We start from the raw sequence: 72,089 nt of genomic DNA on the forward strand, positions 1-72,089 counted from the left end.
CCTCAGGGTCCACACCAAGGCCCCCTCCTCTTCCATTTCCCCAGTACCCCACTTTGTGTGGGATATGGGGATCTCAGCTGAAGGCAGCTTTATCTTGAGCACTCAAATTTACCCAAAGAGCAGTTAGCCTTAGAACCCAAGGCAAATAGAAACTTGAAAGAAATCTAGTAGCTTATTTGTGTTCTTTATGAAAAAATAATTCAGTAATGTTGGGGATAGGTTTTGAGTTTTTACTGTCTCTAGTCATTTTGCTTAAAAATAAAGGGTTTGATTCTATCCCAGACTTCTCCATTTGTTAGCTGTACCATGGACATGACATAGAACCTAATTAAGACTTTGAAGTGAAGAAATGGGCAGAAAGCATGAATAGACACTTCTCTAAAGAAGACATCTGGATGGCCAACAGGCACATGAAAAGATGCTCAAAGTCGCTCCTCATCAGGGAAATACAAATCAAAACCACACTCAGATATCACCTCACACCAGTCAGAGTGGCCAAAATGAACAAATCAGGAGACTGTAGATGCTGGAGAGGATGTGGAGAAACGGGAACCCTCTTGCACTGTTGGTGGGAATGCAAACTGGTGCAGCCACTCTGGAAAACAGTGTGGAGGTTCCTCAAAAAATTAAAAATAGACCTACCCTATGACCCAACAATAGCACTGCTAGGAATTTACCCAAGGGATACAGGAGTACTGATGCATAGGGGCACTTGTACCCCAATGTTTATAGCAGCACTCTCAACAATAGCCAAATTGTGGAAAAAGCCTAAATGTCCATCAACTGATGAATGGAAAAAGAAATTGTGGTTTATATACACAATGGAGTACTACGTGGCAATGAGAAAGAATGAAATATGGCCCTTTGTAGCAATGTGGATGGAACTGGAGAATGTTATGCTAAGTGAAATAAGCCATACAGAGAAAGACAGATACCATATGTTTTCACTCCTATGTGGATCCTGAGAAACTTAACAGAAACCCATGGGGGAGGGGAAGGAAAAAAAAGACAAAAAAGAGATTAGAGTGGGAGAGAGAGCCAAAGCATAAGAGACTCTTAAAAACTGAGAACAAACTGAGGGTTGATGGGGGGGTGGGAGGGAGGGGAGGGTTTGTGATGGGCATTGAAGAGGGCACCTTTTGGGATGAGCACTGGGTGTTGTATGGAAACTAATTTGACAATAAATTTCATATGATAAAAAAAAAGACTTTGGTTATGCTTCCTTAGAATGCCCTTACTATGCCCATTTAGAATGGGCATAGTAACTACCTGGTAGAATCACTGTGAGGATGAGCATTCCTGGCACATAGGTGTGATCTAATAAATGGTAGATATTATCATACAAACTGCAAGAATTAGTCATAATATCCCAGCTGGGATGGGACCTGTAAGGTTGAGATTTTCATAAAAGAAAGAAGATGTACAAGATGTTGTATTACTTTTCCCATGACTTCCAATTAGGGAAAGGTATTTAGCATCATATAAAATCAACATACAGTCAGAGGAATAAAGACCACAGATATAATGTCCAATCAGGCTTTATTCATGTTTACTAGCTTATAACAGATATAGCTATATTGTTCACCCTTACTTCTTATAAATCCAGAATTTATTTCTAAATATCCTTTTGAAACAGAGGGTGAGAAAATGAAGAGATGTTAGGGTTGAAGGCAGGGAATAAAGCTTGTTTAGCTCTAGGTATATTTAATTCATGTTTGTGAATTATTAGTACAATAAACGCTGATTTCATTCATAACCAAGTAGGGCTATTTATGTATGAATGAAAAGCACATACATTTGTTCACACAAAGCTCTATTGTGAACTAAAAAAAAAATCAGTTTTTATTGTTCAAATAATTGTGCATTAACCAAAGGCTCAAAATGAGGATTCTGAGAATTGTGAGCCTAAACTGAGAATGTTAATGCACTGGATTGTTTATGTGGCATTACAGGATGGATTAGGGCTTAATAGAGGTGAACACACACAAGAATATTTTCCAATGGCTTGGGTGCTGCTCACTTAAGCTTTATTATTTTCCCTTGGTGATTCTATAGCCTACAGAGGGATAAATCTTTGATTTCATCACAGCTTAACAGAGAATGAGAGGGCAACAATGCCCAAAGCAGCAGCAGCTGTGTTTATGGGCACTGTTTCTCTTACAGGCTTGGGAAACAAACATGAAGTGTCACATATACAAAGCCAACAGGTGCTTTTGAAACTTATCACATATTGAGGCTCTAGAGGAGTTAATTAGAGGTCAGACACAAATTCTGAGTTCCCACTGGCTTAGTACCTTCTTTACAAGGCCAATTTTCAGAGAGTGGCCATGACTGTATGTATTTTATATTTGTATATATTATAAGACCTCCATAGGCAAGGAGCACCTTTATGTACCTATTTTCCCTGACTTTTATGAAGAATAAATTTGGAAATATCACACCCACTGCAAAGCCCAACATGGGACTTGAACTTACAGCCCTCAAATCAAGATCTGAGCTGAGATCAAGAGTTAGAAGGTCAACTGACTGAGCCACCCAGGCACACTGAAGGCAATAAGTTTTTAATACATAACAGCTGAAAATATTTTATATATATATACTGTTTCTCTCTATAATTTTCTTTTTCCCCCCTATTTATGCACATGGATTTGTTGAATAAGTAAATACTCAACACATACTCACTGAGCACAAGGAACTTTGAGTGAGCTGAGAAGAGGGGACTTTACATTAGGATGGACAAGACAGTCTTTGCCCTTAAGTTGGTCACAGTTCTAGAGGAAAAAATAGATAGGTGATGGGCTTTCATGTGATGAGATGGTGACCTGGTAAGTGCTGTGTGGAGTCTAGCAGGAGCTTCTTACCTTCACCAAGGGCTTTCTGGAGAAACTGATGTCCATCCTCAGACCTGAAGGATGAGCAGAGCTATTCAGTTAATAGAATAGAAATGAGAAACTGTTTCCCCAGAGAAAACAGAACATGTTAAGTTCCTGAGGCAAGAGCGAGCATGGCATGTTCACGAAAACAAGTGGAATTCTGTGTGGCTATAGAGTATGCAGTGGCATTAGTTTATATGGTGGGAAGGTTGAAGGGTCGATTTGAATGTGAGGGTGAGACTGGGGAAGAGTCAGCTGCACAGTGAGCCAGGGCACTGAGGGAGTCCACAGGGATGCTACTGTGAAGGGCTTCACAGGAAGCCCAGTGAGAGTTGTAGATTTTATCCTGAGGGTAATGAGGAGCCATTGAAGCAAGAGACAGGATCAGATTTGTGCTTTAGGAAGAATATGTAAAAAGGGTGCCTGGGTGGCTCATTCGGTTAAGCCAACTCTTGATTTTGGCTGAGGTCATGATCTCCCAGTTTGTGAGTTTGAACCCTGCGATGAGCTCTGTGGCTCTGTGCTGATGGTGCAGAGCCTGCTTGGGATTCTCTCTCTCCCTCTCTCTCTCTCTGCCCCTTCCCAAGTCATGCACGTGTGCTCTCTCTTTCTGTCTCTCAAAATAAATAAATAAACATTAAAAAAAGGAATATGTAAAATCGATTAAAAATAGGTTGCCAAATAAAATAATTTAATAACTTGATATTAAAGTAAACAAAAATAATGAAATAAAACAAATAAAAATTAGAAAAGGGAGAGCAAAAGGAATCTATTTTGAAATTTTTTAACATTTATATTTTGGATAAAGAGGAATTATAAAATCGTAAAAATTTTAAAATGAATGACGCTGAGATCACTGCACCTTAAAAACTGTGGCTTAAAGGTAGTTTAAAGTGGCATTCCATGCAAAATTTATGGTCATAGAAGTATTTACTAGAAACAAATAAAAATAGAAAGTAAGTGCATTTTTGTAGGGTAGAAGGTCAACCTGGGTCTTTCTGGCTACAGTCAAGGTATTGACAAGAGTGCATATCTTTCTGGAGTCTTTAAGGGAGATTACACTTCCTTGCCCCTTCCAGCTTCTAGAGGTTGCACACTGTGATAGTTAATTATATGTGTTAATTTGGGCCACAGCTTGTTCAGATTAAACATTATTTCTGGGCATGTCTGTGAGGGTGTTTCCAGATGAGATTAACACTTTTATTGGTAGATTCCATAAAGGTTGGCCCTCCCCCATGAGGGTGAGCATCATCCAACCCACTGAGGGCCTGGATAGAAACAAAGGCAGAGGAAAGGAGAATTTCTTTCCTTCCTGCCTGCCTGCTGAGCTGGGACCTGGGCTTCTCCTGTCCTTGTACTGGTGTTCACAACCTTGGCTCTGCTAAATCTCAGGCCTTTGGATTTAAAGTGGAATTAACCAGTAGTTTTCCTGGGTTGCCAACTTGCAGATAGCAGATTATGGGGTTTCTCAACCTCTATAATCTTGTATGCCAATTCCTTATAATCAGTCTCTCTCTGTATATCTATCTCTCTATATAATATATACACATACATATCTTCTCTCTATATATTCTACACATGTATATGTATCTTTTGTTTCTCTGGGAACCCTAATGCATTCACATTCCTTGACTCGTGGCCCTTTTCCTCCATCTTCAAAGTCATCAACCTTGCATCTTTCTGTGCCTTTCTATAATCACATCATCCTCTGACTCTTCTTGTTGCTTCCCCTTTCCACTTTTAAGGACATTTATGACTACATTGGGCCCATCTAGACAACCTAGGATATGCTCTCTATCTTAAAGTTATTTGATTAGCAACCTTAAGTCAATGCGAAACTATAATTCTCCATTGTCATGTAATTGCCATCTAACCGCAGGTACTAGGGATTAGAACATAGTCATATTTGGGGGGAATTATACTGCCTAGCACAAAGAATTATTATTCCCCTTTCTGTCCCTATTTGCCCATTCTGCTACTTCCTGCCTCCTTCAGATAACTACTTGTGTTCTTGTTATTCTTTTAGTGTTTCTTTATGCAAATACAAAGTCAAATATTTTCCTCCTTTCTTACACCAATAGTATATGCACTCTTTCCCTGCATTGCTCTTTCTATTTACTTAATAATATGTCCTGGTGAGCTTTCATATCAGTGTCAGAGAGCTTCTTCGTTGATATTCCTTGTATCAGTAAACCATTGTTTGTTTTTTATTTTTTATTTTATTTTATATTTTTATTATTTTTGTAATATAATTTATTGACAAATTGGTTTCCATACAACACTGAGTGCTTATCCCAACAAGTACCCTCCTCAATGCCCATCACCCACTTTCCATTGTTTGTTTTTTAAATAGCATTTCAAATCAGAGGGGAGAGGTAAACTATTTAATAAGCGGTCTTGGGATTACAGAGAATGTAACACACATGTTGTAACTGTTTAGCAAAATATCTAGAAAGGTAAACACAAATTTTAGCAGAAATTATTTTTGGAGAGGGAAGAGGGAAGATGACAGTAAAAGTAAGCTTTCATTTTTTACTTTATTTTTGTATTACATAATTTATTTTTATGAGGACATATATTTATGTATTACGTGGGTAATTATATAAACATTATAAAGAGTAATGAAGGTACAATGTGGAAAGTAAATCTTCGTGGAGATCTATGATTACTCTGTACATTTTCAGAAGTGAAAATTTCGTGTCCAAGGTAATGCACACTGCCCTGGAGAAGTGCTCTCTGGAACTAATTTACATACCCATCAGGAGCATACGGAGAGCTCTCACTTTCTCTGCTTCCTAGTCACTGGATTTTTCTTTCTGTCCACACTTTTCTCATCAAATGTACACAAAAAGTCCTTTTCCTGTTGAAATTAAACTAAGAGTTGTTTAAACAGATATGCATAGTTGAATACAAATTTATTGTTTGTAAATAGTAGTTAGAATTTAGAATTTAGCTGTAATCACTTTCTGGAGGTGACATGTGTCCTTCGTGGGCCTTCACATTCACCTCGGTTGATTGGGGTTTAAGTAAAGAGAGAGAGAAAAGGGGGGCACCTGGGTAGCTCAGTCAGTTGTGCCTCTCACTCTTGATTTTGGCCCAGGTCATGATCTCACAGTTTGTGAGTTTGGGCCCTACGTGAGGCTCTGCATTAACAGTGCAGAACCTGCTTGAGATTCTCTCTTTCTCTCTGTATCCTCCTCCCCCCTTTCAAAAATAAATAAACATTTAAAAAAAGAGAGAGGTAAAGGAAGGGTGTGAGGTTTGGCTCATTTTGGGGCTATAAATGAGGGAAAACAGCATTTATCTCATACCTACCGTGTCCCAGGTGATATCATTTACAGTGTCTTACCTGGGAGGATATTATGATACTATTTCACAGAAGTTAAGGGTCAGAGACTTTTAGTCACCATTAAGGTCACATAGCTAAGACATGGTGGATTGGCATTTGAAGGAAGTGCCATCTTCCTGTCTATCACTCCTTCTCTTGGCCTTTTAGCAAATCCCAAAGTGATGTTTGTTCCAAGATGCCCCATTCAGAACTAAGAAAATCTGAGAGGAAACAGCTTTTCCCAAATCATTAATTTGCATAGCTGCGCTCTGCTCTGGTTGACAGTCTTGGGGCTCCTGGACCCTGAAGCCAGCTTAGACCTAGAGTCCAGCATCTTACTCTTTAACCCAGAATATTTTTCTCCTGGACAGCGTAGGGTAAGCCTCTTTCAAGGAAAAATTGAGCCCGTTGTCAAGAAAATCATAGAGATTTTAGACCAAGCCTTTTCCCTAGAGCTGCTTTTATTTCCTGACAGCTAATTTATCCAGATGCTTGGCCTTGGGCCGGTAACCCTCAGGTCTGTGGATCCTGCCACTGAAAGCTGTGGGAACCAATTACTCTGGGTGGGGCTAGGGGTGCAGTGGCAGCATCTGTGTGGACCACATGGGCCTTCTCAGCTTGTAGTATGTGTGGTAACTTACAGCCACTTGCTGAAAAGGTTCTATTTGCATTATCAGCAAAGAATATGGAAAACAGCTCAATTTCAGCTGATTACTTAAAGTGCCTGGGAGCTGTTCTGTAATTTTCATTGCTGCTTGCTGGGCTCTTTAGCAAAGTTTGCAGGCGAATTTAATGGAACTCATTCAGCTCAGCTGAATGTAGACAGAGAAGGCACCAGCTTCCTGTTCTTTTTGTTTGGAAGCATCTGTTACCATAACATAGTAAACAGTTTTTTTTAAAAAAAACTATTCTGAGAACAGTCATCTGTGAGACACGTCTCCAGTGAAGAGTTAGGCCCCGACTTGGTTTTCTGGCAACCTCACCCGGCAAGAATTGTCTCTGCTATCCAAGGCCAAAGAGATTGGCTCTAACAAGGATTTCTAGGAAATGGCTCCTGGCCAGCTAGATGGATAAGCTCTCCTAACACTGGTTAGAATCAAATAATTAAACTCTGGTGTGACAGCACAATCATACCATGGTATTCAGCCATCAAAAAGGGTGTTGTAGATCTCACTTCTCACATTTGAATGTGCTGATGAATCATTTGGGGATCTTGTGAAGACGAAGATCTGATTCAAAAGGTCTGAGGTGGGCCTCAGGTTCTGTGTTTCCAACAAGTTCCCAGGTGATGCTGATGTTCTTTGTCCTTGGACCATACTTAGAGCAGGAAGACTGTAGAAGTTTTTTAATTGCATGGGAAAGTGTTCATGAACCCAGTAAGTAATAAATGACTATAATATGTAGAGTATGAGCCCATTTATATGAATTATATATGTATATATATATTCATGTTTTTGTATGTTCATAAATATATAAATAGAAAGATAATAGTAAGTATATCTGAGTGGTAGGGTTTAGGACAATGATTATCTTCTCTTTTTGATTATCTTAGTCTTTTTAAAGCATATTCTACAATAAAAATATTTTATCCTAAAGACATTATTAACATGATCTTAAAACACCTGCTAACAGAACAATACAGCAATATTTTCTAAAGCACCCATTTTCACAGAGGAAAAATACCACAGATGCTATCAGGAGAGGACGGTTTGGTGGGTTCTTAGATGGACCATCATGATAGAAAAACAAAGATCTTCAGATGCCATCTGGTTATTTGGCTTTCTTCACTCCATCAGTCCCCTGGAACATCAATAATCTGCAACATGGCCTAAGGAATATGTTCATCTACCATTTGGCAAAGAGTTAAAAGTTTGGTTATACTCACTATCAGTGCAAATGTGAGAAAACAGACATATGCAAATACTTTAGGAGTAACTGATGCAACTTTTAAAACTCCTTGGCAAAATCTGTTAAAATTTCCAAAGCATCCGTCTTTCAAACCAGCAATGCCATGGTTGTCTTAGAGATATATCTCATAGTGTGCAAAGACGTGCATACATGCAAACATACACCCATACTAGGATCTTTACTGCACAATAGTTTGTAATATAAAAAAATTAGAAATGACCTAAAACCCATCAATAGAGGACTAGTTAAATAAATTATGATGTATTCATATGATGAAGTCTATACAGTCATTAAAAAAGCATGGCTGCTGTGTCCTACATACAGCATATCTATATTTCATATGACATTGGAGCGGACAGTCATGGTTGCTTACCCAGTAGCCAATCCCTTGCCTTTTTGCTTCAGAGAATCTTCCCACTATCGACTCAGAAAATGTCAGCTTCTTGCTTTACCATTTTCCCCTGCTGCCTGGGCACAGGCTTATTATTAGATTCTCTGGGGAAATTCCTCCCCTGGGTAAACAAAAGAAACAATTGTGGAGAAACTATTCTTTCCTGCCTGCCTGGCAGTGCTTGTATGAGGATATCTTACCTGGAAGTGACTGTTACGTTGCAGGCAGACAGAAGATGCTGAAGGTTGAGCCCCAAGAAGCTGCAGCCAGGGGAGCAGAAAGATGTAGGAGCCTGGGTTCTGGGTCATGGGTGACAGTATGTGCTCTGCTGAATTAGCCAACTTGGCAACTACTTACCTCTAGATTCCTGTTCTGTGGGATGTTCTCATTGTTTAAGATAACTTTTAGTTGAATGTTCTGTTACTTGTCACTGAGCACTCATTAGCACAGACTTGTGTAGGACTTTGTACATACCTTCTCACATGTGGATCTATCTTACTTTAAGTGACAGGATAAAATTAAATTATATGAATCCACAATAATCTGTTAAATACATAGGATATTGAGATTTAAATATAGATGTGCTACAAGAAAAGCAAGCATCAGAACAGTACTATTTAAAATATACTGTTTCAAAATACTGTGTCAGTATTATATCATCACTGTTATATTTTATGCCTGTGGATATAGATATATATAACTAAACACAGCATAATTTTTTGTCTCTACCATCATTGCCTTTGGATAAAAATGTCAGTCCCTGGTTTTGCTGCTCACTTTAGGTTAAAGGTAGACGGTACAAGTACTTTAAGTTGAAAATCTAGTTTCAATATGGTGAAAAAACAAAGCCTAAATGCTTTGTGATCATCAAAATTTCTCATCCAACTTAGCTTTAAATATCCTTGCCTCATTGAACTGGGATCTGGTGCTGGGAAAGGCAGGTGTGGTCTCCCTGCTCTCCATCTGGAAGCACAGGACTCAGGACTTTGAATTCTAAAACGTGAAGAATTTCAGACAGACTAGAGCTAGTGAGTCATCCCAGCCTGCTGTGTTCCTGAGCCTCTCCTCCCCAGGGTAGCTGCTGATTCCCATGCCTGCTGGGAAGAAATGGAAGAAGCACTGAGTGTGAGGGTGCAGGAGAGTTGTTACCAGCACTGGCAGCATCGTGTGCTGCATGCCTGCTCTGTTCCCAACCAGTGGCTAGAGCTGGCTTCCAGGTGAGCCTTCCAGCTCATAGCCCCTCATTCCTCCACCAGGGTCCTTCCTGTCCTGGTCCTCTCCTGCCAGTGCTGCTGCATTCCTGCAGCAAGCATTATACCTCCAACCTCTATCTCCTCACTCACCAGGGTGGCCTCCTTGGGCAGAACCCAAACGACTCTCTGGGTCTCGTTGGTGAGGCCTCGTGCAGTCCTGAGAAAGCAGCTGATACCATCCAACAGAACTCTCCTGGCTCTACTGCCAAGACAGTGAGGCCTCCTCGCCTCTGGACTTCCTCTGGGGAGACAGATCCCTGGTTTACAGTCACACTCTAGGGCACAGTTTGCTTGACTTGTCTTGGTTCTGTGTCTGAGTCCCAACCTCATGGGGCAAATGTAAGAACTCTCCACGGGCATCCTTTGAATGCCCTTCTCCCTAGGCTTTGAATTGAAAAGAGGAACCTCCTCCCATCCCCTGAGGGAGAGGCAATGGGTCTCACAGCACACTCTCCCCAAAGAACTCTCCACGCAGCAGCCTCCCTGTATATGCTGCTCTCCCTGCAGTTTCCAAGAGTTGTGGACATAGGCTCTTCTGTTGTCTTGGAACATTCTGTTTGTGTGTGTGTGTGTGTGTACACCCCACTCACTTTGGGTCTGGTATCTATTAGATTGATGCCTCAGAGGAAATGGAGGCAGGGAAAACACCATCCTAACATCCTGCCCAGATGAACAAACATAACCTTTTCAGTGGTTGCTTGTGGAGAGCGGAGCTGATGATGAGGGAAGGGACAGACATTTACTTTTCATTTTATAATCTTATTTAAAGTATATGTGTATATGTACATATATACTCAGGCACATATATATGTATATAGGTACATATGTGTATATGTGTACTTATACATGTGCATATCCACACATATATATCTACATATAGACATATATAACTTGCCACAAATGTGTCACTTTTGTAAGTAAAAAAAAAAGACACAGATGTGTTTGTGTAAGAAAAATAGGGGAGGAATAGTCTAAATGCAATGATGGCTTTCTAATTGTATGTAAGCTATATGATAACTAGCCATAATTAAAATGGAAGTTTTTTTCCACTGTTGAAAAAATGATTAATTAAAAATTTCATTCATTATTCCTACAAAAAAGCACATTCAAGCTTAAACAAATGGCAAGAAACAAAATTCACTCTGAAAACATTTCCTCCAGGTTCTGTCCTTGAGCTATTTAGTGGAGACAAAAAGATGCTTTGGATCCTGTGGCTATGGGGAGTGAACTCTCAGGTTTCCAATTTGCACTGGTGCTAGATTAAATGGAATTCTGCAGCCATCACTCTGATGTGTGGGATTGTGCAGAGGCCTGTTCTGTTCTATTTCTGCAGGTGTGTTTGATGAGCAGGCCCTCTGTTAACTGTCTTTGGGACTGAACTGTCATGTCTTGAGATTTGCTTCTTTTGAGCTGTCTTATTATTGCCTCATAAACTGTAAGTGAATAGTTCATTGCTAAGACCCACACTTGAAACACTCTCCTGTCAACAGTATAATTCTCCTCATACATTCTACTTCAAATTTCTCTCATTTGAGAAACTTGTAGAAACCCAGACCTCCTGTTGTCCCTGAGTAGTCTTCAGCTGAAACCAGCGAATCTGAATTATTGGCTAGAAATGCTGCTCCAGGTTTCTGGGTGTCCTCCAATATGCAGGGAAGGTGACCCCTGAGAATAACCCCAAGGAAGGCCAGTTGTTAAGGAGTCATAAAGCTGTGAATAGAACCAGGGGGCCCAATGTCGGCCGGGAGACTTCCCAGTTAAATCCTGCATCTTCCAAATGTTTGCTTTATGTCCCAGAATGGTACAAACTCCAATAACCTAACATGAAGAATTGATAATACTACAGAGGTCTAGAAAGTTCCAAATTCAAACATGTATCCTATGTCAAAGAAATTAAGGAATAAAGAATTTCATAGGAATTAAGAAATTCAACTATATAAGCATTCTGAATGTGTGTGCACGTGTGTGTGTGTGCATGCACTTTGATCTTCAAACCCATATTTCTCACCAAGATTTATAAGGTCTGACTCTGCTTCCCTCCCTGAGTCCCTGCTCTCCTAACCTGTAGCCAACTTTTACTCCACACTCCAGCCCTTCAAACTTCATTCTGTTCTTCTGGAGAATTTCTTCCAAGTGTCTGGGCTCATCTTATATGCTCTGCCCCTTGCCCTCTTCCCTTAAGTTCCTGTCCTGGCCAACTTCCATGCATCCTTTCTATCTCACCATACTTACCACTTACATAGCAAGGCTCAGAGCCCTCCTGCTACCCTTCCTGTGCTCTGTGAAGGTGCCCCTGCCTAGAACAGCCCTCAGCACCTGCATCCCTGAAGTTACACCCAGTTGAGGGCAGCAAGCCCATTGACCCTGCTCTGAGCTGTGCCTACAACATCGGGCACTGCCTAATATGTGGCAATAAGTGCTCAAAACTATTGATCAAATCATCAAGGAAAAAATAACATGGAAAATGAATATACTTTTCTAAACTAGTAAGGTGGGTGGTGGGTAATTTTTTTTTCCATTTTTTTTCATAATATAAAATAAATGTAATAAATGAAAAGTAATTTAAAAACAGTAGTCATACCATATTAACAAGATGATCTGCATTTTCCTTACTCCTTTTAAGTTTTGTCCATATATCTGTCTTACATAGTTGTTTTGTTTTTATTATTATTACTTAAAATAATAGTATATAAACAAATTGCCTTTTCTACATAGTTTTCATACTTATAATTTTGTTGGTTGTATAATGTATTGAGTCAATACATTGTACTTTCTCTAAAATTGCTTCTTGGCCTTTTGGCTGAGATCAAGTATGTACTTTCTCTAACTATGCTCTTAACTTTGTGATTGTATCAGGTATAGTGAATTCTCTAAATTCAATGAGGTACAGACATGAACAGTTTCTTGTTTTCTTCCAATCGCTGCCTCAGTTTCCTGTCCTTCAGTGACATCTTGAGATGATCCCACAATTTTAGAATAATGTCTCATTATTATTTTTTTAATTGAAGTATAACTAATGTAAAGTATTATATTAGTTTCAGGTGTACAATATGATTTAATACTTCTATACATTGAATTCTATAAATTGAATACTCAGTGCTCATCAAAGTATACTCTTAATCTGCTTTATCTATTTCACCCATCCCCACCCCTCTGGCAACCAGCAGTTTGTTCTCTGTATTTAAGAGTCTGCTTTTTGTTTGTCTCATTTTCTTTTTATTTGTTTGTTTCTTAAATTCCACATATGGGTTAAATCATATGGTATTTATAATTAGCATTATACCTTCTAGGTCCATCCATATTGTTCCAAATGGCAAGATCTCATTCTCTTCTATGGCTGAATAATATTCCATTGTATATATATATATAACCATATCTTCTTCACCTATTCATCTATTGATAGACACTTGAGTTGCTTCCATATCTTAACTATTGTAAATATTGTTGCAGTAAACATAAAGGTGCATATATCTTTTTGAATTAGTGTTTCTGTTTTATTTGGGTAAATACCCAGTAGTGGAATTACTGGATCATATGGTAGTTGTATTTTTAATTTTTTGAAGAACCTCCATACTATTTTCTACATGGCTCCACCACTTTGCATTCCTACCAACAGTGCACAAAGGTTCCTTTTCTCCACATCCTCACCAACAATTGTTATTTCTTCTCTTCTTAATTCTAGCCATTCTGACAGGTGTAAGGTGATATCTCATTGCAGTTTTGATTTGCATTTCCTTGATGATTAGTGATGTGATCTTTTCGTGTGTTTTTTGGCCATTTGTATGTCATCTTTAGAAAAATATCTATTTAAGTCCTCTGCCCATTTTTAATTAGATGATTTGTGTTTTGTGAGTCTTGAGTTGTGTAAGTTCTTTATATATTTTGGATATTAATCCCTTATCAGATATATCATTTGCAAATATCTTTTCCCATTCAGTAGGTTTTCCTTTGTTTTTGTCTTTTTGATGGTTTCCTTTGCTTTGCAAAAGCTTTTTATTTTGATGTCATCCTAATAGTTTAATTTTGCTTTTATTTCCCTTCCTCAGGGGACATATCTAGAAAAATGTTGCTATGACCAATGTAAACAATTACTGTCTATGTTTTCTTCCAGGAGTTTTATTGGTTCGAATCTCACATTTAAGTCTTTAGCCCATGTTGAGTATATGTACGGTATAATTTGAGTGTGTGTGTGGTGTAAGAAAGTGGTTCAGTTTCATTCTTTTGCATATAGCTGTTCAGTTTTCCCAGAACCATGTGTTGAAGTGACCGTCTTTCTCCCATTGTGTATTCTTGCCTCCTTTGTCATAGATTAATTGACCATATAGTGTGGGTTTACTTCTGGGATCTCTATTCTGTTCTACTGATCTATGTGTCTATTTTTGGGCAGTACCATATTGTTTTGACTACTACAACTTTATAATATATCTTGAAACCTGGGATTATGATACCTATAGCTTTGTTTTTCTTTCACATGATTGCGTTGGCTATTTAGAGTTTTCTGTGGTTCCATACAAATTTTAGTATTATTATAGTTGTGTGAAAAGTGTTGTTGATATTTTGGTAGAGATTGCATTGAATCTGTAGGCTTGGGTGGTATGGACATTTCAACAATATTAATTCTTCCAGTCCATGAGCAAGGAATATCTTTCCATTTGTTTGTATCATCTTCAGTTTCTTTCATCAGTGTTTCATGGTTTTTGGAGAATGGGTCTTTAACCTCCTTAGTTAAGTTTATTCCTAGATATTTTATTTTTTTTGCAATTGTCATTTCTCATTATTGAAAAGTTCTCTCTGGTTCACTTGTAAACCCAATCTCATCTCTCCTTTCCCTCTCTGATTAGAGAGACCTTCATGACCTTCAGGACCTGTCATGGGGCAAAGATATGTCTTTTTTTTCTACCCTTTCTTGCCTCCCAGGAGGGTTGGGTGGGGAGGAGGGGCTTGGAGAGAGGGTGGAGGGTGTACTCCATACCTGCCAGTGGTGGGCAGCAGCCCCGATTTTATTACTGGTCACTTTGCTTGGCTTCTGGGGCTCTGCTGACATCTGATCTCCTTATGTCATGTGAGTTTTTCTCAGAGTGTGTTTGGCTTCACTCTGCGGTCCTTCTGTCATTCTCTTAGGAAAAAAAGGTGCCTTTCTCAAGCCATGTCATTGGCTTACAAACCCTCATATCATTTCATTTGGCCACTGGGCTCTGCAATCCCTGCCTCTCCCTCATCCCTCAGCAACTTCACCTGGAACCATTTCCTCTTCTATATCCTCCAAGAGCCACGGGAGACTGTGGGGTACAGGGTTGACTTTAACATGTTACATCCGATCCTTTCTCACTGTTGTATGAGCTGCTCCAGCAGATCCCACCCTCAGAAGTCTCCAGCCAAGATGCTGTCCCCAAAGTAGGGACTGACATCCTCACCATAAACACTGACTTCCAGTGACCTCTTCCTTTTCCCTTCTCTGGATAGTCTGCTGATAACTGGGGTGATGGGGTGATGGCTTGGGTAGCATCACTTAGCATCTAATTGTTTTCTGCCCATTTAAAAATATTAAGGGATGGTTATTTTATTATTTGACTGTGGTGATGCTTTCATGGATGTATACTTATATCAAAACTTATCAAATTGTGCACTTTATGTGCAGTTTATTATATGTCAGTTAGACTTTGATAAAGCCATTAAAAATGTTAGGGAACTTGGTGCCAGTTTGTCTTCCCTAACATTTTGTACAGTATTGTAAATAATGCTCTGTGAACATAATCATGTATATGGGTTTTTTTTATTCTGATGTTTCCTTAAGATAAATTCCTAGGAGTTGGATAACCATTTTTATAGCTCTCCATACATATTGGTATATTGCTTTTTCAAAGATTTGTGTCAATTTCCAATATAGCAGCAAGTATGAATATACTAATTTAATGGCAGCCTTAAACTTGAGTGTTATTTTTAAAAATGTTCCCAGATGTAAAATGGTACATTAATTTTTATTTCTTAAATTAGTATCAAGGATAACACACGTGTGTATATTTGGCCAATTTTTATTTCCTCTTATGAGAACTACCTGTTCTTATTCTTTATTTACCTACTGGTGTTTTGATGTTCTGTTATTTTGATTTTTGTAGATGTTGTCATAACATATTTGTGAAGTAGAACAATTTTTTTCTTACCAAAGCAGTGTTTATTTCCATGGTTAGACTATGAGAACAAACTGACTAGGGTAATTGAGACTTGAGTGGTAGGTTGTGGAGATTTGTCAACTGTCTTTCCTCATTTCTGGAATAAGTGTCTACCCTCTGTATGGGCAAATTCAGTTGATTTTTCCACACAACCCTCTCTGACATAGTCACACATTCTCCTTGATTGTTAACATCTTTTTCTAAGTTTTCTGAAGCTAATCTTTTTAGAGCTGTATGTTTCCTTTTAGGATGGTGATTTTAAACTGGGAAAGTAGTAAATACAGGAAGTGGGAAGGTGGTAGTGGTGGCAAATGTAATTTAAAAAAGATCTATGGGAAAAATTCAACTTCCCTGTCAAGGCAGTTATAAAGTTTTATTTATAGTATTTTGAAATTTCAAATAGTGTAAAAGATTTATGTACACAAGTAGTGTTCCTAAGATTTTTATTCTTATCAAAACAGAGCAGAGCCTATAAAAGACTGAGAAACTCTGCTCTGTACTTCTTTTCAAGATGGTGGTATAAGTTCATGTTTTAAACTCCTCCACAAAAATGATACATTTTAACACACACACACACACACACACACACACACACTCCAGATACATTCCATGCTCAAAAACAAGCTATCTGTATAGACAAAAATAAAAATGAAAGCATCAGTCATAGGTAGGGGTTGAAGTGTCAGACAAATAGGTTCTGAATCTAGAAATATCCAGCATGGGTTAGAACTTGGGTTTCTGTGGGGTAGATAGGACCAAGAGGACCCCATGTGCAGATGGGTGACAGTCATTCTCACAGAGTGACAGCAGGGGCAGAGTGGGGTGCTTCAACCATGAAAGGATTATTGACTGAGCTATACCTTTTATATATTTCATTTAATACTGATATTTAAAAGAAGGTTTTTGTTTGTTCAAAAGAGTAAATACAATTAAAGCTGTGCAGCTGTGGTGGCTAGAAGAAGCAGAGAAGGCAGTGAAGGCTGACTCTATACTGGGACATCTGCTGATTTAATGGCTAAATCAGTTATATTGCCCAGAACGGAAACTCTCAGCTGCTGGCATAAGGTCTTTTCTCAAGTATGAAATCCAGGAGCTGGATGAGGACCCTGAAAAACCACTGGAAATAAGAGAGTGAATGAAGAGAGAAGATAAAATGCTATCTTCTTAATGGCAATAACAAGGCATAGGGGTGCCTGGGTGGCTCAGTTGGTTAAGCAGCCAACTCTTGATTTTGTCTCAGGTCATGATGTCACAGTTTGTGAGTTCAAGCCCCGCTGCCAGTGCAGAGCCTGCTTGGATTCTGTTCCCCTCTCACTCTGTTCCTCCCTTACTTGCTCTCTATATCTCTATCAAAAAAAAAAAAACTTTAAAAAATAAAAGAAAATAACAAAGCACATAAAACTTTCTCTAACAAAACTGGTCAGTATTCAAAAATTAGAAGAATTAATTATTGAAGAAACAAAAGTAATTAAACAATCCAAAAATGACTTTAAAATAATGTTTAACTTATTCAGAAATAAAGGAAGGAGGGGCACCTGGGTGACTTGGTTGAGCAGCTGACTCTTGTTTTGGCTTAGGTCATGATCCCAGGGTCATGGAATCAAGCCCTGCATTGGGCTCCATGCTGGGCATGGAGCCTACTTGGGATTCTTGCTCTCTCTCTCTCTCTCTCTCTCTCTCCCCTCTTTCTCTGCCTCTCTGCCTCTCCCCTGCTTTCTCTCTCTCTCTAAAAAAAAAAAAAGAAGAGGAAGAAGAAAGAAAAAATAAGGGAATAATAACTATAAAAGTTTTATGAACTAAAACTTGCAACAGTGAATCAAGGACAAATGAATATTTTTAAAAGACTAATTTAAAAAACCCTCGAAATAAAAAATACAGTAATTGGGATTAAAAGTTCCATATATGGAGTCCAGACTGGTAACAAAGAGAATTATTGACTTTGAAAATAGTATGAGGAGGGGTGCCTGGGTGGCTCAATCAGTTAAATGTCCAACTTTGGCTCTGGTCATGATCTCATGGTTCATGGTTCGACCCCGTGTTGGGCTCTGTGCTATAGCTCAGAGCCTGGAGTCTGCTTCAGATTCTGTGTATCCCTCTCTTTCTCTGCCCCTCCCCCACCTGTGCTCTGTCTGTCTCTAAAATAAATAAATATTTTTTAAAATTTGGAAAAAAAAAGAAAATAGTATGAGGAATTTACCTATAAAGAACAGAGAAATAGAGACAAATATTAAAGAAATGTTAAGTGAAATAGAAGATGGATTGCAAGTCTCCACATTGGTTTCTTCCCACCTCCAAATATATCCCACCATGAATCCTTGTTGAACTACTAAAGGATGTACTACCAAAACAAAACAAAACAAAACAAAACCAAAAACCAAAAACGCAGAATAAAGAAATGGGATGTCATAGAAAATAGTGAGCAAAATGGGAGATAAAAATATATTGCTAAATCAAATTAAATACTGACAATTTAAGAATAACATTTTCATGTGTTTAAAAGATAATTGAAATAAAATTTAAACAGTAAATACAAAGAGGATGAAAAAGATAAGATACAATGGGTAATGCACACAAAGTTCATTACCTTGTTTAGAAGGTAGAGACATTGAATTACTTTAGACATTTAAAGATAATACATAGTTTAATATTTGTTAAATAATTACTAAAATAAAAGAAATGAAATGTGTAGCTTCTAAACCATTAAAGAAGGAAAAGAAAGATAGACAATTTTATCAACCCAAGAGAAGGAACTAAAGGGAATGAAAAAAAGAGGAGGGAGATGGTACACTGAAGATATAGACAAAGAACAGAAATCAATCCAGGTATATCAGTTATCACAATAATTGTTAATAGAATAAGCTCAAGCTTTCTAAAGAAAAAGACAGTTAGATTTAATTAAAATGAACAAGTGCTGTTTATAAAACACACAACTAAAACAAAACTACATAGAAAAATTGAAAATTAAAAATAGAGAAAGACATAACAAGAAAATAAATACTAACAAATAGAATATTGGTTTAGTAATATTAATATCAAACAGAGTAACATTAAAGGCAAAAGCATAAATGTTGATAAAGAAGCACACTTTACAGTGGTGAAAGAACAATTTTCCAATAAGTTGTAAAAGTTGTGAATTTGCATGAGCCTAACAACAAAACTTCAATATTTACAAAGAAAAGTGTACATAATTTCAAGAAAATATGGACAAATTCATAATTATAGAGGGAGATTTAAATACAACTGCATCAGAAATAAACATACAAAAAAACATTCAGTAAGATTATATGACTTCAACATAATTAAAAAGCTTCGCTAATATAAATTTAAAACCTTGACTTAACATTCTTTCCAATCATATATTTACAAGTTTATTGAAACAAATGTCAGTAAATTTAAAAGGGTGTAAGATGTAGGAAGTATATTTCCTGACCATGATGGAATTAAATTAGAAATTAATAATAGAAAAATATCTGAAAAAGCTCCAAATATTTGAAAACAAAATAGCACACTTTTAAATAACTTATGAATCAAGGAAGAAATCTAAAGGGAAATTAGAAACTATTTTAAACTTAATGAAAATTAAAGTACAATATATTAAATTTGTAAGATAACAGTAAAGTCATACCAATTGAAGTCAAGTCAATTCTTGGAAAAGAATTTATAGCAAACAACATCTTTGTGAGAGAAGAAGAAAGGTCTCAAATCAATGATCTCAAATTCAATCTTAAGAAATTAGAAAAGAAAAACAAAGTAGACCTAAAGTAAATAGAAGAAAGGGAATAATAAAGAGTAGGAAAGAAGTCAATAAAATGTAGAACAGAATAGCAATGAAACTGAAAGCTAGTTCATTGAGAAGATTGATAAAATGGATAACTCTAGCTATGCTAATCAGGGAGAGAAGACACCGATTACTAATATTGGGAATAAAAGATGTGACATGACTCTATATTCTACAGATATTAAAAGGATAATATTGGAATATTATGAAAAATTTTATGTCAATTTGATAATTTAGATGAAATGGATAAATTCTATAAAAGACAAACTAGCAAAGCTTTCTCAAGAAGAAATAGATAACTGGGGGAAGATGACAGAGTAGGAGGGCCCTAAGATCACCTCATCCCATGGATACAACTAGATAATAGCCACATCAGCATAAATAATCCAGAGAATGACCTGAAAGTAGGCAGAACACACTATCTACAGCTAAATGTAGGGAAAAGGCCACATAAAAGAGGGCAGAAAGGGCAGATACATGGTTAGTAGCTAAATGGATCCATGGGACAGTTTGAGGAAGGGAGGGATGCTGCAGGCACAGAGAGGGGAGAGAAACACTCTCACAACAGAGAGCCTGCACAGGGAAGGTGGGCTGCCATAATATTTCACTTTGAAAACCAGAGGGCTGAATTTCACCAGTTCTTAGAATCAGTGGGGCTAAAACCTGGAACTTTAAAAATAAGCAGGCTTATGGGAGAACCAGGAGGGTGAGAGGAAACTGAGTCCCTGCCCTTAAGGAGACAGCACAATACTACACTATATGTTAACTAACTTGAATTTAAATAAAAACTTGAAAGAAAAAAAAAAGGAGACTGTACAACAAATAGCCCTGTGGAGATACTGCTTACAAGCAGTAGTTTGAAAAATGCCTGGGGTTCCCAGGAGGGAGATTTGTTTACTACTCTCAGAGCATGTGCCAGAGGGCAGAGATTTTTGGGAGACTTCTCCAGGAACAAAGGCAGGCACCAATTCTCTCCTCCTACCCCATAGCATAGACACATGGACACCTGTGGGAACCAGCACCGTGCCAACACTTGTTTCCTAACTCGCAAACAACATACCCTGCCCACATGTTCTCCTGTGGACATGCTCCCTCCAGCCAGGGCTCAGCTGTAGGTCCCCCCAACCATGACTAGCTTCCCCAAACCTTGCTAACACTGTGCATCTGCCTGAATGCACTTCTGTGGATCCACTCCCTCCAATCAACCCACATTGGTCTGTGGCATCTGCAGGTCCCTTCACACTGTCTTAGACCCTGCTGGCACCACACACTCTGCCACCATTTTTTGTGATGTTTGGTGCTATTGTATCACTAGCAGATGCATGGTCTAACTGAAGCCCAAGGTGGCTCCAGGTTGGCCCACTAATAGCATAGAAACTAAACACTACCACCAACAGGCAAGGAGATCCATTGCAAATGACTGGAATGAAGACAAAAGTGGCTTGGCCACAACAGATGGATGCACACAACACACAAAAGAAATACCCCTAAAGTGATAGGTTGTGGTGAGCAGGGAACACTGAACTATAGGGCACACAAAACCACTTCTTCATGAGGCCAGTACTTTTAAGAGCAGGAGATATACCTGACTTTCCTAACACACAGAAGCAAACACAGAGAGTTAGACAAAATATGGAGGTAGAGGAATATGTTCAAAGGAAAGGACACGACAAAATCACAGCAAGAAACCTAAGTGAACTAGAGGTAAGTAATATGCCTGAGAGAATATTTAAAGTAATGATCATAAACATATTCACTAGACTTGAGAAAAGAATAGAGGACAGCAGTGAGACACTTAACAAAGGGAGAGAAAGCATAAAAGGGAGTCAATGAAAGATGAAGAAGAACTCAATAAATAAACTAAAAATACACGAGAGGGAATAAATGGTAGGTTAGAGGAAACAGAAGAATGAATCAGTGACCTGGAGAACAGAGTAATGAAAAGCAATCAAGCTAAGCAGGAGAGAGAAAAATTATAATAAAAAATGAAAATAGACCTAGGAATTCAGCGTCACCATCAAGCAAAATAACATTTACATTATAGGGATCCCAGAAGGAGAAGAGAGAGAAATGGGATCAGAAAATTTATTTGAAGAAATAATAGCAGAGAACTTCCTGAATCTGGGGAAGGAAACAGGGATCCAGATCCAGGAGGCACAGAGAGCCCCCAACAAAATCAACCCAAGGATGTCCACACCAGGACACATAGTAATTTAAATGGCAAAAAGTAGTGACAAATAAAGGATTTTAAAGCAACAAGAGAAAACAGTTACATACAAGGGAAACACCATAAGACTATCAGCTGATTTTTCAGCAGAAATTTTGCAGACCAGAGGGAGTCACAGGATATGTTCAAAGTGCTGAAAGAAAAAGATCTGTAGCCAAGAATACACTATCCAGAAAGGCTATCATTCAGAATAGAAGGATATAAAAAGAGTTTCTCAGACAAACAAATGTTAAATCACTTCATGACAGTAGCCCTACAATTAATGTTAATGGGACTCTTTGAGTTGAGAGGAAAGATATAAGTAAGAGTAAGAAAAGTAGGAAGCCAAAAAGCAGTAGAATAAGTATATCTGTAAAATCAGTCAAGGAACTTACAAAATAAAAGGATGTAAAATATGACACCATATACCTAAAACATGGGAAGGGGAGGAATAAAGCATGGTTTCAAACTTAACAGACCATCAATTTAATATAGACTGCTATATGCAGAAGATGTTATATACAAACCTAATAGTAAGCAAAAATCAAAACCATTTATAAATATGCAAAACATAAAGAGAAAGGAATCCAAATATATCACTAAAGAAAGCCGACTTATGGTGAGAGGAGAGCAAGGGAAGAAAGGAACAGAGAAGATCCACAAATCAAACACAAAACAAATAACAAAAATGGCCGTAAATACCTATCAATAATTAGTTTGAATGTAAATGGACTAAATGCTCCAATCAAAAGTCACAGGGTGACATAATGCATAAAAAAGCAAGAACCATCTACATGCTGCTTATAAGAAATTCATTTCAGACCTAACGATTCATGTAGATTGAAAGTGAAGGGATGGAAAAGCATTTATCATGCTAATGGCAGTGAAAAGAAACCCAGAGTAGCAATATTTATATCAGAAAAAAATAGACTTTAAAACAAAGACTGTAACAAGAGATGAAGAATGACACTATATAATCATGAAAGGAAAAATCCAACAAGAATATAAAACAATTGCACCCAATATGAAAGCACCCAAATACAAAAAACAGCTAGTAACAAACATAAAGGAAGTAATCAATAGTAATCAATAGTAATACAATAAAAGTAGGGGACTTTAACATACCACTTACATCAATGGACAGATCATCCAAACAGAAAATCAATAAGGAAACGGGCTTTGAATAACACATTGGATCAGATGGATCTAACAGATATATCCAGAACATTCCATCCTAAAACAGTAGAATACACAATCTTCTCAAGTGCATATAGAACATTCTCCAGAATAGATCACATACTAGGCCACAAAACAATTCTCAACATATTCAAAATGATCGAAGTCATACCATGCATCTTTTCTGATCACAATGCTATGAAACTAGAAATAGACCATGAGAAAAAAATCTGGAAGAGAACAAATTCATGGAGGTTAAATAATATGCTACTAAACAATGAATGAGTCAACAAAGTAGGTTTAGAGGGAACATAGCTCAACATCATAAAGGCTATTTTTGAAAAACCCACAGCTAACATCATAGTCAATTGAGAAAAACTGAGAGCTTTTCCCCTAAGATCAGGAACAAGACAAGTATGTCTACTCTCACCACTGTTATTCAGCATGGTACTGGAAGTCCTAGCCACAACAATCAGATAAGAAAAAGTAATAAAAGTTATCCAAATTGGTAAGGAAGAAGTAAAACTTTCACTATTTGCATAGCACGTGATGGTATACATAGAAAACCTGAAATACTCAACCAAAAAACTGCTAGAACTGATAAACAAATGCAGTAAGTTTGCAGGATACAAAATCAATATAGAGAAATCTTACATTTTTATACACTAATAATGAAATATCAGAAAGAGAAATTAACAATCCCATTGACAATCAAAATATAATAAATACCTAGGAATAAAAATTAGAAGAACAAATATTGTTAAAATGTCCATACTACCTAAAGCAATCTACAAATTTAATGCAATCCCTATCAAAATACTACCAGCATTTTTCACAGAGCTAGAGCAAAGAATCTTAAAATTTTTATGGAACCACAAAGACCTCAAATAGCCAAAGCAATCTTGAAAAAGAAGAACAAAAGTGAAACCCAGGTTTCAAGATATGATTACTATAAAGCTGTAGTAATTATAACAGTATGGTACTAGCACAAAAATGGACACATAGATCAATATCCCAGAAATAGATCCATGATTATATAGTCAATTAATCTTTGACAAAAGAGGTAAAATTATGCAATGGTAAAAAGAGAGTCTCTTCAACAGTGTTGGGAAAATTGGTCAGCTACATGTAAAAGAATTAAACTGTACTACTTCCTCACACCAGACAAAAATAAACTCAAAATGGATTAAGGACCTAAATGTGAGACCTGAAACTATAAAAATCCTAGGAGATAGAACAGGCAGTAATATCTATGACATTGGCTGTAGCAACATTTTTCTAGGTGCATCTCCTGAGGCAAGAGAAATAAAAGTAAAAATAAACTTTTGGAACTACATTAAAATAAAAAGCTTCTGCACAGGAAGAGAAGCAATCAACAAAACTAAAGGACAATCTACTGAATGGGAGAAGATATTTGCAAATGACATATCTGATAAAGGGTTAGTATGCAAAATATATAAAGAACTTATACAACTCAACACCAAAAAATGAATAATCAATTCAAAAGTGGGCAGAAGACATGAACAGACATTTTTCCAAATAAGAAATATAGATGGCCAACAGACATACAAAATGATGCTCAATATCACTCATCATCAGGGAAATGCAAATTAAAACCACAATGAGATAGCACTCACACCTGTCAGAATGGCTAAAATAAAAAACATGAGAAATAGGAAGTGTTGGTGAGGGTGTGGAGAAAAAGGAACTCTTGTGTACTGCTGGTGGGAATGCAAACTGGTACAGCCACTATGGAAAACAGTATGTACGTTCCTCAAAAAATTAAAAATAGAATTACCATATGATCCAGTAATTCCACTACTGGGAATTTACCCAAAGGAAACAAAAACACTTTCGAAACGATACATGTACCCCTGTTTATTGCAGCATTATTTGCAATAGCCAAATTATGGAAGGAGCCCAGTGTCCATGTAGAGTTAAATGGATAAACAAGATGGGAGATCTCTATCTCTATCTCTATCTCTATCTCTATCTCTATCTCTATCTCTGTATCTATATCATCTATATCTATATCTATCTATATTTGTATATCTACATATATATAACTCAGCCATAAAAAAGAATGAAATCTTACCAGTGGCAACATCATGGATAGATCTATGATTTCCCTCATATGTGGAATTTAAGAAACAAAACAAGGAAAAAAAGAGACAAACCAAAAAACAGACTCTTTAACCATAGAGAACAAACTGATGGTTACCAGAGGGGATGTGGGTGGAGGGATGGGTCAAATAGGTAAACAGGATTAAGAATACATTTGTCTTGATGAGCATTGAGTAACGCATAAAACTGTTGAATCACTATGTTGTACACTTGGTACTAATATAACACTGTATGTTAAGTATACTGGAATTTAAATTAAAAATAAGAAATAGGTAAACTGAATAGCCTATATCTATTAAGAAAGTTGAATCTGTAGTTTAAAAACTTCCCACAAAGAAAACATTAACCCAGATGACTTTACTGGTGAATTCTGCCAAATATTTAAAGGAGAAAAAAATTTACAAATTTTATATAAATTCTTCAAGAAAATTTAAGTGCAAGAAATACTCCCAAAATGAAAAATCAGCTATAGGTCTAACATTACCCTAATACCATGTCCAGACAAAAACATTATAATAGTGTGATGTAAAGAACATAGGAACAAAAATTCTAAAAAAAAAAAAAAATTAGTAAGTAGAATAACAATTTGTGAAAAGTGTAATATATCATGATCAAGGGAGGTTTGTTTCATGAATGCAATGCCTGTCAACAAGGTAAGAAAAGAAGCAAAATGCATCTACATGTATAGGAACCAGTAAAACTGTCTTTATTCACAGACATGATTGCTGATGTAAAAATTCCTGGGATCTACCAAAAAGCTAGTAGAACTAATAAGTGACTTTATCAAATTGCAGGATACAAGATCAATATACAAAAATCAATTTTTATGTCTGTATACTGGCAATGAGAAATCTGAAATCCAAATTAAAAAACAATACCCTTTACAGTTGCATCAAAAACTGGAGTACTTGGATGGCTCAGTGGGTTAAATGTCTGACTCTTGATCTCAGCTCAGGTCTTGATCTTGAGGTCATGAGTTCAGACCATGTGTTGGGCACTGTGCTAGGCATGAAGCCTACTTAAAACAACAACAACAACAAAATACCAAATACCTAGAGATAAATATTTTAAGAGATATGCATACATGTACAATGAAAACTAGAAAATATTGCTGAGTGAAACTAACATAGAACCAAACAAAATGAGAGATACTCTGTTCATAGGTCAGAAGGGTCAAAAAAAAAAAAGAGTCAATATTGTTAAAGTGTCAGTTATTCCTTTTTTTTAAAAATTTTTTTAACGTTTATTTATTTTTGAGACAGAGAGAGACAGAGCATGAATAGGGGAGGGGCAGAGAGAGAGGGAGACACAGAATCTGAAACAGGCTTCAGGCTCTTAGCTATCAGCACAGAGCCCGACACGGGGCTTGAACTCATGGACTGTGAGATCATGACCTGAGCCGAAGTCGGATGCTTCACTGACTGAGACACCCAGGTGCCCCAAGTGTCAGTTATTCCTAAACAGATCCTTAGTTTCACTGTAATCCCAATAAAAATTCAGCAGTTTTCGAACAAACAACATTTTGTACAAATTAAGAAAATACAAACACACCATAAAAGTTGGCAATTGATAAAATCTATAATGGGAGATCATATGTATACACACACACATAGATATACATACATATATATTTGTGATTCCATATTTGTAAATTCACCTATTTGTTAAAATTTCTTTGTAATCCCCAAATCACCACCCTCAGCACTTTCATGGTCATTCAGGAATGTATTCAGAACAGCAAAAATTTTGAGTCACTCAAAACACACGTTTCCAGCTGGGGCAGAACAAGGTGATGCTCTCCCTTTGTTTCAGTTCTCAAACTGTCAGTAAGTGTCCTTTTCATGCTCTAGTTCCTGCCATGTTTTGCACATTTTTTGTGCTTTTTGTTCATGATTTCATGTTTAAAATGGCCCCAAGAGTAGTCTAAAGTGCTATCTAGTGTTTCTAAGTATTCCTAAGTGCAAGAAGTCTCTGGTATGCTTTATGGAGTGTTCAGGGATAAGGCATAGTATTGTTGGCTGCCAGTTCAATGTTAATGAATCCACGATATATGTTAAATAAGGTGTCTTTTAAACAGAAACATACACAATACAAAATTCTGTATTGATTGGTGATGAAAATGTTGTGACCAGAGGCACACAAGAAACTGACTCTGTATTTCTCTTGGTAGCAATGGTGTTTAGTATTTGATAACTTAGCATTTGTGGTATCTTTATAGCTGTAGCTACTATCAGTAATGAGAATTAACTATGTGTGTATGTACACACACATACACATACTGTGTATAGACAGTAAACATACAAAAATATACTTAAATTCACTGAATCTGGAAAGGCAAAATAAGCATAGAAATATTTCATGCTTATCAGAGCAGCAAACATTTTATACTCTGACAAACTGTTTTCAAGATGTGAGGAAATAGAAACTTTCATGCACTTCAGTGATAGTTTAAATTGGTAAAAACACTTCAGAGAGCAATTTCACAAAATCTAATCAAGTTGAAAACTTACATTTCCTTTGGCTCAGCAATTGTACTTTTTGGTATAGAGCTCAGAAAAACTCACATGTGTGATACTGGTTTTAATACTTTTAGTAGACTCATATCTATTTTATTTTATTTTATTTTATTTTATTTTATTTTATTTTATTTTATTTTTATTAAAAAATTTTTTTTTCAACGTTTATTTATTTTTGGGACAGAGAGAGGCAGAGCATGAACGGGGGAGGGGCAGAGAGAGAGGGAGACACAGAATCGGAAACTGGCTCCAGGCTCTGAGCCATCAGCCCAGAGCCTGACGCGGGGCTCGAACTCCCAGACCGAGAGATCGTGACCTGGCTGAAGTCGGACGCTTAACCGACTGCGCCACCCACGCGCCCCAACTCATATCTATTTTAATTGGGATATGGTAAGAACTTCACTATATATTCTAGACTGTTAAAGTCATTGGTATTTTTTTTTAATGCTTATTTGAGAGATTGAGAGAGAAAGAGAGAGAGAGAGAGAGAGAGAGAGAGAGAGAGAGAGAGAGTATCCCAAGCAGGCTCCATGCTGTCAGCACAGAGCCTGACTCAGAGCTTGATCTGATGAACCATGAGAGCATGACCTGAGCCGAAATCAAGAGTCAGACACTGGACCCACTGAGCCACTCAGGCACCCCTCATTGGTGTTTTCTAACACTACATTGAAGTCAAAGTGCAGCAATCCTTCTGGGGAATTATCCCATGGAAAGTTGCATGTACATATGTGTAAAACCATGTTATTAATGTGGTACAGCAGTTCTGATTATGTCATAATTTCAGTTTCAGTTTTGTATCGTAAATTCATCATATGATCTCTTTCTAATACTTCTAATCTGCCTTGAGGAGAGTCCTGGGAACAACATATCTATTAGATTATCTTGGTTTACAGGAAGGTCAATTTTAAGTACGACTTTTGAGTTAGCATATACATTTAAATATACAATACAAACTAAATAATATATCTGACATATATGCCAAATATAATGATTAGTAATAAAAATGAACATCCACATTTTACACCTAGCTTAGGAAATAGAGCATTAACAATTCCTGTGAAGCCTTCTGTGTACTACACGTCATCCATCACCCTTGTCCCCCAACCCAGGAGATAATCACTGTCTTGATATTTTTTTAAATGTTTATTTATTTTTGAGAGACGAGGTGGGTGGCGGGGGAGGGAGAGAGAGAGAATGAGTGGGGAAGGGGCAGAAAGAGAGGGAGACACAAAATCTGAGGCAGGCTCCAGGCTTTGAGCTGTCAGTGCAGAGTCTGACGCAGAGCTCGAACTCATGAACCATGAGATAATGACCTAGGCTGAAGTCAGACGCTTAACCAACTGAGCCACCCAGGTGCCTCCTGTCTTGATATTTGTGGGAATATTTCAAACTGCTGATGCATTTACTTTCAGAGTCATAGAATTCTTTAGGTTTTCTTTTTCTCCTTGGATCAGATTTACTGAGATACATTCTAGGGATTTGTCCATTTCATCTGTTTTTACTTTTATTGACAAAAAAATTTTTATAATTTCCACTCATAAGCTTTTAAACATCTGCAGCATCCCTTAATTTCTTCTATTGCTTCTGTCATCCCCCTGCCTTAATCTGTATTGCCTGAGGGTTGTCTGTTTTATTAGTTTTTTGTAAAAGTCCTATCTTTTGACATTATTGAGGCTCAATCCTATCTTCTGTTTCCAATTTAGTAACTTCTGTCTTTATCTTCAGTCCTCTTTCCTTTCTCCAATAGTTTCTCTTTTTAAAATGTTCCCTAAGGGGCGCCTGGGTGGCTTGGTTGGTTAAGCATCCGACTTTGGCTCATGATCTCACAGTCCATGAGTTCAAGCCCCGTGTCGGGCTCTGTGCTGATAGCTCAGAGCCTGGAGCCTGTTTCAGATTCTGTGTCTCCCTCTCTCTGCCCCTCCCCTGTTCATGCTCTGTCTCTCTCTGTCTCAAAAATAAATAAACGTTAAAAAAAATTAAAAAAAAAATGTTCCCTAAGTTGGATACTTTGCTCTTTAATTATCAGCCTTCCATTTTTTTTAACATAAACATTTAATACCATAATTACCATAATTTATCATCCAAGCAATGCTTTAGTTGTACCTATAATTTTTGACATGTACAATTTTTGTTATATTTATAATAATTTTCATTTTTATTTTTCCTTCAGTCCAAGAATTATTTAGAAGTATGCTTTCAAATTTCCAAGTACATGGATGGGCTGTTGTGGATATTTTTTGATTATTGATTTTTATCCTCACATTATCCTAATGATATCAATACTTTGAAATATCTCAACACTTGTTTTATGGGCTATGAGGTTTTTATAAATTTTTATAAATGCTTCATTGTCTGGAAAGAATGTGAATTCTCTTATTGTTGAGTATAATATGAAGTATGTTCCACAAAACAAGTGTTAATTCTATGGGTCAAATCTTGGATAATACTTTTAAAAAAAAATACGTTTATTGTCAAATTTGTTTCCATACAACACCCAGTACTCATCCCAACAGGTGCCCTCCGCAATACCCATCATCCACACTCCCCGCCCTCCCACCCCCCATCAACCCTCAGTTTGTTCTCAGTTTTTAAGAGTCTCTTATGCTTTGGCTCCCTCCCTCTCTAACCTCTTTTTTTTTTCCCTTCCCCTCCCCCATGGTCTTCTGTTAAGTTTCTCAGGATCCACATAAGAGTGAAAACATATGGTATCTGTCTTTCTCTGTATGGCTTATTTCACTTAGCAAAACACTCTCCAGTTCCATCCACGTTGCTACAAAAGGCCATATTTCATTCTTTCTCATTGCCACGTAGTATTTCATGATGTATATAAACCACAATTTCTTTATCCGTTCTTCAGTTGATGGACATTTAGGCTCTTTCCATAATTTGGTTATTGTTGAAAGTGCTGCTATAAACATTGGGGTACAAGTGCCCCTACGCATCAGCACTCCTGTATCCCTTAGGTAAATTCCTAGCAGTGCTATTGCTGGGTCATAGGGTAGATCTATTTTTAATTTTTTGAGGAACCTCCACACTGCTTTCCAGAGCGGCTGCACCAGTTTGCATTCCCACCAACAGTGCAAGAGGGTTCCCGTTTCTCCACATCCTATCCAGCATCTATAATCTCCTGATTTGTTCATTTTGGCCACTCTGACTGGTGTGAGGTGATATCTGAGTGTGGTTTTGATTTGTATTTCCCTGATGAGGAGAGACGTTGAGCATCTTCTCATGTGCCTGTTGGCCATCTGGATGTCTTCTTTAGAGAAGTGTCTATTCATGTTTTCTGCCCATTTCTTCACTGGGTTATTTGTTTTTCGGGTGTGGAGTTTGGTGAGCTCTTTATAGATTTTGGATACTAGCCCTTTGTCTGATACGTTATTTGCAAATATCTTTTCCCATTCCGTTGGTTGCCTTTTAGTTTTCTTGATTGTTTCCTTTGCAGTGCAGAAGCTTTTTTATCTTCGTGAGGTCCCAATGTTCATTTTTGCTTTAAATTCCCTTGCCTTTGGGGATGTGTCAAGTAAGAAATTGCTATGGCTGAGGTCAGAGAGATTTTTTCCTGCTTTCTCCTCTAGGGTTTTAACTGAATTTTTGTCTGCATAATTTATCAACTTTTGTGAGAGGTATGTTAAAATTCTTCACTATATTAGTTAACATATTAATTTTTCTTTGTAAATTTGGAAACTTTTATCTCTGAATATTGAAGCTGTATGTTTTTCTAAAATAGTAGGCCTTATTTTTTTTAAGAGAAATTTCAGGTTTACAGAAAACTGAGCAGATAATACAGAGAGTTCTCATATACCCTCTCTCTCTTCCTACCCTGCTCAGTTTCCCCTATTATTAATACCTTGCAAGTGATACATTTGTTACAATTAATGAAAAAATATTGATACATTATACTAACTAAATTCCATAGTTTAAAGCCCACAGTTTAGGGGTCACCCATTGTGTATGGGTTCTATGGGTTTTGACGAATGTATAATGTCATTTATGCACCATCATGGTGTCATACATAAGCTTCACTGCTCTGAAAATCCTCTGTGCTATATATATGCATCCCCCTCTTCCCAAACTCCTAGAAACCACTGATTTTTTTGGTCTGTTTATATAGTTTTACCTTTTATAAAATGTTATATATTTTTTTTAAGATTTTATTTTTAAATAACCTTCACACCCGACATGGGGATCAAACTCATAACCCTATGATCAAAAGTTGAATGATCTACCAACTGAGCCAGCCAGATGCTCCTAAAATGTCATATATTTGGAATCATGCTATGAAGGCTTTTTAGATGGGCTTCTTTTACTAAGCAATATGCATTTGAGTATTCTTCATGTCTTTTTGTGGCTTGTGCGGCTTGATAGCTCATTTATTTTTTCTTTCTTTCCTTTTTTTTTAAAAGATTTTATTTTTAACTAATTTCTACACCCAGTATGTGGTTTGAACTCACAACCCTGAGATCAAGAGTCACATGCTCCACCAGCTGAGCAACTGAGCCAGCCAGGAATCCAGCTCATTTCTTTTTATCACTGAATAATAAATATTCAGTTATCTGGATGTACTAGAGTTTGTCTATGCATTCACCTTTCGAAGGGCATCTTGGTTGCTGCCAGTTTCTAGCAATTAAGAACAAAACTGCTATAAACATTTGTGAGCATGTTTTTGTGTAGATATAAACTTTCAACTCATTCGGGTAAACACCTAGGAACACTATTGCTGGATCATAAGACAACTGTGTTTAGTTAGCATAGAGAAACTGCCAAACTGTCTTTCAAGTGGTTAAACTATTTTGCATTCCTATAGCAATGAATGGAATTTCTCGCTCCACATCCTTGTTAGTAATTTTTTTTAGTGTCAGAGTTTTGAATTTTAGCCATTCTAATAGATGTGTGGTGGTATCTCATTGTGTGAATTTTCAATTTTCTAATGACATATGATATTGAGCATCTTTTCATATGCTTATTTGCTGTATGTCTTGTATGGTAAGTTGTCTGTACAGATATTTTGCCGATTTTTAATTGAGTTGCTTTTTTTCTTCTTAAACTAAACAGTTTTAAGAGTTATTTGTATATTTTGGTTAACAGTCCTTTATCAGATATACGTTTTATAAATACTTTTTTCCATTCTGTAGCTTGTCTTTTTATTCTCTTAAAATTGTCTTTCATAGAGCAGAAGTCTTAAATTTTAATGAAGTCCAACTTAATTATTTTTCTTTCACGGATTGTGCTTTTGGTAGTATATCTAAGAAGTTACCACCAAACCCAAGGTCACCTATGTATTCTCGTATATTATCTTCTGGAAGTTTTAGAATTTTGCATTTTACATTTCCATCCATGATCCACTTTGAGTTAATTTTTGTGGAAGGTATAAGGTCAGTTCTAGCTTTTTTGTATGTGATGGGCCATGTAGATATCCAGTTGTTACAGCACTATATTTTAAAAAGAATTTTTTTCTCCATTGTATTGTCTTTGCTACTTTGTCAAAGATCAATTTACTGTATTTATGTGGCCCTATTTTGGGGCTCTCCACTCCATTCAATCGATCTGTCTACTCTTTTGCTAATACCACACTGTCTTGATTACTTAGTTTTATAGTAGGTATTGAAGTTGAGCAATGTCAGTTCTTCAGCTTTCTTTTCTCCTTCAATATTGTGTTATCTAATTCTGGGTCTTTTGCCTTTATGTACAAACTCTAAAACCAAATTGTAAATATCTACAAAATAATAAATTTTCTGGGAATTAGAATTGCATTGAATTAATAGATCAAGTTGGGATGAACTGACATCCTAACAATATTGAGTCTCCCTATTCATGAACACAGAATATCTTTCTATTTACTTAAAGCTCTAATTTTTTTCATCAGAGTTTTGTAATTTTCCTCATATAGATATTTTGTACATATTTTGTTAGGTTTGTTTCTCAGTACTTAATTTTTTAGGTACTAATGTAAGTGATATTGTGTTCTTTTTGTTCATTGTTTATTTTTTAATTTTTAAAAGAGTTTTTTTTAATTCCATTTAGTTAACATACAGTGTAATATTAGTTTCAGGTGTACAATATAGTGATTCAACGCTTCATCACAGCAAGTTCACTCTTTAATCCCATCACGTACTTATACCATCCTCCCACTTACCTCCCCTCTGGTAACCATCAGTTTGTTTTCTATACTTAAGAGGCTATTTCTTGGTTTTCTTCCCTCTCTCTTTTTTCCACTTTGTTTACACACACACACACACACACACACACACACACACACCTTCTTTATCCATTCATCAGTCGATGGACACTGGTCTGTTTCTATAATTTGGCTAATGTAGATAATGCTGCCATAAACATCAAGGTACATGTATCCCTTCAAATTAGTATTTTTGCATTCTTTGGGTAATACTCAGTAGTGCAATTGCTGGATAGTAGGGTAGTTCTATTTTTAACTTTTTGAGGAAACTCCATACTATTTCCAGAGTGGCTGCACCAGTTTGCACTCCTACCCACAATGCAAGAGGGCTCCCTTCTCTCTACATCCTTGCTAACACCTGCTGTTTCTTGTGTTGTTAATTTTAGCCATTCTGACAGGTGTGAGGTTTTGATTGCACTTCATTGTGGTTTTGATTTGCACTTCCCTGATAATCAGTCGTGTTGAGCATTTTTTCATATGTCTGTTGTCCATTTGCATACCTTCTTTGGAAAAATGTCTATTCAAATCTTCTGCCCATTTTTTAATTGGATTATTCATTTTTTGGGTGTTGAGTTTTATAAATTCTTTATATATTTTGGATACTAGTCCTTTATCAGATACAAAATTTGCAAAAGTATCTTCTCCCATTCCATAAATTGCCTTTTAGTTTTGTTGATTGTCTCCTTTGCTGTGCAGAAGTTTTTTATTTTGATCAAGTTCCAATAGTTTATTTTGATTTTGTTTCCCTTGCCTCTGGAGACATATCTAGAAAGAAGTTACTATAGGGTATTATGTTTTTTAATTTCAAATTCCAATTTTTCATTCCTGGTATATAGGAAAGCAAATTGATGTTTGTATACTAACCTTGTGTCCTAAAACTTCACTGTAATTGCTTATTAGTTCCAGGAGATTTTCTGTATTTTCTCTTTGTTTGCATGAAGTTTATAATGGTCTTATCTTCTTGGTGAATTAAAATATTTTCATTATGTAGAGACTTTATTTATCCTAGTTATGCTTTTTACTTCAAAGTATCCTTATTACTTATGAAAGTAGCAATAAAATCTTTTACCTAATATATGCCTTTCAGTTTTTTTGATTTTCAACTTTTCTGCATCTTTGTTCTAGGTCTGTCACTTCAAAACAGCACATAGCCATACCTGTGTGCCTGTGTGTCTGTCTATGCACACACACCAAATATGACAACATTTGTATTTTAACTGATCGATATTTTTGCTACTCTAATTTAATTCCATTTGATTAGAAGACATACTTTATATGACTTTAATCCTTCAAAATTTACTGGTAGTATTTATTTATTTATTTAGGAGAGAAAGAGGGAGTGTGAGCTGGGGAGAGAGGCAGAGGGGGAGAGAGAGAGAGAGAGAGAGAGAGACAGACAGACAGACAGACAGACAGAGACAGAGAGACAGAGAGAGAGGGAGAGGGAAACAGAATCTTAAGCAGGGTCCATGCTCAGTGTGGAGCCAGATGCAGGGCTCAATCCCATGACCCTGGGATCATCACCTGAGCTGAAATCAAGAGGTGGACACTCAATTGACTAAGCCACCCGGGTGCCTAGTAGTTATTTTATAGTCTATCTCTGTAATGTTCTCGTACACTGGAAGAGAATGTGTATTGTGTTGTTTTGGGATAGAACATTCTATAAATGTGAATGAAGTATTAAAATCTCTATAATTGTAGAATTTGTTTCTTAATGTAGTTCTTTCAGCTTTAAAACCCTGTTATTAGATTCATAAGTATTAAGTATTGTTATGTCCTCTTGAGCTCTTTATGATGCCGAGATGACCCATCTTATAATATTCTTTGCTCTGAAATCTACTTTATCTGATATTAATAGTTAGTCTAGATTTTAAAAAATTAGTATGGCACATTTTTCTAACCTTTTAATTTTAAGTTATTGTGTCTTTATAGAATACACTTCTTGTGGCAGCATACAGTACAGTCTTGCTTTGCTATCCAGTCTGATAACCTGTGTTTCTGCTTTTTTTAAAACCTGTGTTTTTTAATTGAGGTATTCCAACCATTTGCATATAATGTGGTTCTTGATATAGTTAGATGTAAATCCATCACCTTACTATTTGTTTCTATTTATCTCATCTGTTCTTTCTTCCCTTTCTCCTCTTTCTGGCTTTTTTTTTTTTTTTTTTTTTTTTTACTATTTCTTATCAATGATTCCCTTTTATCTCCTTTGTTGGCTTATTAGTTAAAACTCTTTGGTGGTGTTAGGGTTTATGCTATGCATCATTAAGTTGTTACAGTCAACCTTCAAATGATATAACACTTCTTGTAGATCGCAAGAATTTTACAACAGTATACTTGTTCCTCCTTCTCTAGCTTTTGTCCTGTTGTATACTTACTTGCACATAGAGTACAAACTCCACAATACTCTAATTAGTTTTGTTTAAATAATCAATTACTTTTTAAAGAGTTCTAAATGATAAGAAAAGTACATATTAACTAATGCATTAACCATTTTTAATACTCTTCATTCCTTTATGTAGATCCATATTTCCATCTCATATTTTCCTTCTGTCTAAAGGACTCCCTTTAACATTTTTGGTAGTGCAGATCTGCTGAAGATGAATTCTTTCAGACTTTGTATATCTGAACAAGTCTTTATCTGGCCCTCAATTTTAAAAGATATTTTTGATGAGTACAGACTTACATGTTGACAATTTTTATCATTTATATTGTTTCCGAAGAGAAATATACTTTCATCCTTATTTTTGTTTCTCTGTTCATAATGTGCCTTTTTTCTCAGCCGGATTCTAAAGTTTCTTTTTACCTCTGGTTTTGAACAATTTGATTATGATGTGCCTCTGTGTAATTTTCTTCATTTTTCTTATGACTGGGGTTCATTGATATTTTTGGATGTGAGGTTTTATGGTTTTTATCAAAGGTGAAAAATTTTCAGCTGTCATTTGCTTTCTTTGCTCCCCTTCTCTCATTTCTCCTTTGGGAACTCCATTTACACTTATATCAGGTTTCTTGAAATTGTCCCTCAGACCACTGCTGCCCTTCTCATTCCTTAAAATTTTTTTCCCCAAATTTTATTTTAAATAGTTTCTATTGGGGAGCCTGGGTGGCTCAGTGGGTTAAACATCTGACTTCGGCTCAGGTCACCATCTCATGGTTGGTGAGTTTGAGCCCTGTTTCAGGCTCTGTACTGACAGCTCAGAGCCTGAAGCCTGCTTGTTCAGATTCTGTGTCTCTCTGTCTCTCTCTCTCTGCCCCTCCTCTGCTCTCTCTCGCTCTCTCTCTCTCTCTCAAAAATAAATAAACATTTAAAAAAAGTTAAATAGTGGGGCGCCTGGGTGGCGCAGTCGGTTAAGCGTCCGACTTCAGCCAGGTCACTATCTCGCGGTCCGAGAGTTCGAGCCCCGTGTCAGGCTCAGGGCTGATGGCTCAGAGCCTGGAGCCTGTTTCTGATCTTGTGTCTCCCTCTCTCTCTGCCCCTCCCCCGTTCATGCTCTGTCTCTCTCTGTCCCAAAAATAAATAAACGTTGAAAAAAAAAATTAAAAAAAAAAAGTTAAATAGTTTCTGTTGCTATGTCTTCAAGTTCACTAATGTTTTCTTTTGAAATGTTTAATCTTCTGTTCATCGAATCTAGCATATTTTTACATCTCAGATATTGTAGTTTTCATCACTAGAAGTTTAATTTGGGCTTTTCTTATATTTTCAATTTCTCTGACATTTTTAACATATTGAGTACAGTAATAATTAATGGTTTGCCATCATTGTCTGCTACCTAGCATCTGTCTGAGTTATCAGTCTACTTTGATAGGTTTCTCTCCGTATTTAGGAGAGAAGGTTATATTTCCTTTCTTCCTTGCATGTCTTGTCATTTTTGTTTAGAAGTGAGATACTCCGAATTTCACCTTGTTGGGTGCTATATGTTTTTATATTCCTATAAATATTGTTAAGCTTTATGATGGTATGCAGTTTAGTTACTTAGAAATAATTTGATCCTTTAAAGTCTTGTTTTTTAAGATTTTTGGATGGGTCAGCATTTGGTCTGATTTTGCCCATGACTGAAGCATGACCCATTTGTGTATTCTATCTGGTGCCCTGTGAATTAGGAGGTTTTTCAGTTTGGCTGGTGGGAAAAGCATAACTCCTTGCCTGATGTGATTCCCGAGTACAGTTCTTATCCTTTAGGGTGGTTTTATCCCCTAGTTCCCTCATGTGCACTCACTGATCAATGTTCTTCTGTGCAGTCAAGGAGGCCCCTGCAGACCCTTTTGCAGCCATCTCCTCTCTCTTACCCTATCTGCAAACTGTAGCTGCCTTTACTTCCCCTGCCCCCTGTTCCCCAAGTCCTCCCTCTAGATTCAGGGAGTCTATCAGACTCTTCTGGCATTTCCCTCTCTGTGCCACTGCCTGGAAACTCTGAAGGCAGTATGCTGGGGAAAATCATATGGCTCACCCTATTTGTTTCTTATCATCTCTCAGGGAGTGCTCTCCTTCATTACCAGATATCCAGCATTGTAGAAAACATTGTTTCCTTTATTTTGTCCAGTGTTTTAGTTGTTTCAGATGGGAGGTTAAATCTAGTCCCTGTTATTCCATCTTAGCTGGATGTGGAACTCATTTCATTGTTGATTAATGATATATTTGGAATTTTTTCCTACTAGATTATTTTATACTGTCTACTAATCTTGAATTCCCTGTTATTTTTTTATGTATTTTTTCCTCCTTCTTATATGACAATAACCAGATATTCCATCTATTAAGTGCTGATTCCATCTCTTAAACCCAAACCTTGGGCTATGTACTTTGCATAAATTTCCTCACAATGACCCAAGAAGGAGGCTACTATTGCCATGCTTCTTTTACATATGAGGAAACTGAGTCACAGAACTTTCAATGACCTCTCCTAAAGTTACACATTGGGGTTTACAATCAAGTCTCCCTCTAAAGCCTTTACTTTTTCTACACAGTACTGTCTTGCCACCAGATGAAAGCTAATGTGACTATATCCTAAGAATGCTAATTTATGTGATTGCTAAGCCAGTTAGACAGTTCCTTTGAACTGAGTGGTCAGTGATTTGGTTGTCTCACTGGTCTTTACTTTCATTTTCTATGGAGCTAATCCAGAGTAAACTCTGGCTCATGTTGTCAAATAATTTAATATTAGCAGAGTAAGTTATGATGTTAGTAACAATATGAAAATGCTATGAGTGATTAACCACAAGATGTCTTTGAGAATGAGCTTATTGGCTTGGGGGAGGGTGGATTGTAATAATAACTTACTTAAAATTATCATTTTACCTCACTTTGCGCAGAAAGTTAATATTGGATGTCTAGTAGAAATTATCCCCCTGAATTTTAATTGTCTATTCATTATTGATTCCTTGAAGGCTTATCCAGACATGTTGACAGTCCTTGCTCTGTAGCCTGGCACATGCCCAGAAGATATTAGAGAGCAAATGAATTAACATGTTTTTGGAAGGCTCTCCTCTTTCAATGGTAAGCTGTTATAGTCTGCATGTTGCGCCCACCTCTTCCATGGGTGAAGAGGTCTGTCTGCCAGGAATTCTCTTGGCCATTCCCTGCACTGTTCTTTGTAATTGTCATCATTGTAGGGCAATGTAGGCTTTTAGGAGGCATCCTCTGTCAGTGCTGCTGCACCTGCCAGTGAAGCTGCATAATGTCATAACAGGAATGCTTGACTTCAGGCCATTAAACATTTATTTGGTGATCCTTAAATGTACCTGAGGCTGGTAATGTGACAAAACAGTAATCCATTAAAAGTAAAGGCACTGAAATCTCTTTGTAAACAGGCAGTACCATGGCATGGTGTGTTATGCACCTCATTGGCGAATTCTGACTGTGTTTAAATTTTTAAATTTTATAATATAATTAACTGAAAGCACCTTTCAGAGCAAGAGAAAAATGGCAGGCTCTGCAAGTATTCCAGTTTCTTAAAGTACTGCTGTGTGCTGTATTGGATAGACATAGCCTTGCAGACAAAGATGGAATTGTATAGCAAGCCCAAAGGCACAAGGCTAGTTCCCACTGGAGCTGTCATGAGAACAAGTGGGAGAAACAGGAAGTCTGTACCACATGGTGGAACTTATCCCGGAAAATCAAATGGATATAATCCATTTATTCCAGCTTTACAAATGTCATGTTAGACATTTGCTCTAGGGGATAGACTTGGGATCTTAAATATCTCTTTCTGAAGAAATGAAGGTTTTTTGAGAAAGATTATTATTAAGAACTTGAACACACCATGCCTTTCCCAATAAAGAAAAGTTCTGAGATTTGTAGATACTGTATTCCTCCAACAAGCCAGGGATATGAGTGAGGAAAAATGTGCTTTGACATTTAGCAAGCATTTGTGGAAGGCCTAGGGGGTATCAGGAATGGTGCTAGGTGCTAAAGCTGAGGATGGGATTGAGGAAGATACAAATATGACCTTGAGATTTTGAGAGAGATATGTAAAACTGTGTATATGGTAACTGAGTGGTGTAAAAGTGTATGGGTGTCAAAGTGTGCAAGACTGCTAGGGAGGGGAAGAGGGCTTTGGGGAGGAGATGAGCATTGAGAAGAATCTACAGGGATGTTTTCTGGGGAGAAAAGGGCCATCTGGGGAGAGGCAGCAGCACATACAAAGGCACAGAGAACTGAAAATAACCCACAGCTCTGCGGGAGATACAGAGTAATCTGGTCACGTGTGCTTAAGAATGACTGGAGATAACACAAGAGAAGAGTATTGGGGTGAGGTTGGGGTGATGTTGTCTGCTGTGTAAAGGAAATTGGACATTAGGCTGTGGATTTAAAGTAGGGTAATAACCAGCCCAGATTTGTGTTTAGGAAGAGACTGCTGGAGGGGGTGTGGAAGGTGAATGGAAAGGAAAGAGGGATTAGAAGTACACAGACACTAAGAGGACATTGCAGTGCTGAGGTGGAAGATGGCTGACATTGTCTTTAGGTCTTTGCTGTTATTTGGTAATGCAGTTTGCCAAAAGGCATGGTCTTCATCATCACTTGTCTGGCTGCATGATTGGAGGGTGTTGCAGTTGTCTCCCAGGTTTTGTGCTTTTGCCCAAACCAGATAAAACTGTGCTTAGGTTGAGTGTCAGACCTACATTCAAATGCTGCCTCTTCCTTGTTTGAGCTGTGTGACTTGAAATAATTGGCCTCTTTGGCCTAAACTGCCTCATCTGTGAATGAAGTAATGGCGCCTTTAATAAGTATTGGCTGCGTAAGTGTTGTAGGTCTGCTCACCCTCATGTCCAGCACAGATGATGCGAACAAGGAAAGTAGTGCTATTGGCTAAGCTCATGACTCCCTGAAGTCTTACACATTTTCATGGATTCTGCTCAGTGCATGGTTGTTAATCGACTTGTTTTGAATGAAACAATGTCTTCAACTGATGGATTTAATCTTTCTCCACATAAACTCTCCTGTGTGGTCTGCTATCTTTCCTCATTTCACCTTAGTGTGGCATGAGAAACTGCTTATGTTGACTTTCCAGTGCATTGCTAAATTACATGATTAATTTTGGAACCACAGGGTGTGAAGATATCATCTGTTAAATTTTCTTATTCATTTATTCATTCATTCAGCAAATAACGACTGAATGTCTAAATGTGCCAGATACTGTGCTAAGTACAGGTAACAATGAATTAGACCAGGGTCTTATCCCCCAGAAGCCCAGAACCTCTGGGAGAATTAAGCACATGGTTTATAATACAAGTTCTATGGAATTTCGGAGATAAGAAGAGAAAGTAGGGGTGTAGTGGGCAGAGTAAGAACACAGTAAGAACACAGAATTGACAAGGAGCAGACCCTTTAGCCAAATCTTGAAACATGTTTATTTATGTTCATATATATTAGGCTGGCATTGGAGTTATTTGGAATTGGAATTCTAGTTATTCTTGGAATATACCACCCCCAAAATTAGGAACTTAAAACAACATCATTTTTTTTAAATTTCTTATGATTCCATGCATTAGTTGGGTTTAGTGGGACAGTTCTTCTGCTTCAGGTGGCGTTGTTGGAATCATTAATGCTGGGAGCTCTGATGGGCCTGGAAGGTGCAGTGTGGCTTCACTCATGTATTTGGTGCATCAGATGGGGTGGATAGCATGATTAGGGTCTTGCTGAATTGAAATCAATCTCTCTCTCTCTCTCTCAATCCCTCTTTCTTTCTCTCTCCCCATGGGGTCTCTTGCCATTTATTTGTCTAGTTCGAACTACTTTACATGGTGGCTGGATCCCATGAAGGATAAATGAGAGCTGCAAGACCTCTCAAGGTCTAGACTCAGTCACACAGTGTCTTTTCTGCCATTTTCTATTGGCCAAGGCAAGTCCTGAGCCAGTTTTGATTAAAGAGGAAGGAAATAGGGCACCTGAGTGACTCAGTAGATTAAGTGTCTGACTCTTGGTTTCAGCTCATCTTATGATCTTGTGGTTTTGTGAGTTCAAACCCTGGGTCAGGCTCTGCATTGGCAGCACAGAGCCTGTTTGGGATTCTCTCTCTTTCTGTCTCTCTCTGTCTCTCTCTGCCCCTCCCCGACTCATGCAATCTCTCTCAAAAGAAAGAAATAAACCTAAAAAACTTTTAAAAAATAAATTAATTTAAAAAAAGAGGAAGGAAACAGACTGTGCCTTTAATAGGAGGAGCAGTATGCCTGTATAGGGAAGGAAGAAACTGTTGGTGGCCATCTTTGCAGACAGTCCTTCAGCTAGAGGGACGTCTATGCTCACTGTAAAAAAGACAAGGTCATGGTCAATTGCTGATGGTACAGGGGGTAGGGGAGGGTCAGTGGCCTGAGAAGAGTGTGAGAACGGTTAAGAGTGTGGGACAGGGACACTTAGAGGATTGCAGAATCATGCTGGAGGCCATACTGCATCTTGTGGTATGATCTTCAGTAGTACTCCTCAGAGGCAGGAGTGGAAAAGACACGTGAGAGACCATACCCATAGAGAAAAGAGGTTCTCTCTGGTCATTTAGTGAAATAGTAGCAGAACCAGGAGTCAAATCCAAGCCTCCCACCATCAGAAAGTCCTGGGCTGTCTGTGCAGAATAAGAAGTTTTCTCTGATATAGACAGATCTACAGACTGCTGCTTTTGTTACTCCTTAGATTATTTAGGATTGGAGAGAAGGTGAACACAAAGAAAGAGGGTAAGGATAGCAGTTGTATCTTTCTAGAACACTGGCTCCTAGTATTCAGTTTGATCCAGTAAACATGTATCAATCTTTCCCAAAGGGGCTTGCTTGCAGTCTAGGAGACAGAAGTCCAAGAATTAACTTCAATACAATATGACCAGATAGCAATTCACCAGTATACCTAGATGGAGCTGGGTCAGGAGCTAACATTTACTTTATACTTACCATTAACAGGGACTGTGCGAGAAACTTCAGAAACTTTATACTTAGAGAGAAACTTAAAGCAGGAGGACAAGTTAGGAGTCAGAGTCCCAGACTAAAGACTTTGAGAGAATCCTAACTCAAAGAACTTAGACTTCTTGACTTCTTTCTGGAGGGAAAAGCAGTAGGGAAATAGTAAAATCTAAGACTTCAGACTATCTCCATTGGTACTTATTTTACTTGTTTCTTTAGAAAAATTATTTGAGGACAGTGGGGAAGATGGATTGGATTAGGGAGGTGCTCAAGCAGGAAACCAGTTGGGGGACTAGTGTCTAAGATGAAAGAGTTTTGTATGTTTCTTATCCCAACTAGTGTGTTTTTTTTTTCATCAGCACCGCTCACAGTGAAATGCAGGAAGTGCAGGCACACCACACGCTGACAGTGGTTCACCCCACTAGTGATTCTCTTGAGTGGACTAAGTAGATAGAACGGGACTGCTTAAAGAATTACTGCTTTAGACAAACCAGGCCAAGAGAATGAGATTTGTATGGAATCTTTTCACCTCCCTTTCCAGTACCTGCTTCTCTTTTCTGCCCTTCCCACGGCAGTTATCCTCTATTCTGTTTCACCAAGCTTTAAGGAATGTCCTTGTGTGCCAGACAGTGCTAAAAAGCACTAGGAAAACAACTGAATAAGGTTTAGTTTTAGACAAAGTGAAATGTTTTTCTGGTTAGAAGGTTATAGACTTTTATTTGGGGAAAACCCTATCTAAGTATGCTCTAAATCATATTTTGGAAGCATATTCTTACCCTGTCTCATGAGTATCTTTTTTAGGATTTGATCTGGTTTAAAATAAAAAGATCCCTGAAATGTACAAAGAATAGGATATGCATGAAATGAAATAAATTCCCCCTTTTTCCCCCAGGACACAGTGATGGAAATTATTCAACATAGAGGTATATCATGTTAAGTTGTTACAGTAAAAATATAAGAATTCTTTAGGCAGTAAGCCTGAAAAAAATTCACCCATGGGGGAAAATTGTGTTGGTCTTAGATATTCCTATAATCACAATATTAGGAGACAATGAAAAATGTCTACAAAATTCTGAGGAAAAAAAATCTATGACCCAAGAATACTAAATTTAGTCAAGTGTTTGCTATATAGAGGTCTCAGGCAGAAATCCCCAAGCACATAAGAATTTAGAGAATTCAGCATTTCTGAGTCCTTCTTGAAAAATCTACTTGACAGTAAACTCTAGCCAACCAAGACATGTATCAAAACAAAAGTACTCATGACTAGAACAGCTACATGGTAAAAAGAAAAGTGGGCAATGAATCCATTTAAACTTAGAACTCCAAATCCTGGAGTTATAGAGTTATTCCAAAATCCTGAGGATTATTAGTATAGAATAGAATGTAAATGTTAAAAATCTGGATGATGTTTTTAAAAAAGGATAATAACAAATGAAAATTAGAAGGTGGGAATAAGTGCTACTTTCCTCACCTTTCCTAGCAGAGAATTAGTTAATGCTGTTTGAAACTGGAATATGAAGTTAACATAGGTAGGTAAGACTCCACTCTCTGAATGGTTTTCATAATCTTATTTTCTTAAGCCTAGGGAGCTTCCTTAGAAAATAATACCTCCTGCAGAAAACTTACCTAAAGACCAGTAGTTTCTTTGGTTTCATTATTTTTTATTATTAGAATCAAATAAAATATAATTTAATATACTTTACTTCAGCACCATTTTTTTCTCTCTTCTCTCTGTGTGTTTATCTAGCTGCTACTAGATACATATGTGTACAAGGATGTATCTGAAATAATGTTCATCTAATATTGATAATATTTTTCTAAGTGGTAAAGATTATTCTTGTGTTATTATATGTGCTTTTTCTGTTGATTGATTTTAAAATAATAAGCAAATATTTTTTTCATAAAAACAATAATATTAAATTGCATGCCTGTAATTTGGGTGTTAACTTTATCTCTCTAGGCCTCAGTGTCCTCATTGGTAAGTGGGGTAAATAATACAGTGAAGAATTACCTGCTTCTGAGGGTTGTTGGGAGGAGCAAAGAAGAGAATTCCTCTGGGGCACATAGGACAGCCTCTGGCCCATCATGAACCTAATACACATTAACTTGAAAACAATTATAAGGGGCGCTTGGGTGATTCAGTTGGTTAAGCATATGATTCTTGATTTTGGCTCAGGTAATGATCTCATGGTTTGTGAATTCAAGCCCCATGTTGGGCTCTGTACTGATAGCATGGAGACTGCTTAGGATTCTCTCTCTGCCCTTCCCTAGTCACTCACTCACTCTCTCTCTCTCTCAAAATAAATAAATAACTTAAAAAAAAGATATAAAATCATGTAATGTTAGAACTAGAAGAAACTTCAGTGCTTTACTTTTTAAATTTTACTCATGAGAAAACTGGAGCCTGGAGAGGTGTTCCCCGAGATCACATGGCTAGTTATGGCAGAAACTTAGACTTCTGAAGGCCAGCACTTTGTACATCTCATGCTCTTTATATGTTTTATGGAAATAAGAACAGAGATATAAATAATATACAACCACCAAGTACTTGGGATGATATTCAAATTACTCTTCAGTGTTCTCAGAGCCCACAACAATAAATATATCATAAGAAGGAGTGTCTGTATGCCAGCTAGGCTAGTGAGAACCAGTCTTGCAATTTGCCCCAGGAAATTTCACAGAGTATATCACATGTGTACAGTTAATTAAGAGGTAACTGCAATAAGTCCTTTTGTCTCCATCCAGCAAGAATTATTCTTGTCTTTTTATTTATCTTCTGCCTTGAGATGATAAACTGAATAGCTATCTCCCAATTGTTCAATTAATTAAACTTCTTTTCTGTTGCCACTGTGTGGCAATAATCATGGCTGTCTAGAAAGAACCTGTCTCTCAAGTCTTTCCTGAGTTGTTGGGAAAAGCCTATTCCACCATTAATAATCACAACAGGGTGGGCAACAAAATTGAAGACCTCCTTGCAGAAATTTCACATGGCATTTATACAAATTAATGAAAATTCGTGATTCTTGAAATGGATGGGGTTTTGCAAATGGTGGAAAGGAGAGATGGAAAAAATGGAAGAGCATTTCATGAGCCATTTTAATTCAAAATGCAACATCCAGAAACAACCTCCCAGGGAGAGATGTGATTGAGTGTTACTGTGAAATTTGTTGGAAAAAAAAAAAATTAGAGTTGCCGGCTTCAAAGCCAGAGTAGAGATGTTATCATTTCCTGGTACATTCTCTATACAATGGAGCAATGACATGAGTATAAACTGGGCTGGCTAACGCAGTTTTCAAAGTAATAGGTCCAGACTGTCCAGCTGCCTAAATTGATTAATAATATGCAAATGGAATTTACAGACTAAAGTCATCCGTTTCCCTCTTCCAGGCTGTCTTTTCTTAACTCCACTCCTTGCTTTTGCTAAAAGGAAGAGAAACCATTATGAACATGGGTTAGGCAGTAAATTACTTTCTCTTATTCAATCGCAGCTTTCTGAGCTATGATTCAAGCCATCAAAAGTCTATCTCCAGCCTACAGAGAACTGACATATTCATTGTGGTGTGTCAGTCCTCAAACTCTGCTGCCGTCATTTCAACTACCCTTAATTTAAAATACTGTCTGCATCAGCTAGAATCCCTAACAAATGGAGCGCCTCATCACCATGCTAATTGAACGAAAAATGTTCCATGATTTAAATACCTATTGCTTCATCATTTCCCAGTCTCTGGCTTCCATTTTGCCAGGCATGAAGTTGATGATTAAACCCAAGGCATAATTATTAGCAACAGAGGAACCGTTGTCTCATCTTGCAGTTTCCTGACCAGGTGCAAGCTCTCCGCTCCTTACTGAGCGTGTCTGTCAGTCTTATGAACAATCCCAGCAGAATAAGTGACTGATTTTCTCTTTATAATCACAGAGGCGCTTTAGAGCAAATCGTTACACTAGACCTCTACTTCTGAATGGCATAATGAACGTTTCAGTGTACTGAGAAGTTTATCTATTGAAAGATGGTGTCACAGTTAGAGCTAGGACGCTGACATCTTTTATCAACACACCTACCACGGCTGCCTCCCACCACATTGGCCTCTGTCGCTTCGACAGTTGTGTAAAATGAGGAAGGGATTGCAAAGCGGGGTGTGAGAAACCTGTTTACAGGTTCTGGCTTTGAGCGAATGTGAAAAAATGTGTGGGCCTGAAGCTCTGTGTAAAGGCAGGGAATTATAGTGAAGAGTGATTTCCGAGGGAGAAGGAGTACAGGGTGAGTTCAGGAGTTGGAGAAAGAACAGTTTTTAAAAGCACATGTCAGACACTAACAAAATAAGCCTGATTTAACTCAGTTTTACGTTATCTGAATTTGCTTCATCCTAATGGGTGAACTTGTCTGCCAAGCTATCAAAGAGAGACTAGTACCTTGTTTGAGTTTGATGAAAGATACACTCAAAGTACTTGTCTTTCTCTACTTACCAGTAGCCTTAGAAGTTGTAGCTGCCTTCTCAAACTTGGCCAGAAATAGAAGCTCTGGGTTTTGAAAGTCTCATGTTTTGGAACTAAACTCAGATTTGTGCAGACTTATTACAGGATCTGCTTATATATTCTATATTCTGGGCTTTTGCCCATAACAGGGACTATGTACCTCTTGAGGAGTACTTTCCATTATGTCTTCTTTTCTCAGAAGGTATAGATTTTCTAATATCCATTTATGCTGAAGTTAAATTTAAAATGTAGAAATCTTTTAAAACTCAAATTCTGACAAGGCAAACTTTTCTTCTGTGTTTATGCTTCCTTTCTTGGACCCATATGGATATCTGTGGATTTTGAGGCTACATTCATGATCCGTTTCCAAGACATATTACTTTCCTTCTTCTCAGCTATAAGATTTGTAAATAACTCTAGAGTCTTTGCAAAAATGGGTATATCTGATATGTATTTATAAACAACAAACCACATAAACAGAAATTTGTCTTTTTAATTTACATTTTAGAAATTTAAGTCCTTGACAACTTTGACGTGACTAAGTACCTTGATCCTCTGGTGACTAATTTTTGGTTATTTTAACTACTAGAAACAATTCATGTCCCCCAGAGAAGAGTAGAATGTCTGGGGGCACCTAGGTAGCTCATTCAGTTAAGTGTCCAACTCTTGATTTTGGCTTGGGTCATGATCTCATGGTCCATGAGATGGAACCCTGTGTCAGGCTCCACATCAACAGTGTGGAGCTTGCCTGGGATTCTCTCATTCCCTCTCTCTTTACCTCTCCTCCACACACATGCACACACTCTTTCTCTCTCTCTCAAAATAAATAAAATAAACCTTTTTTTTTAACAAAAAAAGTAGAACGTCCATAGAAGAACAGATCATTCATTGCTGGGTGTTTTGAATAAAACCTCCTCCTAAATGAGAATTCAAATATGTTAAGTCATGGATCTCTCCTCACCCACCACCCAAACCTTTAAGGTAGTATTTTTAATGTCATATTTATATCCATTTAGACTTTTAAAAAATTTTTTAATGTTTATTTTTTTTTAAGTTTTTTTCAACATTTATTTATTTTTGGGACAGAGAGAGACAGAGCATGAACGGGGGAGGGGCAGAGAGAGAGGGAGACACAGAATCGGAAACAGGCTCCAGGCTCTGAGCCATCAGCCCAGAGCCTGACGCGGGGCTCGAACTCACGGACCGCGAGATCATGACCTGGCTGAAGTCGGACGCTTAACCGACTGCGCCACCCAGGCGCCCCATAATGTTTATTTTTGAGAGAGAGGGAGAGACAGAGAGTGAGCAGGGGAGGGGCAGAGAGAGAGGGAGACACAGAATCTGAAGCAGGCTCCAGGCTCTGAGCTGTCAGTACAAAGCCTGACACGGGACTGGAACTCACAAACCGCGAGATCATGACCTGAGCCGAAGTCGGATGCTCAGCCAACTGAGCCACCCAGGCGCCCCTATATCCATTTAGAATTTTAAAAACTACTTCTTATATGTCAAATTCAAAGGCAGTGGGTATAAAATGCCAGAAAACTGGGTGGAAAGGTGAAAGAGTCCTAATTTAACCACTCATTGGTGGTGACCTTGAACAAGTCACTTAACATTTATTAATCATCTGTAGAATGAGGGGTCATAACTACTTTCAGCTTTAAAAATATTGTGAACCGACTCTTAGTGCTTTGCAGAATGAAGAATATAAGATACTTGACTTGGATATGCTTAGACTCTCTCTGCTAATCACATATTGGAAAATAATAGTACCAGGATAAAGAATTCCATTGGCACACAAACATTAATTTTGACCTGGAAATAGCAAGACAATGACTGATGAATATCCCTTGATACAGAGAAAGTATTCATTATAAGCCAGGTTTAAACCAAGGAGAATATGCTGTACTTGTGTGACAGGAGACTTGTATGATTGAGATAGAGAATCTTCATTGAAATTTTTTTTAATGTTTATTCATTTTTTGAGAGAGAGAGAGAATGCAAGCCATGGAGGGGCAGAGAGAGAGGGAGACACACAATCCAAAACAGGCTCCAGGTTCTGAGCTGTCAGCACAGAACCCAACGTGGTTCTGGAACTCATGAACTGCAAGATCGTGATCTGAGCCAAAGTTGGATGCTTAACTGACTGAGCCACCCAGGCACCCTGAGAATCTTCTTTTATTGCAATGAATGTACTCCTTGTTATGGGAGGAGTAACATTTTCAAAGCTGATGTTAAACCCAATGTGGTCTGGGATGCATTAGACTTCACTGCAAGTTCTCAGAAATTATTGATGATAGTGATCAGTAAGTATTAAAAGAAGAAGGAAGGGAAGGAGCAAGAGCGGGGAAGGAAGAAAGGAAATAAAACAGTGGCTCACTGAGTATACTTTAAATAGAGTACATTGTGAGTATTTGTGCTTTAAAATGTGCTAAAATGAACTGAGTCACAAATATATGACTTTGGGGGTTTTCAAGTCAATTCTAACATGACAACAAATCTTATGAGCCTGCTGATCTCTGCCCTATTTGTTGGTGGTTTAAAAGTCATCCCATGATACTTTATATCATGACAAATAATTTGACCTTTGTGTACACTTTGAAGAGAAGAAAATATTTTGGCCAAGTTGCTGAGCGTGAGGATTCTCTAAGGAACCACCTCCCCTGAGTCATCCATCAACCATCAATAATATGAGCCAGAGATGTGGAGAATTTTCCACTAGCCCTTTTGATTTGGGCCATTTCTAACTGGCCACTTGTGGTGACACTGGTGTTCAGAGAGGTGCCACAAGAGGAGCTAAGGGCAGTGCCCTAGCTCCCCTAAATGGACAGTTCTCTCTTCCTCTTCTGGCAGCTTGAAACTCAGTGTTGCTGTGGAGTTCAGACTTTGTCTAACTCTGTTATCCTCAGTGGGGCGGACTTGCCATACTGTCTCTTGCTCTGCTCTGTCCCCCTCAGGGCAGGTGACTGTCAGAAACAACCCCCTGAAATCACTCCCGCTCCAGTTATCACCAGAGGTCTCACGGTCTAGACTTGCTGCATTTCAGTGGTTTTCCTATTTTCCTGTTCTAAGAATCACAGCATGGTGGTGTATAGATAACTCAGAAGATTCAGGTGCAGCTAGCACATATGGTATAAAAACAGGGAGAGTGCAAAATAGCCTGAGACACAAAGCAGCAACAAAAGCTCAAATGTGAAAGAATGGGTGACTATGCCCAGTGCTTGTAGTCTATCATGGCCCTGGCTGTTTATATTGAAGGGAGAGTGAAAGGTTCTCTGAAAGAGCAAGGATTCATTACCTTGATTCCATTACATATAATAAATCTTTGTGAAAGTGACATGCCTCAAAAGAATGAGAGAGAGAGAGAGCAAAGGAAAGCCAATTTCTTAGGCATAGGAACTGTGTACAGAATAGCATGGAACCCCTCCACCCCAGCTCTGGACAAGTGAGGGTCCTTTTGCTAACATTCCTCAAGGACACAGACTTGGGGAAGACTAGACCTGTCTTAGAGAGTACCAACCCCCTCTCCCCCTGGTTTTCAGATGATGTAACTGAGACTCTGAGAAATTGATTGACATTCTCAGGGTTACCCAGAGAAAAGTGGGAACAAGATAAGGCTTCAGACCATCAGATAATACTGGGTCCTTGTGAAACAAGTAAGAACAAGTTTTTGGAATAGAAAAAACTGGTAATGATGGCTAGGCTAGGCCTTGTTACCCCTATCTAAATCAGGCATTGGATACAGGCTTCCCCCTGGGAGGGGACATACCTGGAGTGAGGCACCTACCAAATAAGATGATTTCTGGAAAAGAAATACTTCTGGTAGCTGAGGAAATGATTGCCTTTGTCCTGAAGAAGGAATGTGGGTAGCATCACAGTGTTCACTACGTCAAGATAGTGGTTACCCTCAGTGGGCAGAAGAAGTTAACTCAGTATCTCAATGGTATCATGAAGGACTTGGTTTCTTTCCTTCCTTCTGCTCTGCTACCTCAGTGTGTTAACTTTTCTTCATAGGCTAGCTGCTTTTCATAGGCTAGCTAGCTCTCTATGAAGCTGCTAGCTTCATAGGCTAATGCTCTCAAGCACTATTCATGCTTCTGAAGAAGATGATAGGCCACTGTCTTGTGAACTTTTTAAAAGTGAGAGAAATAGTCTCAGGAGCCCCCATGGTCTTCATCTTATATTTCACTGACCAGGATTGTGTCACATGCCATTCTTAAACCAACCCAAGTGAAAGGGAATGGAACTACCCATCATTGGCTTAGATTAATCAAGATTCTTCCTCTGTGTGAGAGGAGTACATGGGTAGTAGTTTAATCTAGGTTCCACTGAATTTCTTTAGCAAGTTAGAATGGCTATTGGGTAGGCAACCATGGAGTCTATCAAGTAATAAAACTGATGATCTTAGACTCATGGCAGTTGGTTGCAAGATGGAAAAAGAGTAGAAAAGTAGGGGTAGTAGTGCATAGCCATATCTATACTGAGATCAGCCAGCAAGCCAGTCATGAATGGTATATACATCTATGTGTGCTGGACTTTCCAAACTCCTTGACTGGTTAATGTTAGGGTGATCATACTGTTTCTTGACATTGTGTCTCACCAAAATAGGAGATGCTTGACATTAAAAACATGTTTACAGCAACAGATTATTTCGTCTTCAGCATAACATCTTTTTCTGTACTGCTTATTCAACACAATTTTGTATCAGATTTTGCCAGATCAATCTACATTTTAATGCAGAATAAACATCCAGTCTAGAAATCAAGTCTGTTCAGAGACCAGTGAAACATGTCCACAGTGTACTATTAAGGTGCCATGCTGTCAGATTTGAAAGGATCCTGCTGGCAAAAATAATCTATAAACCACGTTTCCCTATTTCACTTTATTATATTGGTAAAACTCCATTGGCTATTATTTTCCTCTGTCTGCGTCCAAACACTGATTTACTGATGTGGAACTGGACTAATCAGTGACCTTTCAAGTACATCCTACATCCCACCCTGAAGTAGCAAAGCAATTCAAGGACACACTTATGGTTATTATGTACAGATCTCTTTTTTCTCCCTCAGCTTCTTTCAAAACACATGCTCTTTTATATCAAACATGCTGGTAAGTACACTCTAAATAGGTTTGAAAATAGGTTAAAACATATCACCCTAATGTCACGTAATGCATGTGCAAACGTACAGCCATGCCATTTTGATCATTCTGCACAAATGCCACAGAAATTGACTGTTAAGGATTAACTGAGCTCCCACTACATCTGAGGGACCTCTTCAGACCATAGAATTAAGAAGCTTTCCTTACCAACAGAGTGAAATTCTCAGGAAGAGTCAAAGTGCTTAAAAATAGTATAAACCTTTTGATCATACAGGGTTTTCTGAGAGATACAAATAATGTTTCAAGGGAAAACAGATCAGAAATACAAAAGAAATAAGAATACCAAATTATTAAGGAGGCCATTTTAAAGCTCCATAAATTCTGATCTATCCTGTACTAGGCAGTTTTTTAAGAATTGCTTGGCAGAAGTTTTTTTTTTTTAATTTTATTCATTTATTTTGAGAGAGAGAGAGAGAGAAAGAGAGAGAGAATGACAGAGAGAGAGAGCATGAGCAGGGGGAGGAGCACAGAGAGAGCAGAAGAGAGAATCCCAAGCAGGTTCCATGCTGTCAGTGTGGAGTTTGATGTGAGGTTTGATTTTACGAACCATGAGCTCATGACCTGAGCCAAGAGTCAGACACTTAACTGCTTAACCAACTGAGCCGCTCAGGTGCCCCTGTTTTGTTTTTGCGTGTGTGTGTGTGTGTGTGTGTGTGTGTGGGCACGTGTGTGAGGCTGTCAAGATTCCATTTTCAGATTGACCAAAAAGCTTCCAATTTTGGAAGCTTTTATGTCATTAGATTAGCATAATGAGCCACTTTAAGATTATGAGATATTTTTGAAGTAGTAGCTGTCCCTGGAAACCATGAACAAATGTACAAATCATCAGTGTAAAGGTGATGTAAAGGAAATGAAACAAATCTCAACTCAGCTTTCTTTGATCTGGCAAGAAAAGAAGAATCTTGGGGACCTTTTTGGCAATTTTAGGGAATGTCCACACATGTTAACAGTGAGGATGTTTTCATGTGGGTTATTCCTAACCTCTCCTTACCCAGCTGTCTTCAGAACCAGGGTCTCTGTGGTCAGCAATTTACCTTGTCTTGTGGACAAGGTTATGGAGAGGAAAATATATGTCTCATCCACAACCATTTCTCCTTCCAGATCTATGGAATATTTTACTAAATATTAATTATGTCCTGTCACTCCCCTATCTCCTCAAGTTAAGAGGAGACCTCAGAATCCTTCTTTGGGATGGGCTCGAAGGGACTGGGGATTGACTCAAAGACTTTGCTTTATGATTGTTATTTTTGTCATCTTTATCATTAGTCATACTGTATAATAATAAGTAAGCTGTTTTGGGTCTCTCTTTTATGTTCTCTTTCCCACCCACTGTTTGTTATAGAGTGGTTGTTGGAAACCCTTTATAAAATTCTCACACTATATTTTTACATTTGCTGTTGATTTTACTTTAAATCATTAACTTTGCTCAGTTAAAAAAAAATCTCTAATTTAGTTTCCCCCATTGACATCTTTGTCCTGCTCTCAAATATCCATGGCTTCTTATTGAAATGTTTTTACTTTTCTGCAAGGAAATACGTCCAACTCACTGAGCACTGTTCTTCTGGACAAAGCTCCATTTCTCTCCCTTTGGTGTCCTTTTGTGTCCCTTTTTGGCCCTGAGGTTCTCCTTGTCCAAAGACCGAAACCTCTGGTTCAGAGGAAGACACACAGCCTAGGAATAGCATAAAAGACTCCACAGAAGAGTTTAATTTGGGTAAGAAGGACTGGATAGAGTTTTGCTGGGAATTCAGGCAGGTTGACATAAGAGGCATCATGAAAAAGGAAAAGCAATCTGTGGCCCACCTGCTATTTGCCTATAAAATATTCATTATGACCCTTCTATCTTATGACAAGCTTAATTTGCTTTTGGGATATTATGTGCCCAGCTAAAGTGACATCTTCTACAACTGCCTCTGGGGGTCCTGGAACCTTGATGACATCACTGAGCTGCAACACAAGCTCTTGCTTGGCAACCTCTATACTACTTACTGTGTGAGATAAATAAACCTCTTAATTATTTAAGTCCCTGCAGCACTATTTCTTTTCCTCAGGGTTGAATGCCATCCTAATAGAGCAGGATTTCTGCTGACCTCAGCACTATTGACATTTTGAATTGAATCTTTGTCCTGCGGGGTGGGGGGTGGAGGGTTGTATTGTACACTGTAGGACATTTAGTAGCATCTCTAACCCCTATCCACTCAATGACTAGTCGTGACAACCAAAAATGTTTCCCAACATTGCCAGATGTCCCCAGGCAAGAGAGGGAGCAAAATCACTGTAATTCCTGGAGACAGAACCTCCAAAGGCCTGGATATATGAATCTATGTACCTCAGTGGTTTTGAGTGTATGGTGCTTTTATTCAAATGTATCAGTCTTTGCAGTGCAGCTTCTAGTTTCCTTTTTATAGCATTCCCCTCTTGAATGGTTTTAGCTCTTCTGTGGCATTTACAAGCTAAGCACTGTCTTTCCAATCACTGCATTTTCCCTTGTCAATTACTGTTGGCTCGCTCTTAAATTTCACATAACTGCTCAATTTAACTAAAACAAAAAGATTCTGCTTTTCCCTTCCCCTGAGATACTTTTCTGTTAATTATTTATATTTAATTTGTTAGTAGTCTGGAATTCAATTATTAAACCATGAGGAATTATTTCTATTTTATAAATAATATTTAATATTTATTTGTGAATGTCCAAAATATCAACTACATACATTAAAATTGCATAACATCATCTCCAAGACGTTAGCTCCACACCTTGTTTAATTTCTTGACATAATTCCTATTCCTAATTCTCTCTTTCTATTGTTAATAACAACAGATACATTTATTTTATGGTGGAAGCAGGAAAGAGAGGATAAGATGAACCTGAGATTACCTGTGTTCTACCTGTGTGGTGGAGAATGCATGTACATGCCTTTGTGGCAGATGGCATCTTTGGGCACATGCTGCCCTGTACCAGGACACCAGCGTGGTGAACTACTCAGTCCCCTCAGCCTGTACCTGGCACATTAAATGTCCAGCACAGATATAATGGCTTAAGGGAACAGGACATGATTAGTAGCAGATGAGGTTCTTGAAGGCCATTCTTGCTTTTGTTAACACTGAGAAAGAGGTTTCAGAGCAATGCTTCAACACGTTGCCCAACAAAAGAAGCACCTCTGGTTAGGATTAGCTCCTATATGTTGGTTTCCAGAGTTCAGGAAGTTGGGCATCAACTGTATCCCAATTTGATATTTTTAAAATTATAGACACAGCCTCCAGATAAGGGAAGGAGTAGTCTATCACCTCTACATGTCATTACTAGGCTCCCAGTTTTACAAGACAAAACATCTGCAAGTTTAATTGCTCCTCAAAATTATCCTTTTCCTCTCCATGGTCTTTGTAATTGAAAACAGAAATCCCTTCTCAGTGCTAAGAGTCCTCCTTGTTAAGTTATACCAAATGGATACACAGGTTTGTTTCTAGTGAAATTAAGGATTTTCTGTCTTTGAGCTCAATTCTGATACCTAAAACCCATGCTAATTATAGTAGTTGATAAAATAATATATACTTTTTTGGAGTGCCATCTGAAAGCATAAAGATAATGCCCTTGGGAAATTGTAGCAATCAAAGCATAGTCTGTGAGCCTCTGGTTACATGTTTCTTATTAAATAGGAAAACAATAGAAATGTCAAAATAATAATAAATCCAAATAGTTCAAAGTCTCATATCTATAGACTAAGATGAAAAAGCATATTGACAGGATATACTGCTCTTGAAATATAGAAAGAAAAATCTGGCGGGGTTACAGAAGTGATGGTCTATGGTGTCCTTATTTCAGAAACAAGAGGTATGTAGAAACAAGTCTGCAATAACTCTTTTACTGCAAGGTGGAGAGAGCACTGGGGAAGTGGATCTTTTATGCCAAGTAATGGTTCTTTTACAAGGCAAGGTTCTTTTACTTTTGGGGCCTGGATTCTCTGAAGGAGGGTTAGAAAGTGCTGTTTAAGTTTTTGTTGTTTGTTTCATAAACAAAATTAGAACCGTGCGCTTGATCAACCCAAGTCTGAAACAAATTTAGTTCAGTTTGTGAAGAAGTTTGGGGAGCCAGTTAGAAGTCAGCAGGCATGAGAGCTGGTGTCCCAAGGCAAGGGTGGCCTGTGGCACAGAGTTTCAAGGGTTACCCACCCACAGACATTGGCCAGCGAGGTTACTTTAGTCAGGTTACTCAACCTCTCGAAACATCAATTTCCTAATTGTTTTAATTTCCTTATTGTTTTAATAAACAATAAGATTGTGGAGGTAATGCACCTGAATTTTGAGAGCCATCCATTCATTCCCACCTATAGCAGTTCAGAACCTTCTTTTGGAATCCACTCTAAAGAGCGATTGACCAACACTCCCGTGAGGTTTCCTCATTCACTCAGATGGTTTCTGAGATTCTGAGATTCACTCAAAATCTGGAAACAGATCTGTACCGGAGATTTTCAAGCAGCTGTGGAAGAGGTGGTTTGGGACAGCAAGTTGCTTCTCACCTATCTTGTAGGGCCCTGGGATGAGGACAAGGAATGCAAATGTGGCAGGCTCACTGTGTGGTTCCAGCCCTGAAAGCGAGGTCAGGACAGGAAACAATAGTGTTTTTCTAAGATGCTCTAGAGCTAGAGCTATATTCCAGTGGGACACAGATGACATGGCTTCTCTGACAAGGGACATCCAGAGAGTAACCTGGGGCCACTCCAATGCCCAGCCCATTCACTCCTGAGCAATTAGTTTCTATGTGTGGGCAGAGGCTGGAATATAGGCTTGCTTGGTTTAGGACAAGCCCTGGAGAAGGACTCCTAACTCCTCTCTCTCAAGGGAGACAAGGATGCAACACATTCTCCTTCTTCACTCACCTTTCTCCTTCCAGCCCCAAGTCTTGTTTTAACTGTAACAGCTATATGACTCTTAAAAATACTAATATGAATATTCCTTAAAAAAAAAAAACAATTCTGTATGCTAGGCATTGCGCTAGTGACTTTACAAACCTTTAGCTCCTTTCCTCCTAACAGCTACCCTGTCAGGTCAATGTCATTATTCTCATTTAAGATGTGGAAGCTGAGGCTCAGCATGTTAGGTGGGAGCTTGTTCCTAAATGACAGGCAGGATTCCATCCCAGGTTCTCACCACAGGTCTGTTTGGTTCCAAAGCTTGTCCTTTTTCTTTCTTAACTTGACAGTGCATCTAATTATACTTATTTATTGACCTGCTTATTATGTGTCTCTACCATGCAACACAATGATGTCCTTGTGCATACGGGTACATGCACGTACACATAAAAAATTTAATATGCTAGATTTGATTCTGTGTTATTTAATTTTAACACCTTCACTCATGCTTATTCAGATTATCATCTTGTTTATATATTTTGAACTTAAAAATCGGGATATATTCATCAACAAAGGAGTTTCCTTTTTCTTCTCATTTGTGAATGCATGTATCTGAGGAGGCAGCAACCGGGAAGAAAATCTGAAATTGAGGCTGTCTCAGAAAATCTGGGACAAATAAACAGTTACTGTCAACTGTCAATTTAAAAAGTACTAAAAGGACGGTTGTCAGCCATCATGGCTATTTGCTTAAGAACTGTGCAAAACACAATTCCTCTTTTCCTCTCTTTCATTTATCTATTTTTTTCCTAAAGGAAAGTGTTTATGTGTTTTCTTCCTTAGAAATAAAAGTCAGGAGAAAAGGGACAATTAACCATCAAGAAGAATGAGTCAGGGTTGATAAAGACATGGAGAAGCCAAGGACATGGGTGGTCGTTTCTCCCAGAACTCTCATGCAGAGGGCAAGACATCTGCAGACACATCAGGACCATTGGGGGTGATGAATGGCAGGCACTGGGCTGGGAGAACTTCAGGCACAGAAATCAAATAGTTTCCTTATAAAGCAAAACAAAACAACAAGAAAATTAATGGCTTATTGAAAACAAAGGCACAATCTGGTGACTGCTTTTAGGAAGGCCTCTCCCCTCAGCTCAGGGCAAACCAGAAAATCCAATGGGAAATTTTTATCATTTAATGGCAGGAAGGGGCCATTAGCATCCAATATGCCAAGAGGCACACCAAACAGAAATATTCCTCAGATTTGTAATTAACTCTTCAAAATGCTAAGTCTGCTAAAAAAAAAAAAAAAAGCCCCTTACAGTTTAATGGTGGGAGCAGTGCTTTTTTTTAATGCATAACTTATCAAGATCTACCAGGCACTGAGAAACTCTCCAGCCAATTAACATCCCTGGAAACTGTTTTAGTAAAGGAAGGCGAAATGGGCAGTTTAATTACATAGGCGTATGTGCCCTTATTTCTCTAATTTCTCAATTAACAGGTCTGCAAATAGCTTGAAGGAGAATAATTCAGTAGCCAAACATCCCAGCAGGAGACTCTAAACCTGTTAGTGACAACTTTTTTTTTCTTTAAAAATAAATGTAAGTTGTGCCTATTGCTTTCCAAGTAGAAAATTATTCCCCTGTACAAATGGGCCTTTGATAGAAAACTACTGGGAATAGAGCAGTATTTAAAGTGATCTCCATGGGAGACTGTTTTTGGACTTACCTGCAATTCAGGGGGAAATATGTGGTCATGGGGGAACACTGATGTGCAGGGACCTATAGAATGACTGGATATGCATGCTTTACTAATGAAGAAGCAGACAAGATCAATCACTGATTTCATAACGCGATATGAGGATTAGAAATACTGAGGCACTAATTCTTGTCTTCTCAAGACATAAAGGCTGCTTCAGTTCTTTGTTTTTGTTTTTTTGGTTTTTTTTTTAAGTTTATTTATTTTTTGAAAGAAAGAGACAGAGAGAGAAGGAACAGGGAGAGGGGCAGTGAGAAAGGGGAACAGAGGATCCCAAGCAGGCTCTGTGCTGACAGCAGAGAGCCCTATGTGGGGCTCAAACTCATGAACCATGAGATCATGACCTGAACTGAAGTTGGACACTTAACCCACTGAGCCACCCAGGTCCCCCTGCTTCGGTTCTTTGGAGTGCAGAGATAGCCTTCAAGTGGGGACTCTGCTAAAGGAGATTTTCACATTGTTCTATTTTTCTCTGTAACCCTATGTTTAAGATTCTGTGCAATCTTGACAAAAATAAACCTTATGATTTCATGCCTTTATTTCACTGGCAAATCGGAGATCATTTTTTTGGTGGCAATATGCCATTATCAATCGATTTATCTTTCTGTAATTTTACAATAGCAGTGTCACAGTTGCAAAATAGGTAATCCCATCAGTGGGTATTACAGTTGCCCTTAGGTTAGATCTAATAACCAGTAGGTTTAGCTCAGTAAGTACTTGCAAGATCCTATCACTGTGTGGAGAAGAGGGAATGCTAGTGCACCGTTGATGGAATATAAATTGGTGGAGCTTCTATGGAAAACAGTATGGAAATTCCTCAAAAAGTTAAAAATAGAACTACTGTATGATGTGGCAGTCCCACCTCTGGGTATGTATCTGAAGGAAATAAAGTCAGTATTTTGAAGAGACCTATGCATCCTCATGTTCACTGTAGCATTATTCATAATATCCAGACATGGAAGTAACCCAAGTGTCCATTGATGGGTGAGTGGATAATGGCAATGTGAGATAGATATACATAGCCCCTCACAATGGAATATTATTCAGCCATAAAAAAGGATGAAATCCTGACATATGGGACAACATGAATGGACCTTGAGGGAATTATATGAAGTGAAGTAGACAGAGAAAGACAAATACTGTGTGTCTCACTTATGTGTATAATCTGGAAAAAGAAAAAGCCAAATTCATTGAAACAGAGAGTAAAATGGATTTGCCAGGGGCTGGGGGACAGGTGGAAATGGGGGAGATGTTGGTCAAAGTGTACAAACTTCCAGTTATGAGATGAATAAATTCTGGAGATCTAATATGTAGCTTGGTGACTATAGTTAACTATTGTATTATACACTTGAACATTGTTAAGACAGTAAATCTTAAATGTTCTTACCTTGTAAGTATATGAGGTGATGGATAGATTAACATTATTGTGTAATTGTTTTATAATATATACATACATCAAATAATCACCCTATACTTACACAATGTTATATGTTATATATCCATTATATCTCAGTTAAGCTGGAAAAAAGAGATCCTATCATGGGATTTATCCCACACTTTAACCTTCCACCAAATCAATCATTCCCCCTAGCCTGGGTGAACCGTGGTTGAGGTACAGAGCTTCATGTGGGGTTAGTAATAGAGGTCTATCCCTTTCAGCCCCTATTCAGAACACACTCATAGAAATCTGATGGGGTTTACTGTTTCTTCCAGAAAGGGCCCTGAAAAGTAAAATTTCATTAGTCCAGGGCAACTGGGATATCTGTCTTTTCAGCTTTCCCTGTAGACCTGGGTCATGAGGCTGGTGAGTAGAAGCCAAGGGATATAGGCTGAGAGTTAGAAGGCAGCTCAGAGACTTTGGCTACACAACACTTAGTGGAGTGTGTCTGGCTTCTTCCAACTCAGGATTTCCTCCTGTGGCCTAGATTCTAGCTATTCAGATGCCTAAAGCAAGTGGTAAATCACTGTCTAATGCTAGGGGCCTCAGAAGCAAATCATAGGCCAGCTTAAAAGGGCTGTGGGTTTTTAAGCTCACTTGTTAGTCACTAGTAGTAACTTGGAATACTTACTGCATCTCCAGGCCAAACCATGAAAGCTTATTGAAGCTGTAATATAACTGAAATACAATATAATAAAATAAAGTTTTTGATTTATCTTAAATCCTTGTGCTTGAGAAAAATCTAGTCTACCTAGAAAGGTAGAGAAGGACTTCATAGTTCCTAAAAATGGCCTCCAGAACTCTGTTCCTCCTTATATCCAAGGACACATCAAAACATCCAGTTTCCTTTTCCTTTAGATTTGTATCTTTACTCCCAGCAGATTTATATCATTCATTGTAAGAGCTGAGGGTTTCCCTCCCACTCATAAATGGAACAAAGAAAGGGAGAGGGGAAGGAGGAAGAAAGAAAGAGAATAAGAAAGGAGATGAAAGAGGGGGTATCTTGAGATGGAATTACCTACAGGTAGCAGTAGAAAAAAGAAAAGAAACTTGCACACCGTTGCTGTCTGTAGAGCAGGGCAGGGAGCCAAGTGGTCCTAGTATGGTGGGAGATGGAGATGGCTATGAAAATACCTTCCATCCCACATGCTCTTCTCCAATGTGACCTTGCCACTCTCCCATTGAGAGGAAGAAGTTGAGGCTTCTTCCCCAGGAATTCTGATGGGCTTATGATTCACTTGTCAATAATAGAACACAGGTAAAGTGATGCTACATGACTTTCAAGAGTCGATCATAAAAGGTGATGCAACTTCTGCCTTGCCTACTGGGATGCTCACTTTTGGAGCCCAACTGTGTTGAGGATGTCATGTTGTGAGGAAGCCCAGGCCACAAGGAGAAGCCACAGGTAGGCACCCCTGTCTATGGCCCCCATTCAAGCACTGGACATGTGAATGAAGAAGCCTCCAGATGAGCCCTGCCCTCCTCCATCACCGAGTCACCCCAAGATATTCAGGTCTTCAGCTGAGGCCCCAGACATCATGGAGCAGAATCAAACTGTCTCTGCCATCCCTTTCCTGAACTCTTGACCAAACAGAATTGTGACTGTCATTTTACACCATCAAGTTTGGGGTCATTTGCAGCAAAAATAATTGGAACAAATAGCATTTGCCATTCTTATTTCAAACAATTGCCTCTCCTGCTATTTCTAACACTGTTTTCAAACCTAGGCTTATAATACCCTTGCATAAGAGGAGCAACTGAAAGTGTGCTCAAGCAAAACCTTCTGGCCCTTGGGAGAGTTGACTCATTATCATCTAATGGCAAAGCCCTCTGGATACCTAAACTTCTCAACTCCTTGATGAAATAATGTCTTATCTATGCAAAGCAGGTATTTATGGGTACGATGAAAGACCTGCACAATTCACAAATGAGAAGGAACACAAGTCAGAGCCGGAGTTGGCAAAGATTTTGAACCACTCCAGCCCACCAGCCTTTCAGCCCATTCTCAGTTCCAAGTGCATTGACAGTCTGCTTGAATCCACCAATAAGCCCTCACTCCTCCACCAAGAGAGCCTGTTTTACCTTTGGACATTTCCGACTGATAAAATAGTAGTGTTCCCTTCCCTGAACCCAGGCTGTTTCCTTATGGTTTGCACACTTTGGACTTTTTAATTTACTTTATAAGCCCAAGTCTCATCTCTTTTTTTCTCAAAAATTTAGCAGAGAATGAATAGAGACTGTTAGAATCAAATTGTTTTGTGTAGTCAGCATTTAAATGTTGTATACACAGACCCCTTCACTCTCCCCAACAATTTTAACCATTATAAAATGTGCAATTCACTGGCATTTAGTACATTCACAATGTACAACCATCACCTCTATCAGGTTTCAACATGTGGACTTTTAAACTTACTCTTTCTCTACTGCCTTCTTCATTAAGCTTCTTATCTTTTAGAGTTCCTCTGGATAAGAAGCATAATGAAGAGCACATGTTGAGCTCCCACTTCAGGATCCTCATCCTTCCAGTTGAGAAGGAAACAGAATCGTTGGAAGGATCTGTATCAGGTGACTGGGTTTAGGTCTTCCACTCAGAGTCCTTTCTTTTCTCCATTTGAAGGGTCAAAGTGGGCATGATTACTTTCTTTATGAAGACTGTGTATGGGTGTTTTGCATTTGTACTAATTTTAGTATCTGAGTATTTGAAGCAGCAAAAAAGAGTAGTGAAGAAGGCAGGCATAGATTGGCCCATGGAATATCTACAGGTGTCTGAGGTTTGATACAAATTTCCAGTCACCAGCCGCCTATTACTCCATACGCCTCCTAGGAAATCTATCTGGAGGCCAAAAGAGAGCTCTGGTGGACCCAAGAAATGATTTGGAACCAGTGAAAATTAAATCTGCCTTTAACACACTCTGAAATATTAGAGGAAGAAAAGAACTTGAGGATCGTTTAGTCCAACCTACTCATTTTACAAATGAAGAAACTGAGACCCAGAGAGGCAAATTTAATTATTCATAATCCCACAACTAGTTAGTGACAGAGCAAGAACAGGAGGTCTTGTCAGTCCACAGGTCGTGGGGCTTTGGAAGCAGACAGATCTAGAGTCAGTCCTGGTTTTATCACTTATCAGTATAATAGTCCTACAAGCCAGTAACTAAATTCTGGCTGTTTAACCAAAATAAATGAAAAAGACCTGTACAAAAATGTTTATGGCAACATTATTCAAAGTATCCCCCGAAGATAACTATCTAAATAGCTATTAACAGAACAGTGGATAGACAAAAATTGTGGTGTGTTCAAACAACAGAATACTACACAGAAGTAACTGGTGATACAGAAATATGAATGAATCTCAAAGACATGATGTTGAACAAAAGAAGCAAGCTACAAAAGAATACATACTTACTGTGTCATTCTACTTACATGTTCAAGAATAGTCAATTTCTGGGGCGCCTGGGTGGCTCAGTCGGTTAAGCATCTGACTCTTGATTTCAGCTCAGCTCATGATCTCACTATGAGTTTGAGCCCTGGTCATGCTCTTACAGGTCATGAGTTCAAGTCCCACTTCAGGCTCTGTGCTGACAGAGCAGAGCCTGCTTGGGATTCTCTCTCTCTCTCTCTCTCTCTCTCTCTCTCTCTCTCTCCTTTTCTTTCTTTCCCTCCCCCACTCATCTGCATGCACTCTCTTTCTCTCAAAATAAATAAATAAACTTAAAAAAAAAATGAATAGTCAACATGTGTGTTTGATTACTGTAGGAATACACAAACAGTGATTGCCTATAAGGGGACGGGGATTGACTGGAAGTGGGGCACAGGGAATTTTCTGGGCTGAGGCAGTGGTTATATGTGTGTACACATTTATCAAAAATGAACTGACTTTGCACATAAGATAATGCCTCCCATTCTATGTCAATTTTACTTCAATTTGAAAAGTATATTTATTTTTTAAAAACATACAAATGCAATAGACGTTTTCTTTTAATTATGAGAAAATACTATGATCAGTTCTATGCCAATAAATATGAAAACTTAGATAAAATGGTGAATTTTCTAAAAAATTCAAAATAACCAAAATTTTCTTAAGAAAAAAATAGACACCTGAATTAACCAAATACCATGGACAAAACCTAATCAGTCCAAATCTCCCCTTGCTCCTCCCCAAATACTCGAGGTAAATATAGAAATGAGTTTGACCAAACCACAAAAGTAACTGTACAAAGCAGTTGACCCTTGAACAACATGGGGGTTAGGGGAACCAGCCTCCCTTGCAATTGAAAATAACTTTCAGCCCCCCTCAAATTTAACAATGAATAGCCTACTCTTGCAAAAAAGCCTTACTGATAACAGTTGGTTGACACATATTTTGTTGTGTTATATGTATTCTATACTTTATTTTTACAATAAAGTAAGCTGGAGAAAATGTTATTAAGAAAATCATAAGGAAGAGAAAATACATTTGCAGTACTGTACTGTATTTATAAATGTAAAAACAAAAGTCATGTATAAGTGCCCCTGCACCTTTCAAACCTGTGTTGTTCAAAGGTCACCTGTAAATCAGGGAATTTAAGAAGAAGAAATCATTACCTAACCAATTTCATAAGGCTAATAAAATTATGACAAGGACATGACAAGGAAAGAAAATTACAGATCTAACATAACTTAAAAGAATATATGAAAAATTTATAGGTAAAATAGTAGTTAAGTTCAGAAAGGTATTCTAAAAATTATCAACATTGCTGCACAGAGGGCAAAATGATGGCCTTTTCAATAAATGAAGCTGGACTAATTTGATAGCATGTAAAAAAAAACACCTTGATTTTTCACATTGTACTCAAAAGTCATTTTCAGATGAAGTCAGCATAGTGGTTACATTTCAGGAGTGTGATTTCTGGAAAAGGTCATGAGAAATACTCCTGGAATGCTAATATTGTTTTCTATCTTTATTCCTCTTCTGGTTATTTAGGGACATTTGCTTTGTAAATATGCATCAATGTATGGTGCATTGCTATTAAAATTATTAAAATCTGGGGATTGCACATACGCTTTGTTATTATACTTTGCACTTTCCTTTATGCTTGAAAATCGTTATAAAAATAGTTCTTATCGGTCCATATGTGCTAGGCAGTATAAGGAAAACTAGGGTGATGACTGCCATAGATGGGTTGGGTAATGGGCACATCTGTCCTCTGCAGCCTCTGGAGAGAAAAATCACTTATTTGACTGATATTTTTAAACTCAACATCTGGTCATGTCATCCCTCATTTGTAGGCTTTCCATTGCTTACAGAAGAAAATTCAAAACTCCCCAGCAATATATATGAAGGCATTTGTTTTCCAGTAGTCTAAAGTCCCAGATGTGTCTGCCTCCTTCAGTGTCACACTCCCCCACCCTAATCCACGCCTCTCCACTGAATGGGTCAGTCATGTGGAAATGCTCCAAGGGGTTTTCTTTCCTCTGCATCTTTGTTGTCCTCTGTATCTAATAATCCCCTCACCTTCACCTCAGTGCATTAGGCCACCACAAGGCTTTTAAAGACTCATTCAGATGTCTCTCTTTCTCTGAGGTCTTTCTTTTTTTTTTTTTTTTAATTTTTTTTTTTCAACGTTTATTTATTTTTGGGAGAGAGACAGAGCATGAACGGGGGAGGGACAGAGAGAGAGGGAGACACAGAATCAGAAACAGGCTCCAGGCTCTGAGCCATCAGCCCAGAGCCTGACGCGGGGCTCGAACTCACGGACCGTGGATCGTGACCTGGCTGAAGTCGGACGCTTAACCGACTGCGCCACCCAGGCGCCCCTCTGAGGTCTTTCTTGATACACTCCAACAGAGCAGAGCTTTCATTTCTTTATATTACCCCTTTGCTTTATAGTTGCAATGGTTTATGTGGTTTTTTTTTAATTAGTTTTATATGTAATCCATAAGCAACACATTTAATCCTTTTTCAAAAGGAAACCATTTCCAATAAGGTTAAAGTCTTCTTTGACCAACACTCCTAATCCACATTCCGTCCCCCTCCCATGTGCCCAGAGGGCTGAGTGTGTTCCTGGGGACTTGCCTCCAAGACTATATGTCTTAGAGATCTGTGTTGTTACATGTATAAATAGATCCTTCCTGTTAACTGCTGCAACAAATTCCATTGTATGTATACACCATATTTTCCTTAGGAATTATTCTATTGATGGACATTTGGGTTGTTTCCAACTTTTTCCAGCCCAACAACACTACAGTAAACATTTTGTGCCTATATTTTTCATTCATGTGAGTGGGAAAAAAAAACTCTCTGAATGATACCGTAAGAGAAGTAGGCATTAAGCGTATAATAATCAGATGATTTTGAGGAGGAGATATGGTGAGACTGCAGCTTTTAAGGGGTCACACCCATGCCACAGAATCTAACAAACTAATGACAGCACCTGACCTTGGCAAGGACAGTGTGTAAAGCAACCTGCTGTGGCCGGCGAGGCAGGTCTTAATGTTCCTGGTTGTGTGCTGGTACCTGGAACGTCACCCCTGTTCTTCGTGGCTCTAAGGCTGGTCATGAATTCCAAGAACAAATGGACATGAGCGGATGTTTTCTCAAATGTTCTGTGATTATTTTACCCTTCCCAGTTACTTTGTAAACATTTAAAAAATATATTACCCTGATGGAAGCAGCCTATTTCTGATGTAGGAGCTGCATCCGGGTCTGGGAGATGGCACACAGGGAGAGGGTACAACGTGCTCAATGAGCACAGCCAGGTACACATTTGGCTTTTGTCAAATAAGGGAGTCAGGGTAATAGAAAGGCTCACGTGCCCCTGGTCTGAGAGTTTTGGGGTCCAACTGTTAAACCCTCTTTTATGAAGTTGGCATTATTGACATTTTGGCCAGATAATTCTTTGTTGTGGGGTGCTGTCCTGTGTATTGTAGGATGTTTAGCAGCAACCCTGGCCTCCTCAGTGGATTCCAATAACATTCCCCCAGTTATGACAACCAAAAATGTGTCCAGACACTGCTTGATGTCTCCTGGAGACAAAATTGCCCCCGGTTGAGAACTACTGCCTTAACTCTACTTTCCTGATTCCTTCAAAACATTACTTTAAACTCCTTTGAAAGGGGCACCTAGGTGGCTCAGTTGGTTGAGCACCTGACTTCAGCTCAGGTCATGATCTCAAAGTCCATGAGTTCAAGCCCCACATCGAGATCTGTGCTGACAGCTCAGAGCCTAGAGCCTGCTTCAGATTCTGTCTCCCTCTCTTTCTGTGCCTCCCCCACTTGCACTCTCTCTCTCTCTCTCTCAAAAATAAATAAACATTAAAAAAATAATAATAATAAATAAAATCCTTTGAAAATCTAACATTCGTATTTTCATATTGACCAGCATCTGTTTAAAAGGTTTGTTTTACAACAAGCTTCTTAGCCATATGTTGGATGGCACAGGCTTTCCCATGTACCAACAATGGGCAATGTTTGGGAGAGAAGTACGTGCCTGGCTCTGTACTAAGTGCTTTGCACTTGTGTTATTTAATCCACAAAACAGCCCATTGAGTAGGTACTATTCTTATCCTCAGTTTTCATTTGAGATATTAAAGCATGGGGAAGTTAAGCGACTTGCCTCAGGCTACACAAAGCTTGTAAGTAGTGGAGTCTAGATGTAAATACCCAAGTTTTGACTCCAGGACCCATTCCAAACCATCACAGGGCACTGTCTTTTCTGCCGTTGGAGAGATTGGGAGATTTTGTAGCTATCTAGGATTGAGTGACATCTTAACTTCTATGTTAGAGGCAATTTAAACAGAGAGATAACCTTTCCATTCATTCAGAAAAATTCATTGAATGTCTACTTTGAACCAGGCACTTTGCTAGGTGCTGGGTTGTGAAGATTAGTAGAATGTGGCTTTTTGTTTCAGTGACCAATGGGAGAGACAGATAAAAACAAATAATACTAATGCCAGGTGATTACTGCCTCAATGAAGGTAGATCCAGAGTAGGAAAGCTGAGATACATACAGAGAGATGATTAACTTTATGACGATTTTAAGCACTAACTTTTAAGAATTTGTCCAGGTTCATATGGTGAATTTCAGGGCTAAAATGTAGGTTCCTGGCTTCCCAATCAAAGGCTCCAACTATTAAACCAGATATTCCTGCTTCTCATGACCAGTCCCTACAATTAACTCCATCCCTGCCTCACACCAGATTATTTCCTATGTTGAGGAGGCTGCTCCGGTATTATCCAACCATAGTATAATCAAGTTAGGAGCTATCACCATTGCAAATTCCCCTCCAGGGAGGAGAAAAACAAAGGCTGCAGGAAATCTGTGGCCTTGAGACTGGAGGCAGCTGGGTGCCCTGGAGGAAGGGCCAGCAGGTAAGAGTAACAGCTGTGAGGGACACAGCAGGTTGTGGGTCTGTGGCAAGACAAGGGGTGAGATTAGGGGCCAAACACCTTGGCCTCCCTCCTTTCCTACTCATTGGCCTCCTGGATCCTCTATTTGGTGAACCCAATCAACAATCAGAAAGCGAGGGAGCCCAGGTGGCCCCCTATGTAGGTCCTCTTTCGAGGACCTCTTTCGGCTCACAGAGCAAGGCTGCCCAGGGAGAATGGTTGAGAGGTGCTGAGAATGAGGGCGGCCACAGGAGCAGCCACCTGTCTCAGGTAGGGAGGCGTGGGCATTGGCATTGGCAGAAAAGTTGCCAGAGATGTCTCTAGGTTCAGCCGAAAGTGAAGCATGGTTCAAGGTGGGAGTCCAGTGGTCACTGGTGCTGAAGGGCCTGAGCACTGAAGAGAGCAAAAGACACAGTGAGCAAGAGGAAATCAGAAAAATGGGGTTTTTCTAAAGGCAAGTCAGGAGGTAATGCTCAGGAACGCTTTCCCTGGAAATCCTGCAGCTCTGAGCTGTGCCTTGTAGGTGACTGATAAATTGGCTCCATTTGTGATTCAAAGTCAAGGACTCTATCAAGTGGCCTGGAAGGAAGCTGCCTGGCTGTGACTAGGCCTCAATCCTTGACATGGTGCCTCCTTATTTTTTATTGGGATTGAAATGGTGTTTATTGGACTTGCTCTCTTTAGGTGTGTCTCTCTGTAGTATTTTTATTTCGTATATTAAGTGCTGTCCCTTGTTGGAAGTTGGTATTTGGAAACTTAGAAGCCAAGAATTGACGGCTGTTTTTTTCTGCTTCTGTGATCACATCCTAACCTGAGAGAGTGTGAATATCTGATGATTGAATGGATGAAGGTCAAGAAGTAGAAGAAAATACTGTAGTTCCATGTGAATTTTAGTGTCTTTAAAAAAAAATCTCCATTGGGGCGCCTGGGTGGCGCAGTCGGTTGAGCGTCCGACTTCAGCCAGGTCACGATCTCGCGGTCCGGGAGTTCGAGCCCCGCGTCAGGCTCTGGGCTGATGGCTCAGAGCCTGGAGCCTGTTTCCGATTCTGTGTCTCCCTCTCTCTCTCTGCCCCTCCCCCGTTCATGCTCTGTCTCTCTCTGTCCCAAAAATGAATAAACGTTGAAAAAAATTAAAAAAAAAAAAAAAAAATCTCCATCAAAATGACATTGGGAATGTTGATAGGGATTGCTTTGGATAGGTTTGACATCTTAACAATATCAACTCTTTAGATCCATGACCACTAGATGTCTTTCCTTTTATTTGTGTCTGTTCTCTTTCACCAATGTTTCGTATTATTCAGTGTGTCTTTCTCGCCTTAAGTTTAAAATAAAAAAGGAAAAAGAAAATACTGTGAACAAAAAACATATATAAGTTAATATATCAAGCTATATATATTTTTTTCCAATGTTTATTTATTTTTGGGACAGAGAGAGACAGAGCATGAACGGGCGAGGGGCAGAGAGAGAGAGACACACACAGAATCGGAAACAGGCTCCAGGCTCCGAGCCATCAGCCCAGAGCCTGACGCGGGGCTCGAACTCCCGGACCGCGAGATCGTGACCTGGCTGAAGTCGGACGCTCAACCGACTGCGCCACCCAGGCGCCCCAATCAAGCTATATTTTTATTCCAAGGCTGTATTATTAGAGAGGTCGCAAGGAATTATGCTGGGAAAGCATCTTGTCCTAAGGCATTGTCTTATTTTTATCCAGCCCCCTCCCACACTGCAGCCAAAGTACACTTCTTCCTTCCCCTGTCTGCATGCTGAGCTTTTGTTTACAGTATCTACTGTGCTTAGGAGTTTCCCTGCCCCATCTCTCCTGTCTGTCAAGTTGTTACCCATCCCTCAAAGCCCAGCTCAAGGGCCCCTGTATAGGACACCTTCCTCAATCACTGCAGTCAATATATTGTGCCTCTACGGTCTCACTCTGTCCTTTAGCTTCATGTGATGGTTAGTTGTGTACATGTCTTTTCTCCCCCATAAGGTGTAAACTCCCTGAGACTGGGTCCCATCCTGTGACTTGTCTTATCTCTGATGAGGCTTTGACTCATGAAAGTACCCATTTGAGTCCTGAGGTAGCAAGCAACAGAAGCAGATTCTGGTTAGCTTAAGTAAAAAGTGGAATAATACTGGGTATCAAAGAATTAGCAGAACACATGAGCTACCAAGGCTCCAGAAGGGCAGCTCCAGGGCTCTGCATAGCAGCAGAGGTCACAGGCCTCCTTCTCCAGAGCCCCACTGGGAGCATGACTCCATTCCTGTGGCCCCAGGTTGTGTGAATTTCAGCTCACAGCTTAACATTCCTGGGAAGAAAAACTTTATTTTTCACTTTTGTAGGCCCAGTGCCTCCTGGATCATCTGTCATGCTGGCCACATGCACAGAGTCACTCAATATAGAGGACGTGGGGACCACCTTGGTGTATCCAGGGGTACAGCCAAGGGGAGATGGGTTGGAATTTCCAGACTTAAGCAGCTATTCCTGTAGGCACTGGCTGATTTATAATAGGTAATAGAAATGAATGATAAAACCAGGCACTTTCAGGGGTGCCTGGGTGGCTCAGTCAGTTAAATGTTTGGCTCTTGATTTCGGCTCAGGCCATGATCTTGCAGTTCGTGAGTTCAAGCCCCATGTGAGACTCTGAGATGACAGTGAGAAAGACCCTTGCCTGTGATCTAACCTAACTTCCTCATTGTAGAGAGATAGAGAGCCTCCCAGCTCTGTGCCCACCTGCTGCCCCAGACCTTAGGTTGTCCACTGATGTCAGTATTGCCTGTCTGG

This window comes from Prionailurus bengalensis, chromosome A2 (genome assembly GCF_016509475.1).
Source record: "Prionailurus bengalensis isolate Pbe53 chromosome A2, Fcat_Pben_1.1_paternal_pri, whole genome shotgun sequence".
Taxonomy (NCBI): Eukaryota; Metazoa; Chordata; class Mammalia; order Carnivora; family Felidae; genus Prionailurus; species Prionailurus bengalensis.